Below are 60,948 nucleotides of genomic sequence, written 5' to 3'. Positions count from 1 at the left end.
TTCTTATCTGTTAAAACGAGATAATGATAGCCGAGGTGCCACAAGGTGGTTTTGAGATGTAAATGAGATAATGGATGCAAAATAAACTTGAAAATTATTAAAATGGTAGAGGATTGTCAGTATTTAGCCATTATAACATTGGTGGGTAAGAAGATACTCCCAATTGCTAACAGTAGCAGGGTCAGGCTGATACACGGGAGTTTCAAATTATGTTTCAAGGAGCTTGCAAAGAAAATGGGCTTGCGACTTCATAAATTCTATTAGCTCAGATTTCTGTTAAAGGTAGACAGGTTTCGAGACCCACCCCTCCAAAAAAAGAAGAAGGAAAAACATCTTTCTTTCTGGCAGGTTTTGATGAGAAGTTATATCCTAGCAGACTTTTGCTGTGAATAATTCTGACTGATAATCAGAACTTATAATCACGTAACTTCCTATTTTCAGATAAATAAAATGGCACACCTCAATCTGCTTTGGTGTAAAGGAAACACCAGAGTTCCTTCCTCTGAACTTTGGGACTGTTCGTGACATAAAAACAAAAGATCCAAAATATTTTTGTGCTTTCCTTTACTATGCAAGCTGAGTTCATAAGACACCACAGTTTAACAAAGTTAGATGGTTCAGTTTCTTTATTTACAAACCAATCACAGTTTCTACTGTATTTGTTCCTTAGCACAGAGCTTGCAATTTAAGAGAGTCTGTGAGTTGATTGGATGTTTTCCTTCTGAAAAACTCATGGATGAGTTTATTTTCCACATAAAATAGAAAGTTATAGCCATAAGATTGCTCATAACAATACTATTTTTTTTTTTTAAGGATGAATTATTTATCCACTGCTGCATAACAAATCACTCCCAAAACTTAGAACAATTATCGTTTGTTATCTGTTTCCGTGGGTCAAGAATTCTGGAGCAGTTTTGGAAGGGTGGTTATAGCTTGCAGTCTCTTAGGAGGTTGGAGTCAGAGGTCAGTTTAAAGTCTTCTGAAGGCTGGAGGATCTACTCCCAAGATGGCTCGTTCCCATGGTTGGCAAGGTGGAGCTGGCTATTGGTTGGAGGTCTCAGTTCCTTTCCACATGGAACTCTTCAGGGCTGCTGGTGTGTCCTCAGAATATGGCAGCTGGCTTCCCCCAGAGTGTGCAAGCCAAGAGAACAAGGTGGAAGCTGCAATATGCTTATGACCTACCCTTTGAAGTCATCCATCTTCACCTCCACCTTACTGTATTGGTAATATGGACCAGCCCTCAGCCCTGATTCAATGTGGGTGGAGACTACACAAAAACTAAATACAAGGAGGTGAGGATGATTGGGATCCATCTTGGAAGAGTACTAAGCTGATGTATGAATTCTAGTCATTTAAATTATTATGAGTCAAATATATGCAGTGAAAGAAGTCTGACAGCTTTCTCTGTCTTCCCTTAGAGGAATAGATATGCCATGGTAGCTAAGAGAGATTCAACATGAAAAATGGAAGGGCTGCAACACTGGGAGTCTCTATCAGAGAGGGTTCAGTGGTCCTTCTGGGTGCCTCCTCCACCCTCTGCTGCTAGGCTGACCTTCCCTCAGAATTCTAGGCTGAGTGTCCCCAAGTGGTTCTGTGGTTTGAAGGCAAGTACGCACAGCCGGCAATGAGTACGCTCAGCTGTAGTCGCTGTAACTGAAGCACTCACATGTGAGAAATCTCTTCTCCCACCTATCTCAACACTGCCCAGGCCATCATCCACAGGTGCATCTTATGTCAAAGGATCTGAGTGGGTGCCAAGAAGTCTACATGTTCAAAATATCTGAACTCCCAGCCCCCCAAATCCTATTTTCATCTCCAGTTGAATGGCTAAAAACCAAAAGCCCACTGCTGTGTTGAGTCAGTTCCAACTAGTAGCTACCCCACAGGGTTTCCAAGGCCATAAATCTTTATGGAAGCAGGCTGCCACATCTGTCTCCTGCGGAGCAGCTGGTGGGTTTGCACCGCCAACCTTTTGATTAGCAGCTGAGTGCTTTAACCACTGCACCACCAGGGATCCTGGGATGGCGAATAATCGGTTGCTGTGGAGTCGATTGTGACTCATAGTGACCCTATAGGACAGAGTAGAACTAACCGCCCTATAGGGTTTCCAAGGAGTGCCTGGTGGATTCGAACTGCTGACCTTTTGGTTAGCAGCCAAGCACCTTAACCACTGCGCCACCAGCGATCCTTGAATGGCTACTAGGCACTTTGAATATGTCATGTCTTAAAAGAGAACTCTTAATTTCCGTTCCTGTTCCTCCCAATCTTAATAAATGTTACTCACACTCACAATCTACCCAGCAGCTCAGGTGAAAAATCTAAAGAATATCCTCGATTGTGCCCTTCCTTAACCTCTAAGTCTAATGATCAATTTTACCTCCAAAATCTATCCCAAATTCTTCCACCCTTTTCTAGCTTCACAACCATCATCACCACCCTAATCTGAGTCGCTATCATTTCTACCCGAATGATGCAAGATTCTTCTAACTGGGAATCTCATTTCCACTCTAGTCCTCTACATTGCATTTTCCATTCAGTACGCCGTGGGATACCCCAGGAAGCCAGCAGACAGCACCAGGTCACTGAGAACCTGAGATATGGGTTGAGATACAAGTCCATCCCCTTCCCAGTTTTACCTAAAGAGCCCCATCAAAGTGGCACCACTCTGTACATCACCTTTTTACTTGTACTCTCATGTGGATTTGGAAATGGGTATCTAGATTTGTTGTGCTTAGTTAGAAACACTGTAATGCAAATCTGTGATCTTGGAAAACTGAAATAAATTTAATTATAGTTTCTACATCAAAAGGATCATCATAAAAAAAATTTTTTTTTCTTCATAAGCAGTATAATAATTTGCAGCTAACAGTGTATGGTGAGAAGACATAAATGGATGTATTTTGTGGGGCATTGGCTACCTTGTAAGCAAGTAAAATCTTAATCCCCCAGGTAACGGAGACCACGGGTAGGGTGAGGGCTAGGGGTGGGAACGGATCTGTAGCACTGGGGTGAAAAAGAAAGGCAAGCTCTGAGTATATATGACAAATAAAGGCACCACAGGAAAATGGTGATAGATATAGACCTTTAGTCAAACGTAAATGGTTTAAAAAAGATTAAGGGGCATATCCGATTTTACTTACTGTGCTTTGAGGTGAAGGGCCAGAAGGTCATCTTGACCAATAAGAAAGTTATGTTGCAAAGCTTGCCAAATATTTCCACATTACAGAGGACGTGATATATATAGTAAGTAAGAAAGGAACCTGAAACTTCTGGCAAAATACGAATTTCTCGGGCCTTTATTTCACGTTTTATTTGGCGCTCAAAAAGATACTAATGGTTGAATGTTCTCTGCAAGGATTATGTATAAAATTAGAGGTTATATTTTTCTTACAACTAAGGATATGAGGAAAGTTCTTCATGAACAGAAAAAGATTGAAGCTAGGATCAGCTCTTTTGAGTAGATAAAAAATGGAACTTCTCTCAGGTGAAATAAATTTAAACCAAATTCACACTAAATGATTCATAGGGCTGCTCACACATTTTTCCCTCTGGGTTTTAAATTTTAAATTTCCCACCTTGAGTATCAAGAAAGGTCATTAAGGTTGTTACCAAAGACGAATCCAAATCAGAGCATGATTCAAGCTTGCTGAGAATACTTTTTTTTTTTCCTGTTTTCAGTCTGTCTATATTTATCCACTGACCTAGATAAATATTTGTACTGTGGTTTGCTTTTGAAATAGCCTTTTAATTTTTAATGCATATTTTGTTAAACAAAATGAAGAGATGACCATGTACCATAATCCAGAAATGATACCAGGCTTTAATGATGCCAGTTCACAAAGCCAACCCAACATCAGAGAGGGATGCCCCACCCTGGTTCCAAAACATCCTCTTAATATTGTCTAAAACAATTTCCAGAGCTGTTAGGAAATCCTAAAATGATCAAACTAACTAACTAATGAGAAAAAGAGGCCTCTCAATCATTTTTACTTCACTTTAATCTTGGAATCATTTATCACACTTTTGGAAGGAAGAAGAGAGTCTTTAACTCAAATTAATAATACAGTTTTAAATCACAGAGCCATGGGGTGAAAGGGAAGAAGCCCTGTTCACTCTTCTTTGGCCTTAGTTAATATTACTGAGAGATTTAAAGGAAGATCCAAAGAATCAAAAGGCGAGATTCCTTATAACCCCAGTTCTGTCACTTTCCTGCTGGATGACCTATCTATCTATCTGTCTGTCTGTCTATCTGTCTGTCCGTCCGTCCGTCCGTCCGTCTATCATCTATCTATCATCTACCTACCTACCTATCTAATTTCTAGTAACTGACCATCCCTGAGTTTCACTTTGTCTTATTCAAAACCGAAACAATATCACCCACCTCCCAAACTGGCTATGATACTTGAGCAAGATAATGGATGTTTCAGCACTCTGTTCTGTACAAATGTAAGACACTGTTAAATCCTTTGTGTGAGGACGTATATTTTTGGGATAGGCGCTACCTGTTAAAATATTTCAATCTATTGTAAGAACAAATATACACTTTTAACTAAGGTATCTTTTCAGTCTTTAAATTTTAAGTTTGGCAATAACAAATAAATAAGCTCTTTCTGAACAGAATTATAGAAGGAAAACATGACCCAAAAATGTAAGAAGGAGTGACATCTTAGGACAGGTCGATTTATTAGAAAATATAATGCAACTTCTACAACAAATGAAAGTCAACTTACTCGATAGAGATGGAAAATGAGTCTGAAAATGGAAATAAGACTCTAAGCATTCCATGAATTATGATCTGGTAAATCTTGAAACGTGTTATTAGATGAAAGGAAATCGGACAACCATACTAGCCTGTACTTTAGGAGCTTTGGGATTATTTTAATATTTTGATTAGTATTTATGACATGGGTAGCGGAGTCTGAAAACACCATGAGTGCTTTTCTCACAATGCAAGTAACAAATCACCTTAACTTAATATGAGTAAAGACAGATCTCAACTACACAGTGTATGGCATTGCTTCTAGGTCCTCTTGCTCACTCCAACTTTTGCTCTACCTCGTGTGACCTCATGCCTTTGCTTGGAATGAATCATAGCGCTGCAGATTGGTCCAGTCCAGTTTTTATTTCTCCCCATGGATACACTTTCTTCCTGTTCTAGAGTGTATGCCCCATTGTTTCACAAGTGCCTGGTGTGTTATTGTAGGTGTGGTTTATGCTGACAAACAAAAAAACTGATAAAGTTCATCAAAAGGCCCTTGTTGCTGGCCTTGCATCTACACTGAAGACTGGAGAACGAATGTGCTAGTACAAGTGTTTTAAGAAAAAATGTTTAATGTATTGTCTTTTAAAAATACGTTCCTTCACTTTAAATGAATTTTTATTGTCAACTAAGCAACTACTAGTCCCTGTTTGTGTCAAAAAAAAGAATGCTGCTGTGCGTTTCCCCAGAAGGCAGATCTAAGACCAATGATTTGAATCATAGAGAGACAGATGATGGCTCAGTACAAATAAGGATTTCCAGTGATCAGAGCTGTCAAGAGTTTAGTCCACAGGACTCAGTTTTGGATGGTGGAGGGGATAGGACGAGGAAGGGGCTGAACATAATACCCTGCTTTTTTACTTAAAGTGTAAAGCTCTAGCTGGGAGCTTATTAGAAATGCAGAATTTCAGGCCCTACCTGATTCAGAATCTACATTTAGCAAGATCTCTGGGTGATCTTGTCTTTTTGCAAAGCCCCATTCTAGGATTTTTTTTTTTTTTTTAATTATTGTGCTTTAGGTGAAAGTTTACAGAGCAAATGAGTTTCTCATTAAACAATCAATACACAAATTGTTTTGTGACATTGATTGCCAATCTTACCATGTGTCAACACTGAACCCTTCTCCACCCCGGGTTTCTCCATTTCCATTTGTCCAGTTTTCCTGTCCCTTTCTTCCTTCTTGTCTTTGCTTTTGGGCTGGTGTGCCCACTTAGCCTTGTGTACCTGATTGAACTATGAAGCACATTCCTCACCTTGCGTTATTGTTTTATAGACCTGTCTAATCTTTGGCTGAAGGGTGAACTTTGGGAGTAACTTCAGTACTGAGTTACAATGGTGTCCAAGGGTCATACTTTCGGATTTCTTCAGTCCCTCTCAGATCTAAAAGTCTGGTCTTTTTTTTTTTCTGGTGAATTTCAATTTTGTTCTACGTTTTTCTCCCTCTTTGCCCAGGACCCTCTATTGTGATACCTGTCAGAGCAGCCGGTGGTGATAACTGGGCACCGTCTAGTTTTTCTGGGCTCAGTCTGGTGGAGGCTGTGGTAGTTGTGGTCCATTAGTCTTTTGGACTAAACTTTCCCTTGTGTCTTTGGTTTTCTTCATTCTCCCTTGCTCCAGATGGGGTGAGGCCAGTAGAGTATATCTTACATGGCCGCTCACAAGCTTTTAAGATCCCGGACACTACTCGCCTAAGTAGGATGTAGAATATTTTCTTTATAAACTGTGTTATGCCAGTTGAGCTAGATGTCCCTCGAGACCATGGTCCCCAGCCCTCAGCCCAGTAACTTGGTCCCTCAGGGAGTTTGGATGTGTCTACAAAGCTTCTATGACTTTGCTTTGGTCAAGTTGTGCTGACTTTGCCAGTATCATGTATCGTCTTTCCTTTCACCAAAGTTACCGCTCAACTACTATCTAGTTTTTCTCCCTCCCCACTCATCTCTTCTCTCATAACCATCAAAGATTGTTTCTTTTTGTGTGTAAACCTTTTCATGAATTTTTATAATGGTCTCATACAGCATTTGCCCTTTTGTGGTTAACTGATTTCACTCAGCATAATGCCCTCCAGATTCATCCATGTTATGAAATTCTTTGAAGATTCATCATTGTTCTTTATCATTCCATTGTGTTTATGTTCCAAAGTTTGTTCATCCATTCATCTGTTAATGGGCACTTTGGTTATTTCCTTTTTTTTTTTTTTTTTGCTATTGTGAATAATGCTGCAACAAACATGGGTGTGCATATGTCTATTCATGTGATGGCTCTTATTTCTCTAGGATACATTCCTAGGAATGGGATTGCTGGATTGTATATGATTTCTATTTCTAGCTCTAGGTTTCTTTCTAACCTTGAGGTTGTGTTTTTCTGTAACTGTACATCTTTCCATACCAATAATGGAAGACCCTGGAAGACATACATAATCTAATGTCAGAACTTCTCTAACTTCATGAGGAGGGATAAGAATCAGCATCAGCACAAAGCTGATTTCTATGAGGTGAAGGTCAGACATACCTCCATTCTCCAACTTTTTTACCATTTCTGACACCAGCTGCCCGTCCTCTCCAGCCCCCCCCCCACCGCCACCCCACAGCACTTGCTACTTCTCTGTTAGGTTTGATAATTCATTGCAATGGCTACACAGAATTCACAGATCTTACTCACAATTATGTGGCATATTAGGGAAGTAACAGGCTACAACTCAAGATTAGGATCAACTTGGAAGTAACAGGATACAACTCAGGAAACAGGATAGAGTTCTTCAATCAGGACAGCTTCCAACCAAGATAGTTCTCAACAGTTTCTCATCTGTGCCCTCAGTTGGCTCTATTTTTGGTTGTACAAACCATCAGCACCCCACCTTACCAGCATGCCTCCTGCCTAAAGGCACCCAGCTCTATCGCTCTGTGGGCCAGAAAGCCCACTGCAGCCATCTTGCTCCAGGCTCCTGGCTCCTGCTGGTCATACGGTTACAGGCAAGGCTTCCCAGCTCGGGACTAAGCTCTGCCTAGGTTCTTACCTTCTTTTGACCACGAATGACCAGGAGAGGCTCAGAGGTTCCGCACGAACAAAGGTTTATTAGGGACAGAGTAAAAGCCTCGCGAGGGAGAGAGGGAGAGGGGTTTCCATCTATGCTAGCCTCCAGTCTCTCTCTGAACAATGGATTTCATAGGGCTTACAAAGTTCTTAGGTGGGAAAAAGGCATTATCTTTATTCATTAGATGGAGATTTCTAGGAGAAGGGGAAGGATTATGAAAATCAAATGCATGCACTGTTAGAATTCAAGATGGACTTCCTCGCAGAGGTTGCTGGAACCAAGATGGAGTCTGTCACAAAGGCTGCCGGGATGTTAACAGGACTTATTCTGGGATGTTGTGCATGCATGATGCCTCTGGATCTTGGTTCAAACCCCGGCAAGGGGTTCCTGCTCATGTTTGTCTCATGTGGAAGGTCATTCATAGGCCACGTTTATTTTTACTGTGCATGCTCTGCACCTGGTGAGGCCTTGAAAAACAACTCAGGAGAATTATCAGTAATTTACATTTGGTCAAGCACACAGGGCCTTTAAATGTAGCCACTTATGTTGTCTAAGCACCTAGTTTGTTAATCACAAGTAGTTCTCGGGTGCCAACAGTAACAGTTATATGGTGGTCTGCACCTAGGTTTAGATTTAATTATAGCTGGTCAAGCACACAGGGCCTTGAAATGTAGCCCTTATTTAATTCAGCCAGCCCGATCTCTTCCCTGTCTCTATACTACTGCCACCATTTATCTGCTGCAGGTCTATGTATCCGCCATTAAGATAAAAATATTCAAACCCATTACTGTGCCCAAAAGGACTCTAGAAATGACAAACTTTTACCTATTCCTCCAGTCTCCTGCCATCCCGTCCTACCTCCTACACACCAGTCATTTTCCCTTCTGTCAGCTACTAGAACTTTCTTTCTGCGTTAGGACCTTTGCATGTGTAGTTCTCTCGGACTCGATGCTCTTTGCCTGGTTTTTACAGGGTCTGTCACCTCATCACTTAGGTCTCATCTCAGGTATCACATTGTCAGGGAGGACTTCCCTGACCCCTATCTAAAGCAGGTCTTCCATTATTCTCTCTCACGGTTTGCTTTCTTCATTGTACTATTAATAATCTCTATGATTTTATTAAGTGTTTACTTGTTTATTGCCTCTTTCCTCCACGGAATTGTAATTTCTGTCAGGGCAGAGACCCTGCCTGTCTTATTTCCTATAACATGCGCTTAGCACAGAGTCAGTTTGCAGTACATAGTTGTTGAATGAATGAGTAAATGGATATAGTAAAGCCATTTTTTTTTTTTAAAGCTTCTTTTGCCCAAAATTATAGACAATTCTAACCATTGCAGGTCTTTTTCCACAAACATGAAATAGAAGAGCCTCAAACTTCAATTGCAAAAAGTAAGGTAATTGAGGAAAAAATTGAAGATGATAAATTTTCTGTTTCCAGGGCCAGGATATCTGTTTTCCTAGCTGTAACCTTCATATTGCTGCAGGGATTTTGTAGAGCAGTTTCTTCCTTAAGTCGAAGACATCATTTGAATACAACCTTCTTCTTTTTTTAATCTCTGACAGTGCTATTCATCAAACATAGGCCTCTAAAGTGAGGCTGGCGTCATCCTGTCCTTTACTGGTTTCCTGATTGGAAGGCTCACCCTTGACCCGTGATCACATTCATTTGGCAAAAAGTCAGCTTATTTGATGGGTAAGGGCAGCAAAATGTGTCTTTTCTTGGTGAAGTTAATTTCCTTTCCCCAGAAATACAGTAAAAGTGGAACTGATGTCAAATAAACCTACAGATACTATTTCTCTTAATTCTACCCTAGCTCATGTCTGAGGAATAGAGTGGGTAACGTGGGGAGACTAACCTCTAATATAAGCTCAAATTCTGACTCATGGCGCCCCCATGTGTTACTGAGTAGAACAGCTCCTTAGTAGTAGAACTGTTACGCTATGCAGCTGGCTCCAATCTTCACGGAAGCAGATTACCACATCCTTCTTGTGCAGAGCTGCTGGCTAGGTTGGAACCACCAACCTTGATATCAGCAGCCAAGCACAAGCACAAACTATTTACATCACCCAGGGACATCCAGTGAATGCATCAGCCTGTTATTTCACTTGGCTGGCAGAACTCAGCTTCCTTTTCACTCTCTTCACTTAGTTATAGGTTTCTCAAGGATAAGAGTGTCGCCCTCTTTGCATTTTGCATACGTATATTCTGATTGCCTGATTGATTTATAATACTGCTAATTGTGCACCGTGAAGTGAGTTGGGCTTCCTGGAAGAATGTTCCACAGGACATAAAAGTGTTTAGAATATAAACACAATTTGCCTACCTGAAAAAAAGCAAAAACAAAAACTCCCATCTGTTTTATTAAGCAACACTAAGTAATTCAAGACAGTAGCAACTAATAGGATATTGTGGAGTGTTTACTGTATGCTGGGCATTGCTCTGAAGGATTCATATATGTTCTCTTATTTAATACCCAACTACAGCATGCCAGCCACTGAAATCTATTTGGAAGAACTAATGTAGACAAAGGCCATCGTAAAGAAATTGTTTGTTTAACAACACGTTTAACAGAGAAGCCTGGGTTTCCCTCCTTTTCTTTAGTCCTTAGGGCTGAAAATAATGAATGCCATGAGAGCTGGAAAGATATTTGCCTTCAGCCATTTTTCTACCTCCTGCTACAATATTATAGTATCATTATTTTCCTGATAAGGAAGCTGAGATTCAGGGAGGTGAAGGTCTTCTGGGTGGTAAATGTTAGAGCCAGGTTTAGACTATGGTTTATCTGATTCCAGAGTCTGTGGTCTTGATAAATATACTATAAACTGCCTCTCATGTTCATTGAGGCTTCTGATCACTGGTTCTAGCTTCTATGATTATTCTCAAAAGGGAATCTTTACTTTTTAAAAAATAAAGCCAAAGATCTATTGAAAGAATATTAAGATGAGAATCGGGGACAAGAGTTCTAACCTAGCACCTGTCATAAATGAGATGAACCCTGGGAAGTTAATTTCTACCCTCAATGAGGTATTTAGAGAATTCCTCCTAAGGCCCTTATAAACAACTTTACGGAAAAATTAAAAACCCACTTTGCGGATCATCTATAAAAACCCATTGCCGTCGACTCATAGCGACCCTATAGGACAGGGTAGAACTGCCCCATAATGTTTCCAAGGAGTGCCTGGTGGATTCGAACTGCCAACCTTTTGGTTAGCAGTCATAGCTGTTAACCACTATGCTACCAGGGTTTCCGAATTATCTATACACATACCTATATTTTCTAGTAGTTGCAACCAATATGTCTACCACTCCTCTGTCAGTTTGTCTTACTGCAGTGGCTCGCATGTTTCTGTGATGCTGGAAGCTATGCCACTGGTATTTCGGATACCAGCAGGGTCACCCATGGTGGACAGGTTTCAGCAGAGCTTCCAGACAGGCTAGGAAGAAGGATCTACTTCTGGAAAGAATTAGCCAGAGAAAAGCTTCAGAATAGCAGCAGAACATTGATATAATGCCAGAAGATGAGCCCCTCAGGTTGGAAGACACTCAAAATACGACTGGGCAAGAGCTGCCTCCTCAAAATAGAGTTGACCTTAATGACTTGGATGGAGTCAAGCTTTCCGGGCCTTCATTTGCTACTGTGGCATGACTAAAATGAAAAGAAATAGCTACAAACATCCATTGATTGTGAATATGATGCAGGACCAGGCAATGTTTCAATCTGTTTTGCATATTTTTCGGGGACACAATTCAGTTCATAACACTTAAGACCTAAACCAAACCCTTTGCTGTCCAGGTGGTGGATTTGAACTGCCGACCTTTTTTTTAGCAGGTGTAGTTCTTATCTACTGCACTACCAGGGCATAACATCTAGTCATTTAAATTTTTCCATTAAGGTCAGAGAATAGTGATTATTGCAAGAAAATATTTTACAAGTCTACCCGTCACTCTTTATTCCTTATACAGTAAAATCTGTGACAGCTGGAACCTGTATAAGGCAGAAACCTGTCAGAGAAGGAAAATTCAAATATTTTTCACTAAAACAAGCCATAGAAAAATGGTAAGACTGTACTCTGTCTGTCTTAGGCTGGGTTCTCTAGAGAGGCAAAACTAGTAAAGCCTATGTCAAAGGCAGAAAACTTGCGAGACCAGGAAAAACAGGGCAGTCCTGTCAAGTTCTGGCTCTCACAGATTTTACTGTATCAATTGTAGATAATAATTCAGTATCATAAAAAAATCTAGACAATTCATCTAGATCAGGAGTTTTTAACTGCATGGGGGTAAGGGAGTAGGAGTAGTTTTGAAAAAATATGATCTCAGTGCCCTCCATAGGCCAGAATCTCTGGCATGGGGCCTGGACGTCAATAATTTTTAACTGCCCTCCTGTCTTATGATTTTAATATATAGCCAGAGTATAGGACCTTGGATCCAGAATAGATCATTGTTTATTCCACTCAGGTCTCTGATCATTGGTCAACTGCTTTCTCAAGAGCCAACTGATTGAGTAATCTTAACCAAAATCAAACCTGTTGCCGTGGAGTTGATTCCAATTCATAGCAACCCTATAGGACAGAGTAGAACTGTCCCATAAGGTTTCCAAGGCTCTAATATTTACGGAAGCAGACAGCCATATCTTGCTTCTGCAGAGTGGCTGGTGGGTTCGAACGGGTGACCTTTCAGTTAGCAGCCAAGTGCTTAACCACTGCCTCACCAGAGCTCCCCAGATTCAGTAATAGACAGGTCTAATATGCCATCATTTTTATTTCAGAACAATATTTCCTTATTCTAGTAGTATGATTTAGATTCATGGGATTTAAAAAAAATCATCAGTCTCAAACCAGTCATTATAGTTTGTTTCATGGCTATATTAATTTTGGAGTTCTTTATAATTATAAAAGTAGAACAGTTCTTTGTCTAAGTATTTGATATTTTTTTAATGTGAAAGGGAACTAAGGAGTACCTGCCTGTGTGAAAAAAAAAAAAAAAGAGTTGTGAGTTAGGTGTTTGAGTTTTGAGGTGTTCTTTTGCGTGCTAATAAATTGATTTGTTTTGAAATCTCTATTTTAAAACTAAACAATGATACAATGATCTAACTTTATGTTTTTCTCCGAAATTCTTCCACCATTCTTAAATGTCATCAGTTACTTTCACAGTGAGGTGGAACTCAGAGATTTTCATTAATTCGTCTCCAGGAGATTCAGCAATAAAACTTGAATTTACATTCACTGACACTGAAAATCTCTTATCACCAAAGGACTCTGAAAGTCCTGGTGAAAGATAGCTGCTTGTAGGTCAGGACACAAAGGAGACTCAGCTCTTTGGATGGGGTGATTAAAGGGATTATCTCAAAGTCCACAGGCATAACATGAGGACAGGCTTGATTGTAATTTATTTATTTACTTAACCATCTGGTCTCAGGCACTAGAGAAAAAAGGTTGTTATACTATGCACAAATGAGCCTGAAGTTCATTGCAACAATATATTTGATAGGATTATTTTGGTCCCACTCTGCTGCCCAGAAGTTCTCTTCTCTGGCCTGACCCAGAGCTGCTGACCCTGGACCCCCGGTGGAGGGCAACCCCAGAATCATCCATCACATCACCCTACACAACTCATTGGCCAGGATTGAGTCTTAGGAAGGAAAGGAAAAGACTGGCATGTCCAGGGTCGCATAATGTCTTTCTGTTTGTCACCTTTGACCTCTTATTTGTAACCCTACACGTAGATAACACAACGAAATGTAGTTGGAAGCATTCCCTCCTTAGAGAAGGAGGCGGTGCCATTCAATTACTATTCTTTGTATTTTATTCCTCTTATATAAATCTTTTTGCCTTTGCGCTGCCCATCGTTTCATTCTTGCTTGCCTGTGTTGAGATCTGGTTCCTGGATTTCGAAGTGTTGCCACAAAAAACAAAAACCAAGCCAGGTGCTGTGGAGTCTATTCCGCCTCGTGGCAACCTCATGTGTGTCAGAGTAGAACTGATCCATAGGGTTTTCAATGGCTGATTTTTCAGAAGTCGATTGCCAGGCCTTTCTTCCAAGACACTGCTGGGTGGACTTGAATCTTCAACATTTTGGTTAGCAGCCGAGCGTGTTAACTGTTTGACCATTCAGGGACTCTGGGCAGCGAAAGAAAAGACACCTCATAGTTCAGGATGCCTCTGAGAGGGTGGCACTTGTATGAACCAGTGGTCTTTTTGATAGTTGGTTTTTGGTTTTATTCTCCCCCTGAATCTGAAGTAGGCTCTAATGAGAAAGTTGAAGAAAAACAGGATGGTAAAAAAGCAACGTCTATAACTATGAGAGCTACTTTAGTTAAATGAGAAAAGTCTTTATTGAAGGTCAATTAAAGACACCAAAGGCTGAGAAGAGGGCTTCTGTATTGAAAGCTGTAATGATGATAGTCACTGGTGACTTTGTTGAAACTGCTATTAAAGAATTTACTTATTGTGCCTGGCTACCACCACTGACTGCTCTGACAGGGATCATACTAGAGGGTTCCAGACACGGCTGGAGAAAAATGTAGAACAAAATTCTAACTCAAAAAGAAAGACCAGACTTGCTGACCTGACAGAGACAGGGGAAACCCTGAGAGTATGGCCCCCGGACACTCTTTCAGCTCAGTAATGAAGTCACTCCTGAGGTTCACCCTTCGGCCAAAGATTGAACAGGCCCATAAAACAAAACAAGACTAAATGAGTGCACCAGCCCTGGGGCAGGGACTGGAATAGGAGAGCTGGTAATGGGGAACCCGTGATTGAGAAGGGAGAATGTTGACATGTTGTGGGATTGTTAACCAATGTCATAGAACAATGTGTGTACTGTTTGATGAGAAACTAGTTTGTTATGTAAACCTTCATCTAAAGTACAATAAAAAAAAAGAATAAAAAAATTTTACTTATTGTAATGCTTCATGTATATTGTACTGAATTCTCATACTGACGTTAGCCTGCTTGTGGCTGTTAAAGATAATGGGGTTGTTTTTTCTATATCCAGAGGGATTGAACCAGATCTTTCAATGGTTAATTGTAGGAGAGTATTCATAATCAAAAGATTTCTAAATACATTGATACACAGAATTGTCGTTGGTGGTTTATTTTGGTTTTTATTGAGATGTAATTCAGATATCATACAATTCACACATTTGAAGTGTAGAATTCAGTGATTTTTAGCATATTGACAGAGTTGTGCCAGCCATTTTAGAACATTTCCATCACCCCAATGAGAAACCCCGTGCCTTTAAGCTACCACCTCTAGCCCCTCCATCTCCCCCAGTCCTAAACAACTATAAATCTACTTTCTGTCTCTATGTATTTGCCTATACTAGACATTCCATATAAATGGAATCATGTAATATGTGATCTTTTGTGATTGGGTATTTTCACATAGCATAAGATTTGTAAGGTTCATCCATGTTGTAACAAGCATCAGGGCTTCATTCCTTTTTTTTTAATTTTATTTTATGTGGTGAAATACATACAACAAAAAGTTTGCAATCTTAACCACTTTGAAGGGTTCACTTTATTGACACTAATTATTCACCATATTGTGCTACCATCAGCACTGTCCATTTCCACAACTTTTCCATCACCCCAAAAGGAAACTCAGCACTCCTTCAGCAATACTGCAGAATCGTTTTTGTTTCAGGAATCAGATTTATTGTATATTTCTTTTTTCTAAACAGCACACATTTTCTTTGTTTTTAAAATCTCACACGTGTCTTCTTTGTGCAATTCTCAGAAGGTAATAAAGGCCAACATATTTTTTACAAGTCCTTTTTGAATCTGATTACTTAGGGTTTCTGAAGAGCATTTTTAAAAATGCACTTATGAATTGGCACACTTTCTCCTTCTCAATTGTATCCTTTATAGCAATGAGTATGTCATGAATATCTTTTTTTACCCTTGTAGCACTTCGGCACAATGGCTTACACATAATAAGCTCATAATAAATATTTGCTGGTTGGATGATTTTATGTTATATATGGGACACAATCTATAATTATGAGCTTTGGCACTGACAGACTCTACCAAACTTTTGGAAAAGAATAATGTCATTTCTGCCTCCATTTCCTCCCAGGCATTAACACTGTACCCACTGAAATCCAGCAACAATCCTCTAATCTGGCAACTAAAGGCTACCTAATTGAAAAGCCCAGTGGTTACTCTTCTGTTGATATTTTCCTGGGCCTCTCTGTGTAGTCTTTCAAATTGTCCACTCCTTTGACTTTCATGCCATTTCTGACTTTTCTGTTTCTTCTCAGAATTCCTATAGATTTGTTTCTCTTCTTCTGCAGACCCCTTAAACATGGTGGTGAATTCATCTTATTGCTCCTTTTCTTTGCATTCCACCCTACTTCAGGGATCTCATCCATTTGCTGGTTTCACTAGTACATGCTGGTGAATCTTAACTTGACGTGTCCAGACAGACGGCTTTCCTGAGCTTTAGACCATATTTCCAACTCTCTACTGAATATTTCTACCTGGATATCCCAAAGGTATCTAAAACTCATCATGTAAAAATGGAATTCCTCATCTCATCCCTATAGTTCCCATCCCACAAAAGAACTCCTCCTTACACTCTTTATTCCCTGACTTAGTGAGTTTCATCAGTTTCTCACGACCCCCCCAGTTGTACCAGGTAGAAAGCTTGGAGCTTTTTGCAGAGGTGGACCCTATGAAGGTTCCATTAGTCATGGGAGAACAAGCTCTGCCTGGTGACGTTTAACTCATCCCTCAGCACTCAACTCAAGCACCATCTCCTCTCTGAAACCTTTGTCATACTCATAAAGCAGAGTTAGGTACTCTAGCCTCTGGGTGCGTATAGAATCATTTACTAATTTTTACTGCACCACAGAGTTATTTTGTATTATAATTGTCTATTTTTTTTTTTAATGTACACCTGTCTCTTCCTCTGGACTGTGAACTCCTTGAGAACAATAATTGTGTACTATAAAAATTTTTTTATAAAATTTTTTTTTATAAAAATTTACACCTGGGACTGGCACATAATGGAAGTTTAATAAATGTTAGTTACCAGAATTAATTAATAAATTTGTCATTGGAATGAAAACAAGAACAAAAATTAAAATCATAATGTTTTAGAGCTAGAAAGAGTTCATTGAAAATCCACTCTAGGTAGATTTCCTTCCAGCTAGTTAGTGATTCATCTCGGTTTAAAATACTAATTTTGGGAACTGAGGCAAGATGGCAGCAGTAGTGGCATAGTTCTTTAGCTTGAGTAACCCTTAACCACACTTGTCCCTCATAAAATTATACAGAAGAGCTAAAACAGTAAAACCAAAACCTATGGGCAATATCTACAGCAAAACTAAGTGAAAAAGTATTACCATCAACCCTAAAGTATAAGCAGGTGAGGACAAACTACCAAGACCTGCATAGTATCAGCGGTTATAGTATATGGGAAGAAGCAGAGGGAAGAATTAGGGCATCTCACAGATCATGCTTGGTACAGTAGAGGGTCAGTGAAAAAGAGGAAGACCCTCAACGAGATAGATTGACACAGTGGATGCAACAATGGGCTCAAGAATAACAATTGTGAGGATGGCGCAGGACTGGGCAGTGTTTCGTTCTGTTGTACATAGGGTCACTATGAGTCAGAGCTGACTCTGTGACACCTAACAACAACAGATCTTGGAAGAGTGGGACCCCAAAATTACCAGTAAGTACCCACTGGAAAGCATGGTGGGTTCAATTTTAGAATAGTAGCTGAAACTGAAAAGAATTTGTGCACATTCCAATTTGTGGAGAAGTGAAAGAGGTGATATGGTGACAATATCCCATAGGGGATGGGGCAGTCTGGTCCTTATGAGCTTTTAAAACTAACCAACTGGAACTTGCTTCAGGACAAAGCTCCACACTGAGGAAACACCGCTGGGGCTAGACCAAACAGAGTAGAACAGAGAAAAGGGAGGGGCAAATGAAAGAGAAGATTCAGATAAAAGTGGAGGAGAGCAATCGAGCCAGGAGATCTTAGAGATAAGAGCCATGTTTTTTAACAGCAGAAAAGGGAACTCCAGAGCAAGGGCCAGACAGTAACGGTTTTAGGCTTTGAGGGCTATACAGTTTCTGTCAAAACTACTCAGCTCTGCTATTGTAGCATGAAGGCAGCCATACACAACATGTAAATGAATAATCATGATTGTGTTCAATAGAATTTGCAAAAACAGGCGATGGACTGAATTTGATCCATGAGCCATGGTTTCTTGACCTCTGCTCTGGAGTCATGAAGATAGAAAAGCTCTCCTGACTCATGCTTCCTTCCTAAAAGTTCATAACACCTACTTTCACATAAAAATGAGCAAAAGAAAAACATCAGATTAGAATCCAATACAAACTTTCTAAAATATAAAAGAATGAGAAACAGAATACTTTTCCTACGGACAATGAAAGCACATTAGAAAGACATGCTGATAAAACGGTGAAAATTATAAATAAATATTTCAAAACAACTTAAAATATTCAGGAAAATAATAAAAGCTCATGAGGTATTTACGTAAATCTGAATTAGAAAAACTCAGAATTGAGGGGGTAGAACTCAGGAAAAGATTAGAACTTCAAGAAGAAATAATTTCAGTAATAAAGTCTAAACTAAAGGGGATCGTTGTTATCGGTACGTGCCCTTGAGTCAGTTCCGACTCATAGCAACTCCACGTACAACAGAACAAAACACTGCCTGGTTCTGAGCAATCTCCACAATCGTTGGTATGTTTCAGGTCATTGTTCCAGCCTGGGTCAATCCATCTTATTGAGGGTCTCCCTCTTTTTCACTGACCAGATACCTTAGCAAGCATGACATCCTCCAGGAACTGGTCCCTCCTGAAAACATGTCCAAAGTACGTGAGACGAAGTTTCTCCATCCTTGCTTTCAAGGAGCACTCTGGCTGTACTTCTTCCAAGATAGACTTGTTTGTCCTTCTGGAAGTCCACAGTATTCAATATTCTTTTCCAACATCGTAATTCAAAGGCATCAATTCTTCTCTGATATTCCTTATTCATTATCCAGTTTTCACATGCATATGAGACGATTGAAAATACCATGGTGTGGGTCAGGCACAAGGAAACCCTGGTGGTGTAGTGGTTAAGTGCTATGGCTGCTCACCAAAAGGTCAGCAGTTTGGATCCGCCAGGCACTTCTTGGAAACTCCACAGAGCAGTTCTACTCTGTCCTATAGGGTCACTATGAGTCGGAATCGATTCAACGGCAGTGGGTTTGTTTTTTTTTTGATTTTGGGTCAGGCACACCTTAGTCCTCAAAGTGATACCTTTGCTTTTCAACACTTTAAAGAGGTCTTTTGCAGAAGATTTGCCCAATGCAATGCGATGTTTGATATCTTAACTGCTGCTTCCATGGGTGTTGATTGTGGAGCCAAGTAAAATGAAATCCTTGACAACTTCAATACTTTCTACATTTACCATAAAGTTGCTTGTTGGTCCAGTTGTGAGGATTTTTATTTTCTTTATGTTGAGGTGTAATCCATACCAAAGGTTGTAGTCTTTGACCTTCATCAGTAAGTGCTTTAAGTCTTGTTTGCTCTCAGCAAACAAGGTTGTGTCATCTGCATATCGCAGGTTGTTACTGAGTCTTCCACCAGTCCTGGAAGCCGTGTTCTTCTTTGTGTAGTCCAGCTTCTCTGATTATTTTGCTCAGCACACGGATTGAATAAGTATGGTGAAAGGATACAACCCTGATGCACACCTTTCCTGATTTTAAACTACTCAGTATCCCCTTGCTTTGTTTGAACGACTGCCTCCTGGTCTATGTACAGGTTCCGCAAAAGTGGAAGGAGGAGATTTGGTGGGATAAGATTGGCTATGAGTTTAAGATTCTCGAAACTGAGTGATGGATCAAAAGCGTTCATTAAAATCTTCCATTATCATTTTTAAAACAATGAGTCTAAGTCTCAGACTCCTAGTACAGAGCTCTCTCCATCACTTCATTAAGTTGGTCGTGAGACAAAGTAAGCAATATTCCAGAATTTTCTACATATTTTTATTTTAATGGGGTTCCCAAAACAAGAGACAAAAGCAGTGGTTAAAAACGTCAGCACTGGGAGTTCATGAACTCTGTTTTCTCATGTGACTTTGCCAAGAATTTCCTATGTGGTCTTTGGCAAGATCAGATTTTTCTGTCTTGATTTGGTCATTCTCCAAAGTCACTCAGAAGTCAAGGTTCACATTGTGACTTATCAGAAGGCGGCAGTTCCAGCCAAGGAGGGCTCTATCATTCGCATAAATATGATTCACTACAGACAGTCCTTGACTTATGATGGGCTTCTATTCCTTGGTTCTGATGTAAGTTGAATATCTTTTTTTTTTTTTTAGTTTTCATTATTATATTGCCTTTTATTATCAGTATCATTGTAAATCTGATCTTTATTTATCTTTGAGAGTTGGAAATACTACATATAAACTTACAGATAGATGACATCAGCGTATTACACACTGCAACATTGTATGTAGTACATATTGCTAAAGAAAAAAAAAGGATGGTTGTAAGTGAGGTTCCTCATCATAAGTCAGGGACTCTATTTTAGGAGAAAAATACATCAGCTTTTAAATAATCATCAATACAATGGATTAGATGACAACTGTAAAATGAAAACCTGCACTTAAGGGGGGAAGAAAAAAACAAAAACAAAACATGCTTCATAAGAAAGGCTGTTATTTACCAAAGATTTATAAGGAACAATATTATTGACTCAAAAGAGTACGATTATTCTTCACTTTAAGATCTCACAGTTGGGGTCCACTGGAACAATTGCATTTTCTGTTCACTGTTTTCCTTTCTGCTTGTCATTTGAAATATGGTAATATTAATGTTTTCTACACTGGTTGTAATCTATGGTTCCCATCAATTTTTTGTATAAAGGGCTGGTCTTACTTAAATTTAAAAATGTTTTTGCTGTTAATATCTATAGACAGCCTTGCAAACAAATGAAAAACATCGATCATTTGATGCCGATACACACACACGCACGTGCGCACACTCACACACACACACATATATATATGCGTTTTTTTTACTTGCCTGCCTTGCTCCAGAAATAAATGAAGTGGCAAAGTAAATGGAATCAACTTTCTCTTTTACCCACCTGGCATCAATTGTTTCTAAACCAGGCATCCAGTGGAGGGTAATTTGTCAGCCAAAGAGAATGAGGGTGATCCCAGAATTCTCAGTTGCTTATGTAACAAGAAGACAATGCAAGCAGACAATACACTTCTGTGTGGTCGTTTGTTCTCCATACTAATGCTCTCCCATTCGTTTGGATGTGCATGCTTTCTCAACCACAAACATATGCCTAACTCTAAGTTCTCTCTTATATCTGTAAGTTATTTTCCCCAAGATATACTTCTTCCTCCGTTTCGTATTTAGTTAGGCTACCTTAGTTGAAACTTTAAAACACTGTCATGGCTATTGGAAATTTTCTTTTAAATGAAAAGAACATATTGAGTAATTATAAAACAGTGTGATTACACAGGAAAGAGGAAAGAAGGGCAGTGGCGGGAGCAAAATGGACACCCCAGAAAATTTTGAAACTTCCACAACTCACAAAAATTAACAGTAAATCTTAGGTTAAAGTCTTTGCTCTAGAATAGTGAGAGGAAATTCTGATAGGCACACTTTTTTGGGGGGGAGGATATCAGAATTTCCTCTCAATGTTTTAGAGCAAGTAATTAAAAAAAAAAAAGTGTTCGGTGAAAATTTGGTTAAAAATACATCAATTCAACAATTTCTACATGTAAAATTCAGTGATGTTGATTACATTCTTCAAGTTGTACTGCCATTCTTGCTATCCTTTCTCAAATTATTTCACCACCATTACCTTAAACTCACTGCCCTCTAAGCTTCCCATCTAACCTTTCAAGTAGCCATTGTCAATTTGATCTCACTAGAGCAAGTAATTTTTGTTTCCATCTTTTTTTTTTTTTAGCAAGTAATTTTGATTGAACATTAATTTTTGTGAGTTATGGAAGTTTTAAAGATTTCTGGTGAGTTCATTTTGCTTTCACCCCACCCTTCCCTCCTGTAAAGTTTGAGATAGCTCTCTTATAATTACACAGTATGTACTTTTCTCTTTATTAACATTTTTTTAACAGCCATGAGAGCATTTTATAACTTAACAGTATTTGCCTACTCCCTAATGTCAGCAAAGAGGGCAGAAGGTTCATCAGCTGTCCCCTCCCTGCCCAGCACAGCCTGTTTAAGGAATACCACTTGCAGCTTGTACCTGGGAAATCCAAGGCTTTCATCTCCTGCTCTACCTATATCCAAAACCTTAATTACAGAAACTCTGGGCTTTTCTTCATCCCCACCATGATCAATCTCTTGGCTATCTGCCTACAAATGCTGCTGTTCTTGAAGCTAGTCTGTTTTCAACCAGTCCTTCCCAAACAATGTTCAGCAGGCTCAGAAAATCAACCTAGTTTTCATGTTCCCAGCTCTTCTTCACCCAGGAAAATCTCCATGGAGCTTAAATGCACAGTCTTGGCCTTAGGAAATGCCTTCCAGTATAGGGCAGACTCAACCTGGTGGGGCCGGCTGGTATAGGCATTTTCCTAGAGCCCAAGCCCAACCGGGATCTCAGACCTGCTCTGGATGCTGACAGAAGTCTAACACAGTGATTCTCAAAGTTTAGCCTCCATTGAAATCACCTAGGGGGTACTTGTTTAAAAGCAGACTCCCGGGCCCCACCTTCAGAGATTCTAATCCATAAGGTCTCAGTGGGTCCTATCCACTGCTGTAGAGCCGACTCTGACTCATAACAACCCTGTAAGACAGAGTACAACTGCCCCATAGAGTTTCCAAGGAGTGGATTCAAACAGATGACCTCTTGGTTAGCAGCTGTAGCTCTTAACCACTGTGCCACCAGGGCTCATGTAATTCTGTGAAGCCCCTCAGATTTCTCAGTTACAAATGATGCAAGGGCCGTATTTGAGACATAAAGACAGGGTGATGTCAGATACTAAGTGGCATAAAAAAGTGGCATACTTAAGGTAATCTAAGGAAAATGTCACTTTGCGTGAAAGCCAAGTCAACTAAAATAGCTTTATAACTTGAAGAAATTTTCAGGATTTTGATGCTCGCTCTCTTCTTTGCATTGAACCTTCTCCTTCATTTCACTCTTGGTCTTGGCTTGGACTCACAAGCCTTTTGTTATGTTGTTACCTGCTTGGTGCGGCTTTTTGTCAATAAAGACACACCAAAGTGAGAAGGGAGGAACAGCGTTTATTGCAAGTGCTCAGGCAAGGAAAAGGAGGTGGATACCTCAAATCAAGATCTCTGAACAAAAGGAGGCAGAACATTTTATAACGTCTCTCACAAGGAGGTGCACACAAACATCATGGACTACATAGGTTATCACGGCACACAGGCGTTGTAAGACAAATTGTATTTTTTTCTTTGGCTACAGGCTAGCGAACTAGGTTTAACTGGCTTGAGTCACACCCAGCACTTTGAGGACAATGGACAGGGGGTGGCAGGTTCCTCTTGTTCTGAGCAGCTACCAATTGAGCCACACCCACTGCCATCACCTAAGGTCGATGACACTGGGTTGGGTAAGGTTTTGTTTGCCAATGGGCGGGAGGAGCAGCTCTTGCTTGACAATGGCCAAGCAGATTCTGGCTGCAGTTGGCTATCAATGTGACCTTAGCTTTGCCTTTTAGACCCCAGGATTGAGTCTTATATCCTTTACTTCAGTTTTTATACTTAAATTATGCTAGGAAATTTCCCAAAGTTCCATGTCTTTGACGTGTGGTAGAAATTACTCCAATACTCAGTTCTCTTTCCCTTTCTGGTATAACTAATACTTCTCAGCTCTCTTGTGGTTAGAAGGAGCCAAGGATTAATTGGGATTGGTGAGATTAAGGCAATAAAGTATGGGCTGCAGTGATATATTTGGGATTCTCCAATTTCTCCCTTTCTTTCCATGGCTCCTTCCTGGCCATGTGTTCCAGGTAATGCTGCTACAAACTTGGGGAGCCTTTACCTGCCCAAGTCCTCTAGTAGCTGTGTGGCACAGAGCTTCTGCTGATTCTCTTGGGACATGTAGTGTGAGCAAGAAATAAACTAGTGCTGGGTTAATCCACTGAGATTTGGGGGTGGTTTTCTTCTCGTTGCAAAACCAAGTCCATTCTAATATGAAGTGGTATTGTACTTTAACCGAGTTCGCCCAAGACCGCCTCTGTCTTTGTTCATTTAGTGGATGTCTGCTGACTGCCTTCGAAAATTTAGTACATATTGAAGCTGGAAAAATAATAAATTGTCTTTATTTAGGAATAATGTTTAGATAATCATTGTGATGGAAACCCTTTTGGCATACTGGTTAAGAGCCTATGGCTGCTAACCAAAAGGTCAGCAGTTCAAATCCACCAGGTGCTCCTTGGAAACCCTATGGGGCAGTTCTACTCTGTCCTATAGGGTCGCTATGAGTCAGAATTGACTCAATGGGAACAGGCTTGGCTTGGGCTTAGAATCATTGTGATAAAACCAGTTGCCCTGGGGTCAGTACCAATTCATGGCAACACCATGTGTGTCTGAGTAGTACCGTGCTCTATAGAGTTTCCAATGGCTGATTTTTTGGATGTAGATCACCAGGCCTTTTTTCTGAGGCATCTCTGGGGGAACTCAAAACTCTAACCTTTCGGTTAGCAGCCAAGCGCATTAACTGTTTGCACTACCCAGGGACTCCATCATTGTGATAAACATCTAATAAATGTATTTAAGTGAGTAAATCTTTCGTTGCAGACAGAAATGTTCAGAGGACTCTCCTCTTGCCCAATTAGACCGTGAGCTCTTTGAATCTTTCTAGCACAGAGCTGATGAATTATTGAGCATTTATCTTTTAATAAATCTCAAACATCCACAGTAGGGATCAAATAGCCATCCCTTACACTGACTCTAACCTGGACTGAATTTTCTACATTTCTTCCGGGTGCTTGCTATTGTGTGGACGCAGAGCCTTTGTGTAGCTTGTAAATTCAGAAAAACGTCAGAACCTACACTGATTAAAAACATGCAAATGCCTGATCACACATCTTTTTCATTCAATTTTGCAGGAGGTAGCAGGCAAGTTAGGAGCAGTCACTGCCCTGAAGCGGCTTTTTAAATTCACTCTGTGCGTCCTCTTGAAAACTTCGATTTCCCGTACAAGGCAAGTTAGATTGTCTAGACTGTCCTTGTTTTACCTTTGCAAATGCTTAGTTTACATCGCGCAACTGGAAGAATGGCCTCTAAACGGATTCTTCTGGAGTGATTGTGTCTGATTCCTGGCCCAGAGCAAGATGCAAAGTGGCAATTTTCTTTTGTTTTCTGTGCACACACACTCCCTCCCACACGCACCCCTCCCCCATTCTAAAGGTCTAGTTGCTTTTGAAAGTCTTTTTTTTTTTTTTTTTTTATTGCCTCATTGTATGTGCTCCTGGCCTGGCTGACTTTCAGGGATGTCTTCCAGTTTGCTTTCACATTTTTGCTGCCTTTCAGAGTCTTCTTGGGCAATTGGTGTTTTAATTAAGAACATATCGATTTTAGATACTAGAAAATGTCATCTGACGCAAAATAGTTTTCCATTTTAAACTTCTCCACAGACTTCTCACTGAGCCCTAATCCCTCCTCTCTCAAAAGATGACAGTCTATTTGAATGTAATTTTTCTTGTAGCACTCAATCAACACATTTTATACACTTTGACTAAAACGTCCTCCTTACCATAGTTTGTTATTTTTTCCCTTTCCTACATTTTAGTTCATTTATACCTCCAAAACATTAACTTTGACTATAGTAAAAAAAAAAAATTACTATTAATAACCTGTAATAGTTTAAATTTAACCTGTTTAGTAAGATAATTTGGTGGTAACTGTTTATCAAGCTCTTCATTTGTGATCTATTAGGGTTGTCCTTACATATATCTCTTCTTAATAGTTTTAAATAGGTCATTTGAACTCCATATCAAAATGGGAAACATGCATGAACAGTCAGGTAATTAACTTAAAAAAAAAAAAAAAGCAAACCCATTGCTGTCAACTCATAGCGACCCTATAGGACAGAGTAGAACTGGCCCATAGGGTTTCCAAGGAGTGGCTGGTGGATTCGAACTACTGACTTTTTGGTTTGCAGCTGTAGCTCTTAACCATTGTACCACCAGGGCTCCAGGTAACTGACTAAACAAGAAAAAAAAAAAACATTGTCTCAGTTTAGGTTGCACAGTCTAGACGCAGACCCTGAGACAAGGATTTAACTGGGAGCTGTCTATTTGGGAGATGACCCTAGAAAATGCTGATAGGAAGTAGGGAAGTGAGACAAGGAAGGGAAGAAAGCCAATAAAGGGTGTGTTATCAAGTCAGTTTCCTCTGCAGGCAACTGGGACGGGATCCTGTTGGAGAACTTTGAGAGAGAGTGTAGAACATTCCACAGAGTTATCTCACCTCTGGGTGAGGTTGGGGTATTTATCCTGCCACTTGGTGGGATCCTTTTCCTGGAGTGTTAACTCTCCTGCACTTCCTGTTTGCCCTGCGTAGGCTGAGCATCTGCGCCTCCAGAAAAATACCTTCAGTAGTTCCAGGTTCTCTTAAAGCAGGCAGTGGCTACAGAGATGGATGCTAAGGATATTGGAGGGCCTGACATTGTCCACTACTCTTAGGAAACATGACCAGTCTTACTGTTAATCAAATACATGCAAATTAAAACAACAATGAAGTATTATTTTTGACACATTAGAAATAAAACTTTTTTTTCCAAAGAGGAGCATGTTGGAAAACTGGCACTCTTATGCTTCTAGTGAGAGTAAGAATTAGTACAATCTTTCTGAAGGGCGATTTGAGATATGAATCAAAAGTCTTAAAAATGTGCTTCTTATTGACCCAGAAACTCTGCTTCTAAAAACGTATTTTGAGAGAACAATTAGACCAGTATGCACTGTTCGTTGAAGTATCGATTTTAAAAGGATAACCAAAAACAAAACAAAACAAAAATCTAAACATCCAATAATAAGTGATTGTCTAATTCCATATGTGTCCATCTAGCCTACCAAACAACAGACTACAATGCTGTCATTCACACTGATGAAGTAGAAATGGTCACCTGGAAATATTCTCGCAATATACTTCAAGTGTTGAAATCAGATACTCCCATTTTTGTTAAAATACATATGTTGTGTACATATAAAAAATTCTGAAAAGATGAAAGCCAAAATGTTAAAGACAGCCATTGCTGATTGGTAAGAATAAAACCCCTTAAAAACCTGTTGCCATCGAGTCAATTCCGACTTATAGCGACCCTACAGGACAGAGTAGAACTGTGTCATACAGTTTCCAAGAAGCGCCTGGTGGATTCGAACTGCTGACCTTCTGGTTAGCAGCCGTAGCGCTTAACCACTATGCCACCAGGGTAGGAATACAGGTATTTATTATTTTCTTTTTTATACCTTTTTGTAATTTGGGAGTTATAATACCTCGATAACAAAATTAGACTTATTTTCTTTTTACAAAAGTGAGCACACATATATATATGTAGCTTAAGAGGTTATTAAAAAAGGCAACTTAGGGTGCAATGAATGTTACATTTTTAAATATTTAAATGTTACATGTTTAAAATGTATAAAATAAATGTTGAATGGTATCTTAGGCTGGGTTTTCTAGAGAAACAAAACCAGTGAAATATATTTTTTTATACATATATACACAGAGAGAGAGAGATTTCACTCAAGGAAATAGCTCATGTGGTTGTAGAGGCTGGCAAGCACCAAGTCTGTGGGTCAGGTGTCAGGCTGGAAGTTTCTCCTGACTTCTATAATTGCAGGGGCTGACGAGCCCAAGGTCAGCAAAAAAGGAGAAGGCCCTTGGTGAGACGGATTGACACAGTGGCTACAACAATAGACTCAAGCATAACAGTGGTTGTGAGGATGCACAGGACTGGGCAGTGTTTCATTCTGTTGTACGTAAGGTTGCTGTGAGTTGGAACCTACTCGAGGGCACCTAACAACACAACAACAACAATAATAACAGGGCAGTTAGTCCCAAAGTGTAGCAGGCATCAGCGTCATCTGGACGCCTGGTTAGCAAAGATTGCTGGGTCCGGGCCTCGGGGTTTCTGATTTAGTGGGTCTGGAGTGGGGCCTGAGAATGTGCATTTCTAACAACTTCTCAGCTAATGCTGATGTTGGCCCAGGGACTACGCTTTGAGCACCACTCAGTTTAGGATAGGAGTCCCTGGCACAAATGGTTAAAGGTTGGTGGTTAAAATCCACCCGGAGGAACACTGGAATTTGATGACAAAAATGAAACTGGAAGTTTAGGATATTATTAACTATTGCTCCTTCTGAGGACTGATTTTATTCCTGTCGTTGCCATCCTAATCATAATTGAGGTTATAAACTGTTGATTATATATGACCAGGAGTTGCCGTATATATCTGAGTCATGGCAACCTCATGTGTGTCAGAGTGGAACTGTGCTCCACAGGGTTTTCAGTGATTGATTTTTTAGAAATGATTGGCAGGCCTTTCATCTGAGGCACCATTGGATAAACTCAAACTTCCAATCTTTTGGTTACAGCCGAGTGTGTTAACTGTTTGCACCACCCAAGAACACACACATACAAACATACGTATTTTTGAGCTATTTTCCACAGGTCTGTTTTTTATGCCATTTTTTTTACTGTCTCAGGTTTTCCCCAAATTATTTAAGTCTTTGTCATGTTGTACTCCTGTGTTGAAATTATGAATAATAGCTCTAATAGGAGAATTATTTTTGGCGTTGACAGGTACAAGTAGTGCTTATAGTTGGCATTGTTAATTAAATAAATGAAAGCTAAAGGTGGACTTTGTCTTCAACATATTTGTCTTCAGATATTAAGAAAATAATGTCTGAAGTACTTACCCAAATTGTACATCGCATCTTCTCAGGACTGTTGTTTACCAGATTCCTTTTATCATCAAGAGTCAGAGAAGTATCACTGTCATGGAAACACAACAAAGAAAGCAGGAGAGACTGAAGTATGCACTGCTTATTTGTCTTTCTCCTTTTCTCCAGCTACCTCTGGAACTTGAAAGTAATTGCACCATCTTTCCAGGCTAGAGGAAATCTTAGTACTGCCTGGGTTGCAGAGCCACAGACTTTCCAAAAGAGAAACAGGGCTGTTGTTGTTGTGTGCCTTCCAGTCAATTCCGACTCACAGTGACCCCATGTGACAGAGTAGAACTGCCCCATAGAGTTTTCTTGGCTGTAATCTTTATAGGAGCAGATTGCCAGGTCTTTCTCTTGAGGAGTTGCTGGCTGGATTCAAACCGCTAACCTTCTGATACTTAACCACTGTGCCACCAGGGCTCCTTAAGTGGGACTACCCAGTACTACCCAGTCTAAGAAGGGCCATATAAGAGAACTAACATTTATTGAGCACCTCCCATGTGCCTGGTGCTGTGCTAAGTGATAGGGACACACAGTGACTAAGGCCTAGCCCTCAAGGTACTGACAATTTGGACAAGTAATCAGAAAATTATAATACTTGTGTGCTAGGTGGTCTGATACTTTCTTCCTATGATTTCATAGATCTATTGCCCGTGGTTCAAAGTAAGACTTTCTTTTGTTTGTCCTAAATGCATTTCACTCAAGTTCAAAGGAGGTCTTGTTCTAACATGTTAGGGTCAAGGTTATTTTTTATTCACCCATGTAATTCATTAACTTTTGTATCTTCTCACCCTTTACCTTTTTCAAACTAAAAGTACTAAATCTTTTTATGCTTATAAATATGAAGATAAAATAATAACTACTGTTTATAATCCTAAAATGTGGTTAATGAGTTTATACCTTCTACATATAAATTCTTAAGGTTTCTGTTATTTGCATTTGGAGGCAGTCATCCTTTAGTGATAGAAGATGAAACTGACTGTTGAGGTCCAGTGGTTAGCCTCAGACCAAAGGAGGTTTCAGAATTAAATCAAGGACCAGAAGCTTCGGATGTTTAGCCTTTCACTTTGAAAGGGAATCAGGAGAGAAAATCCTGACCCACAGGGAGACCTATACGCTCTTAAAAATGGCATCTACTCACTAGCTAATATGCCTTCTTTATTTCCAATCATGGAGACCATTTAGCTAGTTAGGCTTTCTGGTACTTCATTTCTTTCATGACATGTGTTCTTTGTTTGACTTCATTCTCTCACACAGGGCTTTAATTTGAAATAGGCTGAAAAAGGGATTTCATGTCTTGTAGCTATCCAATTTAGAATTATGCTTTCATTTCCCATAGTTATTTTAAAAATAATACATTAATCAAATTGTCTCATTTATTTCCTCTTCTTAATTCTCTCTTTTCTCATGACTTTTCGTTTCCTTTCGTCTACTTCTTGCACAAAGAACCAAATAAAAGTCCCACACAAAAAAAGTGAAATTTGGATCAATTAAAATAATAAAAATGTTAGGACAATATGGTATCTAATTTCTAGGCTTTCTGAGCTAAAAATAATAATACCTTGGCTTTATGTTGAAACCCAAGAAAGGCACTGCTGCGGATATTTATCTTCCCGTTATTCTCAAGTGGGGGAAGCATTCATTACAATCCCATCTTGTAGGAGGTAAAAGAATGATTTGTCCAGCGGTTCAAAGTTGGTGAGCAGCAGAAGTGAGACAAAGACTCTGGGTTTCTTAATTCTCATTCTAGTATGCTTTGTAGTAGATTTTATTGTTGTTATTGCAAGAACAAACTTTCATAACATAATAATAGACACCTAAGAGAAGCATTGGTTTTAGGTTATGTTTTATTCTTTGTAAAAACTAAATGTTGTTTTTCTGCGACAATTTCAAATGGATTTTGGCTTTATTTTTAGGTTTCTTTAGGAAATTGCTTTTGGGTTAGGAAATTGCAGATGGCACAAAATTCTATACAGTGTTATAGGTAGAATCATGACATCATGACTGGCCAACCTTTGCAGATGTATCAAATACCTGTGGAGTTTTATCCTTCCTACTTCTTTTTAGGCTATTGACATATACACATGGAGCACACCAAAGTTTGTATGTATCTTCCTAGGAGTTGACTGTCGCCTTTTAAAATCATGGGTTAAAGTGGAAAGTCTGAACGTGGCCTACCATGGGACATGCACAGCCACATCTGAAGCATGGAAAAAGGTGGCCCAAGTTTGTAACTTTCCTACGCATTGTCCTGCCCTCCTTCTGGACCCATGAATTTCAATCTGTACTTTTTTGTGATAAGAGATCTATTGCTACCATTAAGAAAATTTATCCAGTAAGAATGAAGGATAAAAGTAATGGACAGTTGTTTAGACTTATGTGTTAACTTGCCACATTAACTTTCACCTCCTGGGTGGGCCCTGAGGTTGAGGAGGTTGAATAGAAATGAGATCTACAGTCCAGACAACTATGTAGCTGAGAAGCAGCATGAACCCCTTAGGCATATGGGAATTCAGAAGGCTGAGGGAAAACAAGAAGTCAGGTAAGTCACAAACACTTCCACTTCAGCTCACCCTGCGTTATGTACAGAAAGTCAAAAAATTGTCAAATGAGTTCGATAGCAACTAGCATGAAGGCTTAAAGAACCTTTTTTTTTTTTTTTTTAAATCAAACAGAAGCTGGTAGATTATGACTGATTTTATTTTGAAGCAAATATAATCTATTAGTCTTTGTCATCACAGTGTGTATGAACATTAAATAGTCAAAAATGAAATGTGAGACAACATGGTATATAGAATATGATGCCTCTATAAGAACAGATAATTGTAAATAAGCCTTGGTAAATAGAGCCCCAACCAACCCCCTCACCCCAGCTTCTTCTACTCCAGCTGAAGAGTGGCAGATATAAGTATACCTATTTGAATTGAATTGATTTCCTTTCATTTCATTTCAGTTTATACATTTCAAAGATGCCCACTTCGTGCCAGAGTGCTAGGACTTCAGGACAGGAAGCAACAGCTACTGCCCAACCTGGAAGAAAAGCCCAGTGTCTCATGAAGCAGATCTACAACTTGGAAGGTTATAAGCAACCTCTTCCAAATGCAAATACAAAATATAGGTATAACATTTCTTCGATTTTCTTTAATTTGTAAAAGAAAGTATATTTTTAGTGTAGTTACCTTTATAGTATACATTAAAAGGACAAAAAAGAGAGAGAGAAAACAAGAACAAGATACATGAATGCTCAACATGATTAGTTGTCAGGAAAATGCAAATCTAAACATCAAGCTACCACTACTCACCCACTTCAGTGGCTAAACTAAAAGGACTGAGAATATCAGTGCTGGTGAGGATGTGGGGACACTCCAACGCTCACGCATTGCTAGGGGAAGTGTGAAATGGAACAACTGCTTTAGGAGAATTGTTTGGCAGTTTCTTAGAAAGTTAAATACGCATTTATCATATGACCCAGCATATTCCACTGGAAAAGTTATACATGACCGTGCGTACCAGCTTTATTCACAATAGCCTGTTCATCAACATATAACATGGATGAAAAGTTGTGATATATATATACCAAAAAACCAAAGCCATTGCTCTTGAGTCAGTTCTGACTCATAGTGACCTTATAGGACAGAGAAGAACTGCCTCATAGGGTTTCTAAGGAGCGGCTGGTGGATTCGAACTGCCAACCTTTGGGTTATAAGCTTAGCTCTTAACCACTGTGCAACCAGGGCTCCATACATATACATATATGTACATACATATATGTATATACGTGGCATAGTGGTTAAGAGTTCAGCTGTTAAACAAAAGGTTGGCATTTCGGATCTCACCAGGCGGTCCTTGGAAACCCTATGGGGCAGTTCTACTCTGTCCTATATGGTCACTATGAATTGTAGTTGACTCAACGGCAATGGGTTTGGTTTTTTGGTATATATATACATATACACATACACACAAGCACACATATACATATAGTCAATGGAGCACTACTTAGCAATATAAAAGGAATTAACCACTAATGCATGCAAAAAATGGATGACTCTCAAAATCATGCTGAGCTAATCAAGTTAGACACAAAAGAGTACATACTTTATGATTCCATTTATCTGAAGTACAAGTACTTTTTTTTTTTTAGAAGTACAGCCATAACTAATCTATAATGGCAAAAAGCAGATCAGAGGTTGCCTGGGGTTAGCAGTGGGAGTCGTGGAGTGATTGACTGCAAAAGAACACAAGGGAATTTCTTGAGGTGATGGGTATATTGTATATCTTCACTGGGGTGGAGGGTACATGGGTATATACATTTGTCAAAACTCATCAAACTATACACAGAAAATGGTACATATTATTGCATAAGATTGATATCTCAATCAAATCAATTTAAAAAGGAAAATACGCCTTCATTATGACTTATGAACTAAAGTTATTTTTCACAAGATAGCTTTCATAAACCAAAACCAAACCTGTTGCTGTAAAGTTGATTGTGACTCAAATTATTCTCAACATAGAGCCCAGCAGTAAAATAAGTAACAGATATATTGTCTAAGGAAACCCTGGTGGCGTAGTGGTTAAGTGCTACAGCTGTTAACCAAAAGGTTGGCAGTTTGAATCCACCAGGTGCTCCTTGGAAACCCTATGGGGCAGTTCTACCCTGTCCTATAGGGTCGCTATGAGTCAGAATCGACTTAACGGCAACTGTTTTTTTTTTTTTTTTTAATATATATATATTGTTTAATGTAATGTAGGCCACACTGACATTTGGGGAGAGCTGCTCTGGAAATTTCTAAACCCCCCAAAACCAAACTTACTGCTGTCGAGTTGATTCTGACTCATAGCGACCCCATAGGGTTTCTAAGGCTGTAAATCACTACGGGTGCAGACTGCCACATCTTTCTTACACTGAGAGGCTAGTGGATTCAAACCATTGAACTTTCGGTTAACAATCTATCACTTTAACCACTGTACCATCCCTAAGAGGTGATTCTTTTTCAGTCAAGTACTGGTTAAGTGTGAGAACTCTGGATTTCTGCTGCCTAGGTTTGAATTTAGCTCACCATCTACCAGCTGAGTGACCATGAGAAAGTTATTTAATTTCTCTAAGAAGCAAGTTTCTCATATTATAATAGGCATAGCAATGGTCTCTATCTCAAAGATTAAATGAGACAGCATATGTAAAGACCCTAAGGTACAGAAAATGCTTCATAAATATTAGCTATTATTTCTGGTTTCATCCCTGTATTAGTTTCCTACAGCTCCTGTAACAAACTACCACGAACTGGGTGGCTTAAAACAACAGAAATTTATTTTTCGTAGTTATACATAGACTCATGAGTCTGGAAGTCCAAAATCAAGATGTCAGCAGTGTTGATTCCTTTTAGGACTCTGTGGGAGAATCTTTTCCATGCCTCTCTCCTAGTTTCTGGTGGCAGCCAGCAACCCTTGGCATTTCTTGGCTTGTAGATGCATCACTCCAATCTTTGCATTTGTCTTCACATGGTTTTTTCCCTGTTTGTCTTTTCTCTTCTTCTTATAAGGATGCCAGTCACAGAAGATTAGGGCCCAACCTACTGCAGAAGGACCTCATGTTAACTAATCACATCTGGAAAGAACTGATTGCCAATTAAGTTCACATTCATAGGTAGGGGCAAGGAGTGTGGAAGGCTATATCTTTTGGGGAGACACAAGTAAACCCATGACAACCCCTTACAGAAGCATGTTGATCCGGAAGAGGAAGGACACAGGCAGAAGCCAGTCTATGTCAATACATGTCTATTTCTTCCCTGGTTTTTGTTTTTCCTTCACACTGCACTTCATACTTCATAAGAGTCTTATGAAAGGAGTGTTGTTCTCCATTCCCAGAGGAAGGATAGAAAATAGGGGCACTGGGCAGAATTGAGAAATTAGATTAAGAGAAGAAAAGGCTAAGCTTTGCAGCATTTTTAACTTGCCTTAATGGCTTTAAGAGGCAAATGAATGAAGTGTCAGGCAGCCACTCTAACTATCTGCCCTCCTGTCCTCACCACTGCAGATGATTCTGGGCCTCTACCAAATGTTACCTCAGCCCACGTTTCAAATCACAAATCAAGGACTTGTGAATCATCTCGCATTCTGGATGCAGATGCTAACGTTATATTAACCTCAAACTATCCAACGTTTAAGATCCACTGACACAATTAATAGAGAATGGTATGAGTTTGCTAAGTTTAAAACATGTCTGAGGAATGGAACCTTCCTCTGCTTGGATAACCAGGGGTATCCTACCCAACCCACTGCCGTTGAGTCGTTGAGTCAATTCCGACTCATAGCGACTCTATAGGACAGAGTAGAACTCCCCATAGAGCTTCGAAGGAGGGCCTGGTGCATTTGAACTGCCGACCTCTTGGTTAGCAGCCATAGCACTTAACCATTACGCCACCAGGGTTCCCTTAGGGGTATCCTATTTGCTTTTTACTCAAACATTTGCAAATTCTCTTTAGATTCCTGAAGTGAAAGTGCATAAGTGGATTTTTCCCCCAGTGGAAAAAAAGCATAACAAGTGAACACAATCTGGAAGATTCATTTATTCAGAAATACTTTCCCAGGAGCTCAGATTTTTGGGGGGTGTATATTAGGCATTTTATGGGATTATTTGGCAGATTTATAAAACCCTAAGATATGAAACTGTCTGATTATTTTCTTTGCTCTGAAAAATCTGGCTGAGTCCCCAATTCTTGAAGTCTTAAAATGAATGCATAATTACCTTATAAGCTATTGTGCACATTGATTTGCAAAGGAGAAAAGGCAGGGAACCAACTTTGCTTAAATGGAATGAACTTTCACAATTGAATCCTTTTTTGGGTGTGTGCTTCCTGAATCACTAAGATGGCTGTGTTCCCAAGGCGACTTGGAAAAGCAGACAGGGATGTTGCAACATACAACCCATGGGAATGGAAATGTAAGTCTGAGTATAAAATTGAAGACATCTGTAGGAACAATGAAAATGAATGGCTTCTAGTGCCTCGAACCAAGTGAAATACCCAAGTCTTTCCCAGAAAACTGTCACTCTGATATCTATCTCCCTGGTTAAATGACAACATGAAAAAAAGGATTGAGCTAGTCAGGATTAGTCAAGCATGAGAAACTGATAAAAATTTTCCCATTTGGTCGCTCATTCAAGAATAGAATTTTTACATAAAAATACTTGGTTGGCTAATTGTTTTGAGCAATGTGTATAAATTTAGTTCCTCTTGGTCATGGTATGGTTGCTGAGACCTCTAAGAGATTTGAATGAGTTAAATATTTTGAGTAGAAAAAAACCTAAACAGACTAACTGAATATTTGGGGAAGCAGTTTAGTCTACTATGAAAAGAACTAGACTGAGACCTCCAGACACTTAGCAAAAGAACTTTGACCGACAGCTAGGAGACTTTACTTATAATTCCAGTTCTGCTACCAATGCTCATGAACAAATCATGCCAACTTCCTGGACTGTTTCCTATTCTTGAAAATAAGGGCGAGAGTGTTGGGTTTTGTGGTCTCAAAGTCTATGATTCTGCCCTGTGTAAACTTAGATGAAATTTCAAGGTCTCTAAGTACAGAGAGAAAGGATGCTGTCTCTGTGCAGTTTCTCAACATTTTCATGAATTATGTGATATTGAAGATATATACAAGGTAGGAAAGAATTCAACGTCAGTTATATTGTAATACAATATAAACTGTCAAGTAAACATGGTTTGAATACAGATATATAATTTCAATCCCTCCTGAACGCCTACTTACATATAATTTTAAGACATAAACTTACAATGGCAAGAAGAATACGACTGTCTCCCAAAATTGAACAGGGAGAACCTGCCTAAAAAATCACACACAACAGAAATGACCTAGTTGATTTCTTCTTTTTAAGTGTTTTTAAGTCCAGACTTAGCTTGTATTTTGCTTCACATGCCAACGGGAATCCACAACAGCAGTATTTTAGAAGCTGGAAAGCAGAAGCATGAGTGGGCATTGACTGAGGAAACCTAAGAAAGCCAAGTCCTCAACCGATACTGGGAAAAGACAGGAAACAATCTGATTTACAGTACACAATCATGAAAAATCTTGAAGTTGATGCATTAGGTACCCCAGGGAGTATGTGTTTGGGGGGGGGGCAGTGGGGAGATGGCTCCATTAACACCATAGCAGAAGCGTGAATGCTTATACTCTTGAGATAAAACATAGGGTCTCTGAGCTGAAGGAAACTGGGCACAGTCTATTGAGAGTATAGACACCATGCTTGAAAGAGGAGGATTAAATAAATGTCTGTATTTATTGATGCAGGGCAGTGTTGGTTCAGTGGTAGAATTCTCACCTTCCATGCAGAAGACCTAGGTTTGATTCCCAGTCAATAGACTTCTTAAGCAGCCACCACCCGTCAGTCGAGGCTTGGGTGTTGTTGTGTTGTCGAACAGGTTTCAGTGGAGATTCCAGACTAAGATAGATTAGGAAGAAAGGCCTAGCAATCTACTTCTGAAATCAGCCAATGAAAACCCTGTGGATGACAAAGTTCTGACCCCGTTGTGCATGGGGCCTCCATGAGTTGGGGGTTGACTCAATGCCAGATAACAACAACAACAACACTGATTTTTTGCTGAAACCCTCTAAACCTCTTCACCCATTCAACTCCCTAAATACAGGCCGCCAAGCTTTTCCCTCCAGGCAGGAGAGTGAAAGAAACTTCTCTGAAGAATTTGACCAGCCAAAGAGGAAAGATCTAAAGATACTGCAGAGATTTCCCCACAAAAGTTCCAGCCACATCACCCTACCTGGAGGACTCTTGTCTACAATAAAGCTTTACCCACATGCTTAAAATTCCATTTTGTCCCTCACCATTAAACAAGAGCAGACAATCAAGAATTACCAGGTACCCACGGAAAGGTTCTAAGGCAAAATCTAGAAATGAAAATAAACAAATGAGAAAAAGCGTCTTGGAGGAAACAGCAGCAATGTAGAGAAAAGAAAATGTCAAGAAAACTACCATTAATAATCCTCTGAGGATTGGGAGAACATATTGCATCCATGAAATAAGAGTTAGATTATCTAAAACGGGAACGTTAAGAGAAAACAAAGAAGTTCCTGGAAATTCAAAACATGATTACAGAAATGAAAACTCAACAGAAAGGGTATAAAATAAAGTTGAATTATCTGAGAAAGTAGAGTAAAGATATAAAAATAAAATGTGTGTGTGTGTAAGAGAGGGGGAAGAGAGAGAGATACAGAGGAGAAAAGTAAAGACTCAGGGAAAGAAAATCTGAATAAAAGAAATACCAGTAAGAGAGGAAACAGAGGGTAGGAAATCATCAACAAGGTAATTCAAGAACTTTTCACAGACCGAAAAACATGAATTTACCAAACTGGCCCAATGAATGTCCAGGACAATGAATTGAAAGAGATTCATACCAAGGAATAGCAACATTGGAAGGTAGAAGACAATGGAGAAATGTCTAAAAAATTCTGAAGGAAAATAATTTCTACAGTAGAATTTTATATCCAGCCAAACTATTAATCACGTGCGAAGGCAGACGTTTTCAGACATAGAGGATTCAAAACATTTATCTCCCAAAGATAATTCCTCATAAGCTGTGAGAATATATTATCCATCCAAATGAACAAGCAAATGAAGAAAGAGGAAGACATAGGATACAAAAAAAACAGGATGCACAACTCAGGGGACACATGAAGGGACTCCCCAGGATGATGGTGAAGGGAGTTTCCAGGATGACAACTGTACGCCAGACTTAAAGTCCAGATAGAACAGTGTGACTCAAGGCACAAATATCATTGCTGATTTCATCTAAAAGTGGCTGGGTGAGCCTGACCCAGATGATTATCTGTACTAGGCTTTCCTGGGATATGAGCATTCCAGCACTTCCTCTCTGCCTGGAACACTCTTTCCCCCATAGATACGCTCTGCTTGGACCTATCCTTGAGAGCTGGAGGTTGGCCAAGGTGAGATTAGAAACAGCAAATACAGACCATATTCCTGCTCGGTGTTTAGTACTTGCCCCATGCTATTGTTGGTGTTAGTTGCCATGGAATGAATCCCAACTCATGGCAACCCCATATGTGCAGAGTAGAATTGTTCCGTAGAGTTTTCAAGGCTGTGACCTTTTGAAAGTAGATCACTAGGCCTGTCTCCCAAGGTGCCTCTGGGTGGGTTCGAACTGCCAAGCTTTCAGCTAGTAGTTGAGCACTTAATCGTTTGCACTACCCAAAGACTCCTTGGCCCATGCTACCTGTTGTAGTCACCATTGAGTCAATTCTGACTCATAGTGGACAGAGTAGAACTGCCCTACAGGGTTTTTAAAGCCGTCAGTTTTTATGGAAGCAGACTGCCACATCTTTCTCCTGCAGAGCTGCTGGTGAATTCAAACCACTGACCTTTTGGTCAGCAGCCAAGTACTTAGCCACTGCGCCACCAGGGATCCCTGGCCCATGCTACATTCTGCCAAATGTCCCAACTGTGATGAGTCCAGAGTTTCTCAGCACTGTTTCATGGTCTGGCCCCAAAGGGGTGTGGTGAATTCTCAGTGAATATAAAGCCAGACTCTGACTACAAATCAAACTGTAACCATCTTTGTTTAAAGTCTTTTTTTTCCCTCAACATTATTTTTGTGAAATTTATCCACATTTAGTCTTCATTCATTATCACAGCTATATAGCTTTCTATTATTTGTCTATACTGTAATTTATTCATTTGCTCTCTTGTTGGTTGGACTTTTAAGTTATTTACTTTTTTTTTGCTGTTACAGAAGAGACTCCTATGCATATTTTTGCATGTGTTACCCTGTGAGCGTGAACAAGAGTTTCTCTTTGGTATTTACTTAGAGAGGTATTGCCGGATTGTAGTGTGTATACATAACACAATGGATATCTCAAAATTCTCCTAGGTAATTTTTGCCAATTTTTATTCCCACCAGCAAAGTATAAAAGTTCTTGGTGTCCTACATTCTCACCAACACTTGGTCTCACCAGACTTATTAAAGTTTGCCAATCAAATGTGTACAAAATGTTTTTTCATTGTGATTTTCATTTACATGTTATCAGTGTAGTTTAGCATTTTTTTATGTTATTAGTCATTCAGGTTTCCTATTCTATGACTTGCTTGTTGATATCTTTTGTACATTTTTTCTGTTGGGGTATTCATCTTTTCCTCAAGATTTGAGAAAGTAATTTACGTGTTCTGAATAATAACCATTTGATGCTTTTATGTGGTGCAAATATCTTCTCCCAGAGTATAACCTACATCTTCATTTTTATTATAGTGCCTTGTTTTTTTTGATAAAATTAAAAAAATTGAAGCATAATATACACAAATAGAGTACACAATCCTAAGGGTATAGATAAAAAAAATTTTGATAAATGAATATACCCATACAACCACATAAAGTGTCATATAACCTTTGATGCAGTTTTTGAATATAGTTAATTGATCTTTTCCTTTATGGTTTGTGCTTCTTGCGTTTTGTTTAAGAAATACTTCCCTATCCCAACATCATGAGCATATTCTCTTATATTTTCTTCTGAATATTTTTAAGTTTTGCTCTTTACATTTCATGGGCCTGGAATTGTGTATAGTTTGAGTTAGTAATTCAGTGTTTTTTGGATGGATAACCATTTGTTCAAGCACTATTTACTGGCCATTGTTACTCCCCGATCTACAGTCCTACCACCTTCAAGCATCAAGTGTCTCTGTGTGTGTGAGTCTAATTTAAGGGTGCTCCATTGCGTTCCATGGTGCTTTTGTCTAGCTTTGCATCAATACTCACTTGCTTAATTACTCTAATTTTATCATAAAGCTTGATATTTGGTAGAACAAAAATTGCTTCATGTTTTTAGCCATAAGCTCCTATTTGGGCACTGAAGCATGAAAGCACTCAAATGGTTTTGCAAACTCCGGTTGGTAAAAGAGAAAGTGCACCAGACTTGTGACCACAGGATCTGTCTCTAGCTCTGTCTTATCCGGTTGTGCGACTTTGGGCAGGTCACATTTCCGTCTGGGTCTTATTTTTCTCATCTTAAACACACAGATTTGACTGGCTCTATAAGATCTCTTCCAGAAAACCCAGATTCCACCATACTTATTTTGCCTTATTTCCAACAGCCTACCCCTTCTGCATGTTGTGGAGTTCACAGCTGGAAAAGAATGTCTTCCACCTCTAATTTTTTTTTTGTTTGTATCTTCGAGGGCTAATTGGACTAGCAATTTCTTTTTCATTTTAATGTCATCTCTGATTTTGTGAAATCTTTAAGCTCAGAGGAGAAACAACTGTTACTGATTTCTCATAAATGTCTTATCTATTTTGTTCATACTTTCTAAAACAACTTGTTTTACATAAAAATTTTAGTTGATAGCATTAGGACTATAAAAATACATCTTCCTCTTTCAGAATGGATTATTTTGAGCAGTGACACACATAAATGAATATTGACACATAGTTTTATCTTGCTCTGTTTGAACTAGAACCAGCAAAAGAAATGTTCCTATCCTTTTAAAGCAAATTATTTCTATAGTGACATGCTATAACTAATGTATTTTATTTTAAGAACCATATTTATTCATTTACAATTATAAAATAAATACTTAGTTGGAGGGTGGGTATAATTATTCACAGTAATGAAGACTTAACTTTTTAAAAATAAGGAGTTACTATGGAGTTCCTTTGAAGTATTATATATTTATAAATAATACCCAGCAAGAGGGGTATGGTGAAGTTGGGATTTTCTGAGTTGGAAGGGTACTTATGGGGACAGTCAAATATACAAGTTTTAAAATGACTAAGTTAAGCCCCAGACAAGAGTGACTTGTCCAAAGACTCAAATTGGGGGACCCCTTTTGCCTCAGAAAACTCTTTTGTGTATACTGAGATTTATCACTTTTTTTTCCACAATTTTAAATTACATTGTTATATATACATTCAGTGGCAAATCAAGGTTTTGTGGAACCAGAAGTAATTCAACGTGGGAGGCCTTTTTTAAGAAAAAGGATACAATGTTATAACTGTAAAATTAAGTACAAAAGGGAATATTTACTTAGAAGAGAAAAAAATATCACAACAAATTACTGAAGATTTAGAGACTACAATGGCTTTCTTCTGAGATCTCTTTAGACGATTTACCAGAAACAGTTACAATGTTTATAAGTACAGCCTGCCTTCTCTCCCTGCCTAGAACATTCCACAGCTCCCCAGCCACTCCCAGCATTCATGGCTTCATCAGCTCCACAGTAAATCCATTTTTGCTCCCATCATGCACATTATTTTGCTGATTATAAGAGTGATCAACAAAGTAAAAAGCAACATAATACAGAAAGCAAAGGCATCTAGAGTTCACCTTTGAGTCATAACAAAGGCCCGAAAGCACATTGGTTATCACCTGTAGCGGAATACTTAAACTTTAGCTAAAAATATGGATAAGGCAAAATGATACCTTTTATTCATTGTCTGTTACATGCCAGACTTTACCTTGTTTTTGAATGAGGAAAGAGAGACCCATAGAAATTAAGCAATCTCTTTAAGCGGAACCTAGGTATTTGCGTTCCATCACCCCTGCCTTTCACCAATGATTCAAAAACTGACTCTATTCAAATGTTCTGTAGACGGCCCTAGAACAGAAGATGCAAAATGACAGATGAGGCCATTCCCAGTGGTAGAACTCAGAAGCACAGAACATCTCCCCAAAGATACTAGACTCCAGCCCAGTGAGAACTTTCTTAATCAAATTACAACCCTCACAGCTGCTCAGAGATAGAGTTTGGGTTATTCCCCAACATACAAACTGCAGCCTGCTTTGTACCAATGTGCACTGATGCCAAAATAAATTCCTCTAAGCTTGAGATTTTGCCCTTTTTTTTTTTTTTTTTAATCAGTTTGTAGAATATAGTAACTGTTATGGACTGGATTGCATCCCCCAAAAAGATATGTTGAAGTCCAAATGCCTGGTACTTTTGAACACATGTTTCCTTGTTTGGAAATAAGGTCACTGAAGATGTTGTTAGTTAATGTGAGGTCCTACTGGAGCAGGATGTGTCCTAATCCATCTAAGTGCTTTTCTTATAAAAGAGGAGAAGAGATACAGAGAAGCAGACACACGAAGGATGACAGGTGTAGATGCATTCAAAGCCAAGGAACACCTGGCACCACCAGACTAGAATCATCCTCTACAGATTTCAGAGGGACCATGGTCCAGCTGACCACGCTGACTTGGACTTCTAGCCCAAAAGAACTCTGAGACAATAAATTTTGTTGTTTGATGCTACCCACTTTTTGATACTTTGTTACAACAGCCCTGGGAAACTTATGCAGTAACATATTCAGAATTTATGACTTCTACCAAAAAAAAAAAAAAACCAAGCCTGTTGCCAGGTAGTCAATTCCAACTTATAGCGACCCTATAAGACAGAGTAGAGCTGCCCCATAGGGTTTCCAAGGAGCGCCTGGTGGATTTGAACTGCTGACCTTTGGGTTAGCAGCCATAGCTCTTAACCACTCTGCCAGGGTTTCCATGGGTATAGCTTACTAAACTTTTATCAACAAGCCACTTCAATACCCCTTGTCAATATCTGTGTAATGGTGAAAAGTATTAAAAAAAGATTATATCGTATCATAAAAGGACAAATATTGTATGATTTCACCAATATGAAACACTTAGAAAGGCCAATGTATAAAGGTAAGGGTAAAGCAGTGTTTACTAGGGAAGAGTGGGAAGGGGGAAAGAGGAGAATTTTGTTTAGCTAGCACTGAGTTTCTGTTTATGGGGATGGAAAATATGGCAATGGATACTGGCGATGGTTGCACATGATTGATATAATTGGTTTCATTGAATCCTACAAGTGACAAATATCAAATTGGCAAATATTGTATTATCTATGTATTGTGTTTACAACAATTAAAAAAAAAAAAAAAAGACTGTATTTTATGCACCTGGTGAACATGTTAAGTGCCCCAGACCATGCTGTCCTGAAGTTGAGAGAACCGAATCCTGGTCCTGGTCCTGCCCCAGTTACTAACCACTTTTCTCAACTTGATGATTTCTCGCCTTTGGCTACAGGTGACAAAATTCTTTGCCTCTTTTACTGTAGGGTCCTTGGCTATAAAATAAAAATGGTAGACTTAGAACTCTTTTTTTTTTTTTTTAAACAGAGGACTGATACTTGAGGAAGTTTGTCCTAGCGTTACTCATAGCAGTGGTGACGGGAGTTGGAAGTGGCACTGGGAACTGTACTGGGAGAATGGATAAGTAAAATATGTTGGATGCATACCTTGGAATGTTACTAAGCTGTTAAAAGGACCAAACTAGACATACATACTGTAACAGAGAGATCTTATAAAGCGAAAAAAAAAAAAAAAGAAACAATCAGTTCTGTAGAACAATGCCATTTATGTACATTAAAAACTTGTATCTTAACACAAATAACAGCATGAATTCTACAGAAAGAGATATTCAAATACATATATGAAAGACATCAGGTGCCTCAGTTGGGGTGGCTATTGAGTACGGGGATCAAGAAAGAAAGGGGAACAAGGAAAAGAAGGAACTTACACGGACGAATGTTTCTAGTGTGGCATGAAATAAAATATATGATCAACTCAATCCTGTGTGCTTGAGGTCAAGATTTCCAAGTTCTGTAATAGTTCCGGAGACCCTGGTGGCATAGTGGTTAAATGCTATGGCGTTAACCAAGAGGTTTGCAGTTTGAATCTGCCAGGCGCTCCTTGGAAACTCTACGGGGCAGTTCTACTCTGTTCTATAGGGTCGCTATGAGTCGGAATTGACTCGATGGCAGTGGGTTGTAATAGTTCCTTGCTCAAGAAAGATTGTGGTAGTAAGGATCAAAAGCAAAATTACAGACTTAGAGTAGTATGAAACATAAATTTAAGCTAACGCACTTATGAAATGTAAGCCTTCTCATATTCATTCAAAATCACTGATAAGGTAAGGAAAGAAGCATTTAAAGAAACACTCAGAATTCGTGTTAGAATCAGATCCTCAGTTCACATATGGTCAAATCTGGGTCTTGAAGAAGTTACAGGAAACCCACATGTGATAATAATGAAAGATTAAATGCTCTCAGCCTTGGCCACTCACCAGCTTCGTCATTTCTGTCATCTTTCAGCCAGATTATCTTTGGCTCTGATTTCCCTGGCTTGCTTTTATAACCAGTTTTAGGCTTCCTCTTCCTTTGGCTGCTTTCTTGCACGTACATTATTGATATATCTTTTAAACAATAGTTCTTGCCTGGTTTGGCCACACACAATGTAAACTCTGTCTCTCCATCTTTCTCACACACACACATCCTTAAACCTTTGAATAAAGCCAACTCTACAATCAGTGGCTTAGGAGTGAAATTGACTACAGAGGTAAACCAGAGACCAGACCCAGTGCCGTCGTAAAAGGATGGTGTAAACATGATGAGCAAAAAAATTCCAGACAATTTTTAGAATTTATTTATCTCATTAGGGAAGAGATGGCAAGGGTCAACACTTTTTTTTTTTTTTTTTAATTCTTTACTTTAGCAAATACTCTGTTCCTGTAGCCCAAACCTAGGTTTTTTAAAATTATATTACCACGTATGATGGGTTTAATATGTTTTCTAGAGAACACCTTCTTCTGATGATCATAGATCCCATCACCAAGTGGGAACCGAGTTTTAAGCCTCTTGCAACTTTGTCTATGACTGCAATATAAAGATTTCTTTCCTTTAGCTGTGGGGTCTTGCTTGGATGTTAAGAGGCTTTGGAGGGTAAACAAATTTTCAGATAGAATTAGGCAGATTCAAGATAATGTCTACTGTTAATAATGGAAAGAATTCGAAATATAGCATTGCTATTTTTTTTATCTGTCATTATCAGGGAATGAGGAGGTTCAGCTGAATGGACTTCCCAGATATCTGAGCTTTTTATTTTTAAAGGCTAAATATTATTATTATAATAAGTATTGGTAGTTTTAATATCATTACTTTGGATGAAAAAATTTTACACTGAATTATTTATTTCTTGGCTTTACTGAATAGAATATGTTGGTTATCTTTTCAACATTTGTTGATGTTGTCCTGAGTAGTAGTTGTGACACTTACTGTAAGGCAGTGTTGGGAGGGGCAGTGTAGCATGGTAGTTAAGCGAATAGACTCTGGAGCTAGAGTACTTGGGTTTGTGTGTGACAATAATGAATTGTATGACCTTGTGCAAGTTACTTAACCTCTTGTACTTCATAGGGTTATTATAAGAATCAAATGAGGTAGTGTCATAGATTGAATTATATCCCCCCAAAATAACTGTCAACTTGGCTAGGTCATAATTTCCACTATTGTATGATTGTCTACCATTTTGTCATCTGATGTGATTTTCCTGTGTGTTGTAAATCCTATCACTATGACTTAATGAGGTGGATTAGTGGCAGTTACATTGATGAGATCTACAAGATTAGATAGATAGTGTCTTAAGCCAATCTCTTTTGAGATATAAAAGAGACAAGTGAGCAGAGAGACACAGGGGACGTCATACCACTAAGAAAGCAGTGCTGGGAGCAGAGTGTGTTCTTTGGACAAAAGGTTCCTGTGCTGAGATGCTCCCAGATCAAGGGAAGACTGATGACAAGGACCTTCCTCCAGAGTCGACAGAGAAAGAAAGCCTTCCCCTGGAGCCGGTGCCCTGAGTTTGGACTTCTAGCCTACTGGACTGTGAGAGAATAGACTTTTCTTTGTTAAAGTCATCCACTTGTGGTATTTCTATTATAGCAGCATGCATCTGAAACTGGACAATGAATAAGGAAGACTGAAGAAGAATTGACACCTTTGATTTGTAGTGTGGGCGAAGAATATCGAAAATACCATGGACTGCAAAAAGAACGAAAAATCTGTCTTAGAAGAAGCACAGCCAGAATGTTCCTTAGAAGCAAGGATGGCGAGACTATGTCTCACATACTTTGGATATGTTACTGGGAGAAGGACGTCATGCTTGGTAAAGTAGAGGGTCAGCGGAAAAAGAGGAAGACTGTAACAATGGGCTCAAGCATAACAACAATTGTGAGGATGGCGCAGGACCCGGCAGGGTTACATTCTGTTGTGCATAGGGTCTCTATGACTCAGAACCAACTACATGGCACCTAACAACAACAACAACAGATGACTGAGAAGGTAGTATTTGTAAAGAACTTACTGTAGTGCCTAGCACATTGTAAGCATTATGTATATGTTTGTTAAATAAAAATACATTTCAGCAAGTCTTATTAAGGTATATGTAAATGGCCTTAGACTACTGTGGTTTTCCTTTTGAGTTATGTTGGCTTTTTATAGTTTCTGCCTCCTCTTTTTTGATTGGCTACCAATAGAGTCTATCTCTAGTACCTACTTTCACTCCCTTATTAACTGATATAAAAAAAAATTCTTTTTATTGTGCATTAGGCGAAAGTTTACAGAGCAAATTCGTTTCCCATTTGATAGTTTGTACAGGCAGTGTCCCATGACGTTGTTTTCATTCACCACAATATGTCAGCACTCTCCCCTCTTTAGTCCTAGGTTCCACTTTTCATTTCGTCCCGGTTTTCTGCCACTTCCTGCCTTCTCATCTTTGCTTTTGGGCAAATGTCGCCCTTATGATCTCGCATAATTTATTGTTCTAAGGAGCACGTTCCTCTCAGGTGTTAATTTATTTTATGGGCCTGACTATAGTTTGCCTGAAAGGTGGTCCAGGTATGGCTTCCATTCCAGTTCAGAAAGGTGTCTTAGGAGTTCCTCCAGTCTCTGTCAGACCAATAAGTTTGGTCTTTTTTGTGAATTTGATTTTTTGCCTTACATTTTTCTCCTGCTCTGTCTGGCACTCTCTGTTGTGATCCCAGTCAGAGTTGGTGGTGGTGGTAGCCAGGCACCATCTAGCTCTGGTCTTGGGGTCGTGTGGACTGTGGTTCATATGGTCCATTAGTCCTTTGGGCTAATTGCTCCCTTGAGTCTGGTTTTCTTCACTTTTCTTTACTCTGGATGATAAGAGACGAATAGTTGTATCTTAGTCACTTGCAAGCTTTTAAGACCCCAGATGCTACTCACCAAAGTAGGATGCAGAATTTTGTCTTTATTAACTATGTTGTGGCAATTGTCATAGATGTCCCTTGAGTCTATGGTCCTTTGCCTTTGAGCCTAGGAACTTCACCCTGCAAGGTGTTTGGTTATGCCTAATGAGCTGCCCTGACTGGGGCCCTTGTGTGCTCTATTATCTACATTAATATATAAGTAGCACCTACAGTTATGTATGTATAAATACCAACCACCAAACCTATATATGTAGGTGGGTGTGTTCCCTTATACCCACCCACACCTCTTGGCATATCTGTGTACCTATGCATCCATTTGTAAATTAGTGTTTGTTAATACTATTGTTGCAAGATTGTCTATACTATAGTGATTACCATTGTTGCCTTTGTTCTTGTGTTCTTCTCAGTGTCCTCCTGTGCCTTGGTCATGTTTTGCTGACTTCCCCCAGATTGTGTATTGCCTTTCCCTTCACCAATGTTAACATGCCTTTTATCAATTTGGTAATTTTCCCTCCCTCCCCTGGTAACCATCAAAAAATGTTTTTTAATTGATTATTTTTAATTTGTGATGGCCTGGGAAATGAGGACATCAACTTATTAGAATTATGTCTGAAATTAAGCCGCATAGTTTGAAGATCTCTCTTATGAATCATGCGTGTGGTCTTTAATTCTTGGATGAGGAGACACCTATCTTAGATCTTACCTGCTAGGAAAAGGTCCTTTTCCCTCCGCTTCCAGTCACTGATTATGTTCTGAATAATTGAGGTCAATTGCTAAGTGCTCTCTGGTTAAATAGGTTTATCAGATTACTTTTTTATTCCGTAAATATATTCTGTGTTGAGCATCACAGTTCTTCCCCCTTTCCTCCCCGTTCTTGCAGATGCTTATAGGAAGCAGCAGTTACTCTGGGAGAGTGTAGAGCATTTTGGGTTAAAGGGAAGAGGAACAGATTTTCATGGTGAATGATAACTAGATTATCGTCTCTCACTGTAGCCCTCTATTACTGATTGCAGAGAACTACCGTAAAACTCTGCTAGGTCCTGGACTAGCAAGGCTTCTTAAAAGTTTGGAACCTAACCTGTGACTGTCCTACACTAAAGCAGGTTTATATTTCCGATTGTGATGTATGAGATGAGGCAAAGCTGGTGAAACCGCACGTAAAGCACCGTTACTTGGATCCTCCTCCACTCCCTTCCACTTTCCCTCTCAAAAATGCCCAACAACTAAGAAACAAGCGCACCATTTATTTGGAATTATTCTTCTTGGCCTTGTAGCTACTGGAAAAAGTGAGCTTCAGAGAAATCTTGAAGGTAGCCAAAAGAGACCTTAATTTAGGGCATGGTCATAAAATTTTAGAGTTGGAAGTTTCCATAAAGATTATTTTAGTTCAATTTTTGGATTTTCAGATGAGGAAACTGAGACCAGGAAAAGTAAAATGACCTGACGAAAATCACAAAAACCACAGCTTGGCTGTTTAAATGCTGATGAGGCTACAATTTTTTTTTTTTTTACCAAAACTTGCCAAAATGAAAGTTCTATGCTTCCTGAGCGTGGGCTACCTTGATCACCCCTGTCCAAACCATTAGACCTGCTATAAGCCCTGAGGCATATTATAAACTCTACTAGTTTGGTCTCTTTCAGTTGCAAGTGATAAAAAACCCTGCCTAACCCTATGGGACAGTTCTACTCTGTCATATGGAGTTGCCATGGGTCAGAATTAATTAGATGGTACCCAACAAAAACGACAACAAAACTTGCTTAAAGAAAGGGGGATATTTATTGGCTCATGTAATTAAAAAGTCTAGGGAGAGGTTTGGCTTCAGGTTTCCCGTGATCCAAGGGGTCAAATGATGTCAACAGAACTCAATTTCTCTATCACGGAACTGCTCCACATTCTGTCATTCTCAGACAGTTTCTTCCTTCATGTTTCAAAGAAGGTGGCAGCAACTCCAGGCCCTATCTCTCCTTAGATTCAAGTCCAATCTCTCTTCTCCAGAAGTCCCAGAGACAGACTCCTGTCATCTTATTAATGCTGATTGGGACCATGTGCCTTATACAAACCAATCACTGGGGCCAGGAAAAATGTGATACATTGATTGACTTAGGTTTGGGTCATGTATAGTGAGAATTAGTACACAAATGATGGGAAGACAATTAATACACACATGTCATTTACTGTTTTCTAACTACAGCATATTCTCTGCCAGACTGTTCTAAGAAGTTTACAAAGATTAACACATTTAATCATTTTAACAACCTAATGAGACATGTACTATTATTATCTCTATTTTAAAATTAGAAAACCAAGCAGGAGAGAGATTAAGTAATGTGCCCAAAGTCACACAGCTGGGAAGCTGTAGAGCAGCCGTAATTCCAGTCCAGGCAACCTGGTTCCTGCATACCTGCCCTTACTTTACTTCTCCATTGCACGCACCAAATAATTTAATTTAATTCTTTCTCTTACCTGTACAATCATCTTTTAACTACAGTAGTTTACTGAGTCAGGGCTATGGCTGTTTTCCTCCTTTTTGACCCCAGTAGTCTGATTAAATGGAAAGGTAAGTGACTCACACAAGGTGGACAGGCAGGGCCTGAAATAAGGGGCAGAGGCAGTGCTGCGTCAGTAACAACTAATTCACAGTGTCCCGGCTTCCTTTGTAAAGTGTCGTTTGAGCTCTTGTAGAATGTGTTCCCATGCTCACTATATTTGCTAATTCTGGGAACTGAGAAGATTTGCCAATAAGCTTCTCGGAGATGGATGGCTTCTTAAATGTCAAATGAAACACTGAGCAGTTAAATTGTGCTGTTTAGAATGTCAGGGAAAGCCATTATTTTTGCAGACGGAGTTTCAGTGTGATCTGATTTCAAGTCTATGAAATGACTCCTGTCTTTGAAAAGATTTCTTTTCTTATTTTGAAAGAATTATTTTGTCCAGGGAAGAGTGGTCTAAGAGGCAGTGCTGGCTTCTGAGCCCTACTTTGACACGGGGAGATAGCTCACCCTTCTCGTCTCCTCCAAGACGTCTCCACCCTAGACTAGCCCAGACTTCCTGGAAACTCCATGGACTGCTAGTGACCTTCCTAGCCTTTCTCCACCTTCCTCCTCCTTTCCACCCCAGTAACGGAACTCTGGGTGATGTGTCCTCCAGAATTCATTTCCAGTTACGTTATTTTAAAGTGTTTTTTTGCAGAGCACAGTGGGGACTGCAGATTAAAATTTATAACCTAAGAGAGTATTATAAGTGTGTGATTTATAGTGGAACAGCCTGTAGGCAAGTACCAAATAATAACCAGTCCCAGTAGAGATTTAGAGTCTTGAGGCTTTGGGATCTCTTGAGGCTTTGGGCTCTATTTCTCCATACCTGACATTTTCATCCAAGCCTTATCAGGTCATTAAGAGCCTGAATTCAATCATCAAAAAGTAACCTGTAGTTTGGAGTCCCTGGGTGGTGCAAACAGTTAACACATTTGGTGGCTAACCAAAAGGCTGGTGGTTTGAGTCTACCCAGAGATGCCTTAGAAGAAAGATCCAGTGATTACTTCTGAAGAATCAGCAACTGAAAGCCCTGTGGAGCACAGTTCTACTCTGACACACGTGGGGTCATCGTGAGTTGGAGTTGACTTGACTGCAACTGGTTTTAACCTGTAGTTTAAACGATATGTGGGGAAGTGGGCAAGAGAGAGGTCTGTAATGTTCCTGTGGAAGCAGAATGGGAACAGAAGGGTTAGAGCTGCCTCTACGTATCTGCGAATCTTCAGCCTTTTAAAGCACTGTTTTAGTACAGTCGTCTCCTCCTCCGCTTGCTTCCGCTCTCATCGTGACCCAGCTAATCATCTGAAAATTGTTAGGTTGTAGGAACTGACTCCCAATCCGTCTCTGTATCTGAAATTATATGGTAAGGCCTACCACATAATTTACGAGAAACACAATTAATTATTATTATTTTTTTTGGTGACTCTGGATTGGTAGCGTAGAAGACTGCCATCTTGTGTCTTACCAAGACTCAGTATGAATATATTGTTTTACATGTTCTAGATCATCTCACTTATAAAGTGCTTTGAATAAGGTAAACAATATGCCACAGAGCCAAAATCACTGAACTGCATGCATGTCAAAAGACCCAGTTTTTATTTCTTAGTATCAACTTTAGAACCATCTAGCTGGGTGATGGTAAACAAATCAAAATCGTTCTGATCCTTTTGTCTTCTCATGTGAAAAGAGGAAACGAACAAGATCATTTTTACTGCCTGCTTCCCCTACTTGAAGAATCCAATTTGTATCTATGAAATCAGCTTTTAAAAAGTATCAGCAATTATTTTCTGCCTCTGTAGTCTTGGAAATGTAAATGAATATTTGCTCCTATGTAACAGATAAGAAAAGTAAGGCACAGAGAGATTTAACATCAGAACCCTGGGTCCTTTGAAGGGACTGTTACCTTGTATGACACTCTGCCCTTGAGTCACTTACCTGCATCACACAGGCACATGCTGGTTCTTGCCTCCTGGGAGGAACACGGTAAAGCCAGTGCGTTTGACTAGTTTGGCTCCCAGATTGCTCAGCCAAGGGATGATGGCTTCAAAACAATTTTGAGCAAGCAAAGCATTAGTCAGCTTGGGAAGAACTTTATGGCTTGGGAGGAACTGCTCAGGGGAGGTAGAGGCAACAGTATACCCTATTCATCACAGGAGGGCCATCTGCCCTAAGTCAGTCAGGGAAGGGTATGGCTGGGGCCCACACAGAGAAAAGGGAGGCAGTGAGTAAAACAAGCTGGACTGAAAGAAGACTTAACTTCCAGTCTACTTCTGTCAAATACTTAGCACTGGGTAAGATGCATACCTTTTCTGGCCTTAACTTCTTTATCTATAAAATGGGAGGACAGGACTAGACCATCTAAGATCTACTTGATTCTTTTTGAGAGTGTAAATCCCCTTCTGTGCCACAGAAGTGATTTAAAGGCTTCACCTTAATTTTCAAAACAAACCCTAAGCGATCAGAATGCTCTCTCTCCCCAAGGCTCTCTGTCTTCTCCTTAGCTTAAGTAGTCTTACTTCTCACGGCCTGACTTGTACTGTCGTTGGTCATATATGCTCCTGTCTCTCCTGCTGTGGGCTCTTGGCAGACAGGGACCAGACTTTATTCACCTGAGGCTCTCCTATATCACATAGTGACTGCTGTCTTGCCTTTTGTTTGGAAGAACTGCATATCCGGGAACTTACAAGTCTACGATTGCTCAACATTCCAAATATTATTTCTCAAATTTTCTCTGCTGATCATTTAATAGGAGTTCCTGGGTGGTGCAAATGGTTGACATGCTTGGCTACTAACCTAAAGACTGGAGGTTTGAGTCCACCCAAAGTTGACTCAGAAGAGAGGCCTGGAGGTCTACTTTAGAAAAATCGGCCACTGAAAACCCTATGGAGTGCAGTTCTACTCTCACACACCTGGGGTTGCCATGAGTCAGAATCAACTCAACGGCAGCTGGTTTCTAACAATTATTTAACAATTTCCTGACTAACTTTCATGGTATACTAAAAACAACCCCAAAACCAAACCTGTTGTCCTCAAGTCAATTCAACTCATAGTGACTCCATAACACTGATACGAAAATCTAGAATACCTTCACTTATGTGTACGATTACTGATTCACAGTTTACTTTTTTTTTTTCATGAACGGAGCAGCAACTTACATGTGCACATATGTGCCTAGCTATAGCTAAATCTATATTCTTCTTGCTAGTATGTATTGTGTTGGCTTTAAAAACTGAACAATTTTTATACTTGTTTTTAATTTTTATTTTAGAGCCCTGGTTGCCTGGTTACAATTTTTTCCTAGTCTTGACTCTTCTCTCATGCAGAATTTTAAAGCTGGAAGGGTCCTTCAAGGTCATCTCTGATCCAACTCCCTATTTCATAGCTGAGAAAACCGAGGCCCAGAGAGGTCAAGGTACCCCTGCTGGTCTTAGTCAAGTGAAAGCTTGACCTGATGGGCCTTGATCCCCCGTCTGATGATTGTTTCTCTGCTACAGCACAGTAATAAATATTTCTGTTCTTTACTTACATTCTGTTACAGAAAGGTAGAGCAATTCAGGTATAAATATCCCTCTTGATTGTCTCAGAGATGTGCCTCTTTATGAATATTATTCGTTGGTCGAAGAAAACACTCCTGGGTAAGTGGAAGATATGTTTTCTGTTTCTTCAGAAGCCTATTTCACTCTGTGCCAAGGAGACAGAGTACAAGTGCTGGTTAATAATTTATAGTATGCATTCATCTCCATTCCTCTTTGACTAAAATATTAATTCTCCATTGATCATCATTATTTGCCTTTTGCCCAGGCAATATACAATGTGCAGAGAGTTTGATGAAAGGGTTATTTCCTAGACTCATCATGGCCCCCTGTGATCTGCCAGTAATTTACTGACTTTATTTACTTGTGGTAATGAGCACACCATGTAGAGTATGCCGGCTGCTGAGACTGTCCTGGGTGTCTCTTTTTCTAGGGCAGGACAATGTAAGAAGCACAGCTGTTTTTCTAATTTAGTCTTTGCAGCATGTGTCTGCATTTTTATTACATTTTGAATGGTACAGTGCAGGTGAATATTGTATATAAAAATTTTTAACCTGATTTCTATTAACAAGGTGAATTTATTTAAAAATATCTTAAGTGTTTGGGGGTGTATCTGTATATACTAAAAAAAAAAAAAAAAAGGCCCTAGAAGATGGGGCATATATCTGGTTGATGTTTAGCGATTTAAGAATTATGTAATTTTTCACAAATTATAATCCAGAAGATAGAAGAAATTTAGAATGGGAGTCATTATATATATATATATGCTAAAATAGGAAAACTTTATATTTGACTTTGGAAGACAATCCATTCTTTGCTAACTGTGAATTTTTTATTTGCCTGAGAAAATTGGTTTTCCTAAAATGTGAACATTTTGACTAAATTATGAAGCCATGAATGACTGCATAAAGAAGGAGCTAGAGCACTTCTCCTGCTTCTGCGTTTGGCCGCTTGAACATTTCCTTTCTATCACCTTTTTCCATGTCGAGGATTGTTCCCTTCAGCCTAGGGGACCCTCAAGCTAGCTACCCTCACCCCTCTACCTCTCTGACTTTCATCTCTATCTTCCTCTTTTGTACTTACAAGAATATTTCTGCTTTTACCTTCTCCCACTACCTCTTTAAATCATCTGTTACTTTAAATAAACTCAGGAACTCCAACAGCTCTTAGTCCACTGGAATTTGAGCCACATCCCCATTCCATACGCGCAATTTCTCATAGATGATGAGCCAATGGTGGGACGATGGTGGGGTGGTTGGTTACTTTAACACACTTCAAGGATAATGGATTCATATTACAATTGCTCCTCCCCAGCTGGTGGCCCAGTTCCACCCATCCCCCCAGCTCAGTGAGACAGATCTTCTGTTTGAAGTCATTTACGCCTTTCCTGCATATTGAGGGAAAAAGACTTGGCAACTATACTCTACTCTTGAATATTTTAACAGCACTACTTGACAAATCACCATTTTAATATATCAATTCTTGATATATATATGTGTATCAATCAGGATCTAGCAAGGAAATTAGAAACCATCTTAAGAATTTCTAAGAGAGGGAATTCAATATATTTACCCAGGTGTTGGAGAAGCTGGGAGTCAAACAGGTATCGATCAACAGAGAGAAAAGTGAAGGAAGACTCCAGGAGTCCAGATGACCCCAGGTGACTCCTGGATCACCTTGTAGTGGCTGGAACCATGGCCACCAGGTGCTGAAGCCAGAGAGGAGACCCATCAGGCATCTGAGAAGTCATCCCAGGTGGAGGGAGCTGCGGCCTCAGGCTTCTCCCCATACTCCACCCCTTCCACAATCTCATGTCAGTTGGCCCCCTTTGGCCATCCAATCACAGAGAGAAACCAGTGACACTGGAGCTTGGCAAAGAGATTCTGTTGAGATAGGCCCTCCAACCCCTGCCCCTCAATACGGATTAGAGTTGGATGGGTGGCATGGGGAAGGGCAAGGAGAAGAATAGATTATGTAGCAAATAGGCTCAGGACATGTCCACAAAGGTTATCAGCTGATCCTAACTGAGCTCTCTTGACCATTGTTACTGCCTAAATCTGAGTACGGCTTTAGGAATTCAAAGGGACAGGGAGCAAGGAGGCCTAAAGTTATTTAGAAGCTCCTTTGGAAGATCTGTTTAAGCATACTTCCCTTCGGGACTCTCTGTTTTCCTTCTTCTTCTATTCCATTCCCACCACTTAAACTTGTTTAAACTTTCCTTGTGGTCACTAGTCAGAATTATGTGGGTTTACTGAGGAAAGCCTCAACTTTTCTTCTGCTGGCCCAGAGCCTTGGTTTAGAGTTTGAATAATTAAGTCAAGGATGCCTGAAGAAAAGCTACTCAAGCCTCAGCGATGGGATCAGTCCTTTTCCAAATACCCTTACAGGAAGTGATCTCTTAGCCTTATAGCAGGTTCTTCGCTCCACTGTCAAGCACTCATCACATACTGCCAAATATGTGAATTTATTTTATTGCCATCTCAATCCTACTAGATACACATTTCTTGGGGGTAAAGACTGTGTCCTATACAACTTTACATCCCAGAACCTAATGTCACTCAAATATTAGGTATTGCAATGTTTTTGATGGAAGACAAAGATGCCTGGACATGGAAAGATAAGGTCTAGTTTCTGAAGTCTCAGGTAAGTTATATAACATCTTTGAACCTCATTTTAATGTTTTTTTTCTTTTTTAAGATAGAATTTTAGAGAAAGAACATGCTTGTATGTCCTGTCTGTTCAATTGTATCATAAGTCTGTTCAGTTGAGGATAAGTATGGTGTCTTACACTTTTATGTGTACCCCACAGCATCTAGATACTGTCTTGCACAAATAAGGTACCAATCCATGTTAAATGAAGAAAGAACTCACTGAGAAGTTAAAAACATGATTGGCCAGCTGCAATGTAAATAAGCTACATTTAAAAAAAAATTATATATTTCTTTTTACTATATTTAGTAGTAAGAAAAAGTTAGAAAATCTACTTATCAAGGGTTGCAACTCAAATGCCTACCAGGGATCAAGTTAGTGAGGAGAAGTAAACCTGGCATAAGACAAAAGAGAATAGTGGGGACTGTGGAAAACTCAAGATTATTGGAGAGAACTTCAAATGTCCTATCTAAAGAGGGTAGTACAGCTGATGTTCAGTTCTAGCCAGTTGTTGCCGTATATGAGAGTGGACCCAGAGTTGTCGGCACTTCTGAATGTGTATGTGAAATTTTCATGTTTGTGGCTGGATTATCCTGTTAGGGTCTTCTGCTAATGTCAGTGCAATACATTAAAAAATAACCCATTTTAGACTTTCAGGTGTTCATAATATTTATAGTTTTTAACAAGGCACTTATTTATGGTGCTATGGGAATCATTTCATGATTTTAGAGCTCTGATTTTTCCTGTCTTTCCAATTTTAATTGGAATATGTCTTTATTAGCGTAGCTCTCTGTTGTACTCAGTTTAGCGGCAGCGGTACTAACTACATGGCAGAAAAGGGTGCTATTAGCTATTGCTATACTTTGACTTTCTATTCAGAAAAGTACTAACTGGGTACTTGCCTTTTTAGAGTATTTTCTATCACAAACATTGTGATTTATATGAGTGATAACAGAGATTTACAATCAACCAATGGACTATCAAAAAAAAAAAGTGCTTACTGTTTAGAGATTACAAAGATTCTGGGCACTCTTATTTTTAGCTGTGATTAGCTCAGATCAGTACAACACACTGTTGACAAGGGCGGGCTTGTAAGTTCTTGTGGCAAAGCAACCAGTTGGTTCCATACACAGAAATCCTCTGTTCAGTTTGTATCACCAGAGAAGCACGGCCACTCGAGTTTCATAAGACTGACTCCAATTTGCAGTTGATTTGATGCTGAGGGAAGCTAATAAAGGTAGTAAAATGATTCATTTTCCAGCATGACCTAACTAGAATTGGTTCTTGGCCCAGAAAGATGTGAGTCAGTTTAGTCCTGACTCAGTTCCCAGTATGATGCACAGTGACTCACTTCCCTGTGTGATGTCATGTTTGTTCCTTGTAAGGTTTGACCTCCTCGTTGTTTTGTTTTGTTGTTTTTGTTTTTTTTTTTAGAAGAAAAATGAGAATGTTGTAGAATGAGATGAAATATTCCAAGGAATACAGAATCAAACTAATAAAGCAAGCTTTGATTTTCTCACAATGAGCCTGAAGGAGTAATTGAGCCTTAAATGCCTATATTGTTGCTCCCATCTATTAAGATCGTCAAATTCCAAGCAGCCTAGCTATTAGCCAACATTTGATTGAAAACATTTTGCATGTAAAAGAAGAAAAATTGGTATAATAACAATTCAATCATTTGGTAGATATATTTATAAAAGGCAGCTGCATTTGAAAAAAGTTAACAATAGATGGTCAGATTAAAGTGGACACATGGATTGATCTTTCTAGAAAGATCCATTAATTTATATACAGAAAGTAAACCAAAATTGGAACATTTGTTATAAAAACCATGAGCATTTTCAGAATATGTACAATTTATAAAATACTGTAAAAATGGCTTTGTCATACTTACGTCAGCTGTGAATTAAGTTCAGTGTCCATGGCTTGTGTTGGGGTTCAAGTTTGGAAGCTGAAGAAAAATGCAACCCTATACGGTGAGGTGAAATGGATCAACTTTGACCTTACCCTTAAGGCAGAGAATTGCACACTCTTATCTTCAGTGGATAACTATTCTGATAAAGTTGAAGCTACATAAATTAAGGTTGTTTTGATGGCAAGCAGTAGAAACTCTTTTTAGTTAACCTAATCTAAAAAGTGGATATTGGATGGATGAATCAAAAGGTGTTTCCAAATAATCAAACCTCAGGGTACTTTGGTTAGTGCCTAGATTAGCCACATCTAGACATTTAGGGCTCTATCGATTGCATCTCTGCTCCAACAACCTTCTGTATCCATTTCTTACCATTCATGTTCTAGGTTCCCAGAAGGGTGATCTATTAATTGACTCAGCTTGGCATGTCTATCTCACGTTGGATCAGTCATCCCTGACATAGCAGAGAGTAGTCATCCCAACTTGTGTCCACTATGGAGACCATTTACTCTGTTGTCCTCTGACGTTCTTCCTCTCCAGCCTCAATTATAACAACGCTTTTTATGTATCCTGCAGCGCAGTACTTCTCAAGCTTTAATGTTCATATGGAGCACCTGGGGATCTTGTTAAAATGCTATTCCAACTTAGCTGAACTGGAGTGTTTCCCGAAATTCTGATTTCTAGTAACCTCCCAGTTGATGTGGGTAATTTTGCATGTAAAAGAAGAAAAATTGGTATAACAACAATTCAATCATTTGGTAGATACATTTACAAAAGGCAGCTGCATTTGAAAAAAGTTAACAATAGGTGGTCAGGTTAAAGAGGACACATGGATTGATCTTTCTAGAAAGATTCATTAGTTTATATACAGAAAGGTTCATGGGCCACACTTTTGAGTTCCAAGACTATTCCTAATATCTCAGAAGTCTTTATCGAAGCATCTATTCCCACTCCTATACAGCCCATGTGAAACTAACCATAGTTAGTTTCTAGAGGTAGGCACAAATTATAAGCCAATTAATCATTCAATGTTATTCCAATATCCCAAAACCTAGAACAGTAACTGGTACATAGTATTTGCTCAATAAATATTTTTAAATGAATAAATGAGTTGATGCAAGCAACTTGACTTGAGTTTATCCAATTTCAGGGGACTGACTTGAAATGCTGGTCTGGAAGCCTTTTCTGCCTTTGGATGTGAATGTTAGAGACTTGACTGTGATTGGCAGTCTTCCTACAACCATTAGGGAAGCCAGTCTTAACATGAAGCTGACACTAGAGAAGACAGAGAAGAGACAGAAACATTGAAACCTTGTATTAGCCACACCACGCCCCCCTAAAAAAGTTATGTGAATCAATAAACGCTTTTCAACTTTTTTTATTTTAACACTTTTTATTGAGCTATAACTCACATAACAAAGTTCATCATTTTAAAAGTATAAATTTCAGTGGTTTTTAGTATATTCACTATGTTGTGCAATCATCACCACTGTCTAATTCCAGAACATTTTCACCATCCCCAAAAGAAACCCCGAACCTGTTAGCAGTTAGTCCCAATTTCCTCCTCCCTCTATTCCCTGGCCACCACTAATCTATTTTCTGTCCCTATGGATTTTTCTATTCTGAACATATAAGTGGAATGATACAATATGTGACCTTTTGTCTCTGGCTTCTCTCATTTAGCATGTTTTCAAGGTTCATCCACGATGTAGCATGTAACAGTACTTTGTTTCCTTTTAAGACTGAATAATATTACATTTTAAGGATATATCATAATTTGTTTATCCATTCCTCAGTTGATGAACGTTTTGGTTGTTTCCATTTTTTTTGCTGTTATGAATAATGGTGCTATGAACATTTGTGTATAAGTTTTTTGTGAACGTGTTTTCAGTTCCCTCAGGGATATACCTAGAAGTGGAATTGTTAGGTCATATTGGTAATTCCATGTTTAACTTTTTGATGAATTGCTAGACTGTTTTCCACAGTAGCTGCACCATAAGAAATGTTTCCACAATTTTTTCCCAATTTTTCCACATCCTTGCCAATGCTTGCTAATTTTTTTTTTTTAATATTGCTATCTTAGTGGATATGAAGTGTATATCATTGTGGCCTTGATTTGCATTTCTTAATAACTAATTTTATTGAGCATTTTTCACATGCTTATTGGTCATTTGTGTATCTTCTTTGGAGCACTGCCTATTCATATCCATTGCCCATTTTTCAATTGGGTTACATGTCTTCTTATTGGTCAGTTTTAAGAATTCTTTATATATTTGGAAATATACCCTTAATCAAGACTAATCCTAATAGCTCAGAAGTCTTTATCGAAGTATCTACTCCCACTCCTATATAGCCCATGGGGAACTAACCATATCACCAGCTCTAGAGGTAGGCACAAATTGGCTTAAGCCAATCAGTCATTCAATGTTATTCAATATCCCAAAACCTAGAACAGTGACTGGTACATAGTAGCTGCTCAATAGATATTTTTAAATAAATAAATGAGTTGATGCAGGGAACTTGACTTGAACTTATCCAGTTAAGGTGAATTTCAGGGGACTTACTTGAAA

At 39.2% G+C, this 60,948-nt stretch overlaps 1 pseudogene; it reads left to right on the top strand.

Moving 5' to 3' along the window:
• Window positions 1-1,019: 1,019 nt before the first annotated feature.
• Window positions 1,020-14,110, top strand: LOC126059981 (STARD3 N-terminal-like protein; annotated as a pseudogene).
• Window positions 14,111-60,948: the final 46,838 nt, after the last annotated feature.

Source organism: Elephas maximus, chromosome 16, assembly GCF_024166365.1.
Source record: "Elephas maximus indicus isolate mEleMax1 chromosome 16, mEleMax1 primary haplotype, whole genome shotgun sequence".
NCBI classification, from domain to species: domain Eukaryota; kingdom Metazoa; phylum Chordata; class Mammalia; order Proboscidea; family Elephantidae; genus Elephas; species Elephas maximus.
Note: the sequence above shows the minus strand (reverse complement) of the source record. Positions and strands in the feature narration are given on the sequence as shown.